Raw genomic sequence first — 72,089 nt, forward strand, 5'->3', positions numbered from 1 at the left:
CGAGACCACCAAAATGGAGCCCTTGGTATTCTCGAAGTGAGAATCCAAAGAGTGGTCTTTGGTGAATTTGGTAGAAGTTGGAGAAAGAACTAATCGTGTAGACGATAAGCAAGTGGGAGAGAATAAGAGCTATCGTATAGTTATGTGCTTATCATTTAGAAGAAGCTACACGATCGTGTAGGTTTTACTAAGCGATCGATTAGTAAATGGTAGACGATCGTTTCAAAAACGCGACATACTATGCGTTCATTTAAGAAAGCTAAGCGATCGTTTAGGGAATAACGTACGATCGTCTAAATGATGAGTGACTATCGTATAGGCTCTCAAACTACGCGATTGTAATGTTTTCACACCGATTGCCAATTTTTCCGAACTTTTTCAAAATGAAATAAATTTTCATTTTTTAATCGGTTACCATAACCGAATGCGGCTGCTCCCACTAACGCGCGTCCGAGAGAAATTTTAGGCCAATTATCATATAATTAACCAATTTAATAATAATGAATATAATCATATTATATTCTTACCCTATAGTTTGATATCACATATTTACTATAGTAATTTCTCCTCCACATGATATAAATCATATTTATATCTAATTTCCTCCAAAACAATGTATCTCATACATTTAGTCAATTATATCATATATAATTAACTAGTCCAATTATATCATATATAATCGAACTTCCTCTTGTCAATTTGAACATTTCAAACTGACTCAAACATTGATTCTCAACTTTATCCAAGCTACCCAGGGGACCTAATGGACCTGTGGCTCGAAGCTCCAACAGTACATGAATAACTGACTAAACTCTTTAGCCACGAGATCCACCATCCGTTAACTGTCAAGCATTCCACTAAAGACTAACAAATGAACTCATTTTACCACATATATATTTTCGTGTCCATCAGATATAACCAATCATGAGTACGATGACCCTTTATAGATGATCGTAAATACAGTTGGGCCAATTTACCATTTTGCCCCTATAGTTACATTTAACTCCTTAGGTACCACTGATTCCTCTAATGAACAATACAACATAGTCTAACTATGTGTGAACACCTCTCAGGCCAAGAGAATGTGTGTGGCGCCACATCGTTCAAGCCTTGGAATCAACTCTTAAGGGAGCTATCTATCTACTTACCCCTACATCGAGGAAGAGTGAATTTCATCTTGTGTAGTTGAGTTCCCAACTCCCAAATCAGACGAATCCCTAAAATGGTAGGTTTAAATCGACGACCTGGCCACTCGCACCCATACAAATCAAAGAACCACCCTCAATGGCAGGAGTTCCCAACTCACTCAGGATTGAGGTCATATTACCTATGATCATCCTAGTGAAGTGAAGTCTCGGTTATGAACGGTGTTATATAACGAGACGTTAACACTTCATGGTCAGGTTTTATACAAACTCTTTGTATAGGACGCCCCCACTCGCATGTTCCTTACACGAATGATCAGGATCAGACCATCTGTGACAAGTCACAACACTTATGACCATTTCACAAAGTGGGCTGCATCCGTAGCGTTAACAGGATAACGTTTCCCTCCTATATCCATATACTACAGACCATTTTGGTTATCACTCAAGACATGATCCACTTGTATGTCACCACATACATGCTTAAGTTACATACAAATAACTAGGGATTTTATGTTTATTGGTTTGTGGTGAAGCAAATAAAACATACAACTGAGCAAAAAACAAGATTTGAAGTAAATATCATATATTATACAGCACAAACGTTCGTACAAACTGTTTATAAACTACAGGACACGAGATTTTAGGGCATCAACCCCAACAATATCTAACACCTTAAGTACCATTGATCCGTCTAATGAACATAAGTCATAATCCTACTATGACTGAGTCCTCTCTTCCAAAGAGAAGTTGTGGCCACTATTTTCAAGACCTAGAATCAACCCTTAAGGGAGCAATCTATCTACTTACCTCTGCTTCGAGGGAATGAGTGAATTCCATCTTGTGTAACTGAGTTTCCAGGTCCCATATGAGACAAGTCCCCAAAAAGGTAGGCATGTTGAGTTGACAATCTGGCCACTCTCACCCATATTATTCAAAGGACCGTCTTCAAAGGCAAGAGTTCCCAAAACACTCAAGATTGAGGTTATGTCACCTATGGTCGTTTAGGTGAGATGTAAGTCTTAAGTATCAACGGCGTTATATAAAGAGACTATTCATCTTGTGGTTCGGTCTTATACAAACTCTTTATATAGGATACCCTCGCTCGCATGTCTCCACATGAATGGTTAGGATCTACCATCTGTAGTAGTTCACAACACTTGCAAACCTCTACAAAGAGGGTCGTATACATAGTATCACAAGGATTAGGTATCCTTTCTTAATCCTTATAATACAGACCATTTTAGGTTATCACTTGAGGCATGATCCACTTGTATATCTCATATACATGCTTAAGTTTACATATAATAACCATGAAGCGTTGTTTATTGAATGTGAGTAAATGCCAAATAAAATAACTCTTATTTTATTCATAACAATGTGTACAGTTTACAAACTACGAGACTCCAGGAGAATTATGACACCAATCCCAACAATCTTCCACTTGTCCTAATGCCTCGGGAGACTAATGTACAATACATGAAAACTACAAGTACAATATACAATAAACTAGGGCATACTCTATACCCAGTATCATCTCCCACTTGCCTTAGACAAGATGTCGCATGTCCCGTAGACCCAGACTTTCCAGATGACCTTTGAACACTTTAGCTATGAGAGCCTTTGTAAATGGATCAGCAACGTTGTGCTTCAATGCGATATTCGTGACTATCACATCATTGTGATGCACTATCTCCCTGATCAAGTGATATTTCCATTCGATATGCTTGCCTCTACGATGACCCCGAGGTTCCTTCGAATTTGCCACAACCCTGCTGTTATCACAATAAAGAGTAATCGACAAATCCATATTTGGAACAACTTCCAAATCTTTAAGGAATTTCTTCAGCCAAACAACCCCCTTAACTGCTTCGCAAGTGGCTACATATTCGGCTTCCATAGTGAAGTTTGAGATGCATCCTTGTTTGATGCTTCGCCACCTACAACCCCTCCATTCAGAGTGAACATTGACCCCAATGTCGATTACGAGAATCTCTATCAGTCTAAAAGTCAGAGTCTGTGTATCCTGTAATGATTAAATCCTTATCTTCATACACGAGCATGTAGTCCCTCGTTCTCCGAAGATACTTGAGGATCGTTTTAACCGTTGTCTAGTGATCTAATCCTGGATTGGACTGATAACGACTGACAATCCCTACTGTATAGCAAATATCGGGTCTGGTACACAATAATGCATACATTAAGCTTCCAACAGCTGAAGCATAGGGAATTCGTCTCATCTTCTCAACCTCTTGAGGTGTCTTAGGACATTGATCCTTAGACAAAACGATTCCATGCCTGAAGGGTAACAAACACCTATTGGAATCCTGCATCCTGTACCTAATAAACATTTGATCTATGTACGATGCCTGAGACAAGGCTAACCTCTTGTTCTTACAACCTCGAATGATTTGGATCCCTAGAACATACTACGGCTTACCCAAATCTTTGATTTGGAACTGGGCGGCTAGCCATTTCTTAATGTCAGTTAGAAACCCTACATCATTCCCAATGAGTAGGATATCATCCACATACAGTACTAGGAAAGCTACTGAGTTGTTGATGATCTTCTTGTAAACACAAGACTCATGATCAACGTTTTGATAAAATCCAAACGATTTGAACGTACTATCAAATCTAATGTTCCACGATCGAGACGCTTGTTTCAGCCTATAAATGGACCTATTAAGCCTACAAACTTTTTGCTCTTGATCTGAAACTACGAACCCTTCTGGTTGAGCCATGTAGTTGGTCTCCTCAAGATTACCATTAAGAAAGGAAGTCTTGACGTCAATTTTCCATATCTCATAATAAAAAATCTTGTTGATCTATCGGCCTGTTCAATAACTTTTGTTGAACCCTCAATAGTCTCAGTCTCACTATAAATTTCACGTAAAACAAGCTTACTTCGTGGTTTATGATCCCTGATATGGCTTCTTCTAAGAAGATAGCATTTGTAGAAACAAACACTTTATTCTCACTCGAATCATAGAAGTATCCACCCCTCGTTTTCCTGAATAGCCTATAAAGAGGAAAACTTTTGAACGCGGTTCCAACTTCTTCGAGTTAGTCATAAGCACGTGGGCCAGACACCCCCCCTTCCCCAATACTGAAGTGGTGTAAACTACCTTTACGGCCTCTCCACAACTCAAAAGGTGTTTCAGAAACACTTTTCAAGTGAACATTGTTCAGAATGTAACATGCAATCTCCACCGCAAGACCCCAAAACGAGTCTGGAAGATGACCATAACTCATCATAGACCGAACCTTGTCCAACAAGGTTCTGTTTCTCCTTTTTGATACACCATTCTGCTGAGGTGTACCTAGGGCCAAGAGTTGGGACATAATTCCATGTTCTATCATATAGTTCTGGAATTGGAGGTCCATATACTCTCCATCATGATCAAATTGTAGTGTTTTTATCTTCTTACCTAACAAGTTTTTAACTTCAGCCTTATATTCCTTGAACGTGTCAAGGGCTTCAGACTTACATTGCATTGGGTAGAGATACCCATACCTTAAATAATCATCTATGAAAAAGATGAAATATTCATACCCACCTCGAGCCCTAACACTCATCGGACCACAAAAGGTCTGAATGTACAAGCTCCAAGGCTTCCTTGGTTTTGTAACCTTTTCCAGTAAAAGGTTGTTTGGTCATCTTGCCTTCGAGACATGATTCACATACCGACAAGGAGTTTTCTTCTAAACTCTTTACAAGTCCACATTTCACCAACTGCTCAATCCTATTGAGGTTGATGTGACCTAATCTTAGATGCCAAAGATGGTCGTTTTCCTTAGGAGAAACCTTTGGTCTTTTAGCTGTTATCGTCGTACTGAACATTTCAGTGTTAAACAAGGTTTTTATGACTAACGACCTTAGTACATACAAGTTACTTTCCATTAAACCAAAACCAATCTCCATCCCATTCTTGAAAATAAACACTTTACTCTCAGAAAATGAGACGGCATAACCTTGTTCAATGAGACAAGAAACCGAGATTAAGTTCCTCTTGATATGAGGAACTACAAAAACATTATCCAGTAACAGATAATGTTTCTTGTCCAAAAATAACTCCAGTCTGCCTATAGCAACTACTGAAACAACATCATCAGTACCGACTCGAAGAGTCATCTATCCTTGTGGCAACGTTTGCCAATAACTGAATCTGTGGTAAGAGGAACTGACGTGATTGCACCTAAATAAGGATCCAGGTAGATTCATCATTCTCTACCAAACATGTCTTCAAGACTAATAAATCATATTTACTGTCTTTAGAAATCCTCCTATTTTGGAGAGTAGAGGGATCAGTATCAAAACCTAAATAAGCTCCAAGTTCAATTTCAGAGAACACTTCTCTTCTTTGAACTTGAATAGAGTCAGCAACACTTAATGTCTCTTTCTGGAGTTTAACTTGAGAACTGACACTATTGGTTTTGTCATCCATCCCTCTGTGCTCGAAAAATAAGAACTGACGTTCAAACAAATCTTGCAACGAGTCCATGATCTCGCGTGCAATGATCATGTTCTCAACCCTTTTGGCCAAAGCATCAAGTATGCTAGCCAATATGTGAAGTCGGGCTAATGAATTAGCCTTCATCCACAACTCATATGCAATACGAACACTTCGCGGTGCATCAAGGGTCAGGACTTGAGGACATTCCTCAACTGTGACAAACTCGAGGTCGTTTACCATGAAATACGTTTTACAAGACTCTTTCCACTGTATAAAATCGATCAAACTAAAGGCATTTAACGAAAAATCAAACATGTTGCTGAAAACAAAAACACATTGACCTATGTTAGGTTTTAAGCAAATACTCGTTGAAAAACATACAACATCCAATACGATTTAGCAAAACTAATGTGAACCACATGTGACATCTAGTTTCGCAATGATGCTCCAAAGGTTTAAGAGAAAAGCCAACGAAGGGTGATCAATTTATCCCTCCTCTGAATTGAGACATTCTCAACCAGTCATTAATACCATAACAACTTTTGTTCCTATGACGACTAGCCATCATTGTTTTGATTAAGAAATCATTAACTTACTTAAAAAATTTCCGTAATTGTAACCCGCCATTTTAGGCCCTAGAGTTCCGCCCCAAGCAGCCAATCTGAAGGGAAAAGATCCGATTGGGGAAAAAACTAAAGTGATCTTATCCATTTATAGAGTTCACATCGATATTGACCAACTGCACAAAACCCATCCGAAGGGGGACGTTCCTAGGGCGCTACGAGGGAGTACAAGAATGATCTCATAGTGCGAACCAATGAAGGAGATCGTAAGACGTGTTGACATACACCCTTCACCCACTTACTATAAACACTCTTTTCGTCCACCTCGATATTGACTCATGCAAACACCATCCGAAGGGGGATGCTCCCAGGGCACCACGAGGCCAAGCATGAATCTCACGGCGTGAACATTCAGGGAGAAACGTGAGTGGAATCATTGACATATCATATACATCTCTTCCTCCCACTGAGTATTTTATAACCTAGGGTTTAGTTTACTTAGAAAAAACATGGCTAAGAATTTTAACTAAGTGACTTTTTGGGTTTGCCCAAGAGTAACTTTTATCTTGGATAGTTGAACAACTTTTGATCATCATCCATTAAACTCTTTAACGGAGTCTTTGACCAACTGTCGCATACTTGCAAAAAATCTATCTAATTCACCTTTTTAGGTAGGTTCCCAAGTAGGGGTGTTCCGTTTCCGTCAGCTTAAGTACCCTAGCCTAGACAGAACCCGCCTTAGACAAAAGGTCCCTTATAGATAGATTTAATACAATTTTAATCTTTTATGCCAATCAATTAATCTTTAACTATTTCATCGATTTAATCTTTTTAATACGATTTTAATCTTTTTTTCCCTGAGGTCGATGATGATTTATTCGAAAATTCTGCACTTTAACTTTTCAGTATGATTTCTGATTTGATTTTATTTCATTTTGATAATTAGGTTAAAAAATTTTGCATATCTGTTTTTTCTTATGTTTTGTGGACTTTTTGTAATTTCTTCCTCCATACATAGTCAGTTTGTTTGGTGTTTTTCATCTAATCAATGGATTTTCCTTTTGTTCCATTGAATTTTTTTTAATATTCAACTAAATTCAATTTCACATGTTTAAATTAAATTTCAATTTTACAAGTTTTGCAACTGTTTATTTTGTTTGTTTGGAGTTGGATTTGTTCCAATGAAAGAGCTATACCAATTCTTGAGACCCTCTAATATTTATTCTTATGTTCATTTATGTGTGAGATATTATGTTGTATTTATATACATTTTCAGCAGATTTATTTTATGGTAAACCACCCAATTAATATTGACCTGACCATCACTGACTTTATTTATGTTTGAGTTGACTTTCTTTTTTATGGGTTTAATGAAGTCACTGTTTGAACTTATTGAGGTTAAGTGCACTTAAGTACACCTAACTCTCCTCACCAACCATCCTTATTGTATCTTCTATTTATACCCAAGTCACTTCTCATATTTTTTGAGACTTTTCCATAGTCTCCTCTGATAAACTGTGTTGGTACGTCCTTGCTCTAATTTTTTTTTTCCAACTTTTTCTTAAACCATTTTACATTTTCATATGTGTAGTTTGGTTGTTGCAATATATTTTGTTTCCTTCTTCCACCTTTAACTTCAACCTTATTCCATTCATATAAGGCAACTAACAAATGAATGGTTGTCATACACGAGCATGCTTCTTTCCTTCCTTATATTCCAAGTAAAATGTGCCATTGACATTTTTATGTTTTTGTTAGGCAACATCTGTTTTCTACCCCACTACGTTTGGTTTGTCTCAACCTTCATTCACTCCAAACATGATCAAAAGGCATGTTCTAGTATATTTTATTTCTACTTTAGCTGTATTGATCTGCCCTATGGTCTAACTATACTTCTTTCTCTTTTGTGTAGAGCCCAGACCAATCCAACATACCATTCATAACTAGTTTGATGTTCGTAAGTTTTACGTTCGGAGTAATCTTTGTTATAGTCTACTGTTTGTTGCTTGGCCTGGTGAACATTTGTAATGTACTATGGTTTTGTATTTGTTCACTTGTATATTGACATTGTTGAAGACTTTTTTCTTTGTGGACTTTGATTTGTTGTAAATAGTCCGAGGTTCATTTTAATTTTCAATTTATAATTCCATTTATAATTTTAAATTTGTTCAATTTTTATTTCAGTTTATTTTGTATTACAATTTTTTGTAAAATTAAAAAGAAATTTGCTAATGAGTATAGAACAAAAAAAGGATCTTTTTAAATATAAAATTATGTTTAAAAATATTTATACTTTATAGCAAAAAGTTCCAAGTTCCAAAAGTATATGCACTTTTTGAACTTTTTGCTATAAAATGCAAATATTTTTGGGATTTTTCTATTTATAAGAATTTTGTTAAAAAAATATTTTTATTTATACAAAAAATAGCTGTAAATACATAAAATTAATCTTTATAAAAATAGCTGAAAATACAGAAAATAAAATAGAAAATATTCCCTAATTCTCAATTTATAAATTTTTATCTATAATTTCATTTATAATTTTAAATTGGTTCAATTTTTATTTCATTTTATTTTGTCTTGTAATTTTATGTAAAATTAAAAAGAAAATTGTAAATGGGTATAGAATAAAAAATATGTTTTTATTTATATAAAGAACATCTCCAATATGGCTATTGAAGGAGGTAGTTTAGGCCATATTTGATATTGAAGAGATAGATGAGACCTAATTGATATAATTGGCACAGACGTATAAAAGATAGACCTCTTCCTTGTTATACTGAAAGAGACATAACCACGGTATTACATACGCCTACTTGCTCGGAACCACTAGATTGACCACCTTATGTTTAAACCTAAAAACATGTATTTTGTTAATTTGTTTTTTGGAACAACCGCATGTTTGGTCGTTTGATATTATTGTTGTGATGTTCAAAATAATGTAATCGTACTATACTATGACGTTCTCAACATTATTATGAAATGAAAAGTAATTATTCTATGCACAATTTCAGTTCGACATAGACAATGCATATTATAAAAACATAAATGGTTAAGTTTCCAGTTATTCAATATTTATGTGTACAACATGTTAATTTTTTATAATAATATTAAGTCAGCAAGATTCAATATACATACATACAATATACTAATTCATAAGTAATAGAGTTGTAATATGACATGCATTTTGGTGGTATGTTTTACAAATTGAAAAGAATTAAGAGTTTTTACAATTTCTGAAAAGAACATGTTGAAAAGAATATGTTATGTTGTAAAAATTGAAAAAACTAGAGTTTTCTAGTTTATATCATAAAAGGGTTTAGAAAATAGATGTATAATTGAAAATTAATTAACTAAGCAAAGCAAAAAAAAGCCAAAAAAAGCCAAAAAAAAACCCAAAGAACTAATCTCATTTACAAAAACTGCATTAGATACCAACCCAACTCAACTAAACCATGCACTCAAATACAGACTTCCCAACTCAACTCGACTCTCTCACACCAAACAAAGACAATAATTATTAACTCAACTGAGCATAACAAACCCGAACAATTTAACCCTCTAAATAATAATTACCAACTCAACTCTATGTTTTTATCGCGCACCAAATGCCCCTTAAATATTATCTCACTTTATAGAAATGATAAAAAAATAGAATTATAGCCTTATTAAACCACAATCAAAATTACATTAATTAATTATAACATTTTTCTTAAAGTTTTTCAAAATTCGATATTCCGAACCTTGTTCATTCGTGGGCAAAAGCATAATTTCAAAGTAAAAAAAAAAAACATGCTGTTTTTTTCGTTGAAAGAAATGGCTTTGATTTCTAGGTTAACTATAGCAATTTTCACAGCCACTCCCTCCATCTTCCCATAGTCCCATTACTACAGCCACTGCCCCCCGGCCCGCCGCGCGCCGTCGCTCACCACACCCTGCGCTCTCATCTCCCAAGTTCAGCCTTCCGACGAATCGCCGCCGCAATCAGGGTTAACTAAACCCGGTATTCGTTAGCACCCACGGAATCGAACAGCGAACTGAACCGGGTATTTAATTACCTTAAAACTGAACTGATCAGACCAAACCAACGCACTGCCGAAATAGAAACGCTGTTCCATTGTTCCGTTCGATTTCTTCAAAGCAGCCGCTGAAGAGAACTACTAGGATAACTCTGCGCCAAGCCACTCTCGGGTATTTCTCTACACTCTCATTTCTTCTTTTTCTGCTCGAAGATTGTCACTCAGGATTCCAAGCTCGGTACCATCCACTTCTTTTTCTTTTGCTATGTTTTGTTCCTTTTTCTTTTTTCGTTTATTTAATTTTCTTGCTGCAAAGCTTTGGATGCTTTTCCTCACAAGTCGCATCTTTATGCAGATTGAATTGTGGGGAGTTTTTGTTATTCCCAAGAATCTCCTCTTCACACTCTAATTGGCAGTTGTGCTACACATTTGGTCTATTTCTGAGCAAACACCCTATTCTTCAACTCAAGTGTAGTGCTGCCATGGATGAAGTTTGCGAGGGTAAGGACTTTTCGTTCCCTAAGCACGAGGAGGGGGTTCTTGAGTATTGGTCTGATATCAAGGCATTTGAGACCCAGCTCGAGCGCACACGGGACCTTCCTGAGTATATTTTTTATGATGGGCCTCCTTTCGCCACTGGTCTTCCACATTATGGACACATCTTGGCAGGAACCATCAAGGACATTGTCACCCGGTATCAGGTCATGACTGGTCATCATGTGACTCGTCGCTTTGGATGGGATTGCCATGGATTGCCTGTTGAGAACGAGATTGATCAGAAGCTGGGGATCAAGAGGAGAGACGATGTGTTGAAGATGGGGATCGACAAGTATAACGAAGAATGCAGAAGTATAGTTACGCGGTATGTGGGGGAGTGGGAAAAAATCATCACGCGTACTGGACGATGGATTGATTTTAAGAATGACTATAAAACAATGGACTTGAAGTTCATGGAGAGTGTTTGGTGGGTTTTCTCTCAGCTCTACGAGAAAGGTCTTGTCTACAAAGGTTTTAAGGTTAGTTGGTTTATAATCTATCTCCATTTGTACAGTTCGGCTAATATTCCTATATACTGCTTGTATTATATTATGAGTTGCTTCTTCGTTCTTTCATTGCACTTTCTCTTAAAACATGGGAATAGGGGGTGGGAAGACGTGAAATTTTAAGACCTATGGGAAAATTTGATTTGTTTGATGAGATATAGGATTTGAAAGTTATCCTTAATTCTTTCGACACAGTGTATTATATTTTTTAACATAAGTCCTTATATTTAGCCTACAGTTCATCAACCCAAGAGTTATTTGACGTCTCTTCTCTACTTGTGGTCCAGAATAATCTTTAATCATAAGCACTAGACAAGTAAAGAGAGTATAGGTAAAGATTTTGTACCAAATTTTGTTGTTCATGGACTTTGTTTATTTAGTGAAGGCAATACCATTTTCATACCTGCCATGAGTATTAAGGGTGTAATAATATGTAGTAGGTGTGAGGCATCCATAGTCTCACATATTACCCAATTCTTGTAGCATCGATAATCCTTCCTCATTTTGTAATTTCATACATCAATAAAATTGTTTTCTATTGGAAAGAACAAGGAAAAAAAGAAATAAATCATAATGGCACATTGTTGTTGTAGCTATTGAGTATGTTTATGCTTTTGTGTCTTTCTTTCTTGTTTTGACATGTTTTAAATAATATTCGTTATTTATTTGATATCCTGACTCCTGTAAAGTGGTTTACATGGCACTGGATGAGATATATGTATTAATTATTTTTGATCCTTGGAACTATGTAAATATAACTAACTGCAATTACTTTAATTCTACTATTGGGTATGAGTTCAATTATAAATTTGTTTGCATCGTTGCTTTCTTAGGTCATGCCATATAGTACTGGTTGCAAGACACCACTTTCAAACTTCGAAGCTGGTCAGAGCTATAAGGTTTGGGGCTCTTTCTTCAATTGAAAATTTGTCCTTGCAATAAATATTAGTCGAATCTTTTTATCTTGTAGGTAGAAGCCATGGGCATGTATGATTTAGTTTACTATTTCGTGAGTAATTTTGAATATGTAATGAATGAAATATTCAATAAATTAGGAATATGTAATTTGTCATATGAAAGCTAAAAAGTTAAGGTCCCTTTTGGTAACCATTTGGTTTTTGATTTAGTCTACTATTTCGTGAGTAATTTTGAATATATAATGAATGAAATATTCAATAAATTAGGAATACATAATTTGTCATATGAAAGCTAAAAAGTTAAGGTCCCTTTTTGGTTCTTGTTTTGTTTTGTTTTGTTTTTTTTTTTGAAAATTAAGCCTATTTCTTCTCTATTTCTTACAATAATTTGCATATTTCTTAAGTAAAAGAGTTGAATTTTTAGGAAAATCCCCAAAACACAGTTTTTAAGTTTTTGTTGTTTTCAAAACTTGACTTGATTTTTGAAAATATCGGTAAATATTAGATAACAAAGCAAGAAACTTAGAGGTTGAATAGGTGTTTATAGGCTTAATTTTAAAAAATTGAAAACCAAAAACCAAATGGTTACCAAACGAGACATTGTTTTTGGTTTTGAAAAATAAGCCTGTTACTTCTCAGTTTCTTGCAAAGTGCATCTTTCTTAAGTTAGAGAGTTGAATTCTTAGCCAAATTTCAAAAACAAAAACAAGTTTTAAAAGTTTGACTTGGGTTTTGAAAATATTGGTAAAAAGTGAATAACAAAACAAGAAATTTAGAGGTGGAAGGGATGTTTATAGGATTGATTTTTAAAACTAAAAACCAAAAATCAAATGGTTACTAAATAGGAAAATCAAATTCTCTATTTCTTACAATAATTTGCATATTTCTTAAGTAAAAGAGTTGAATTCTTAGGAAAATCCCCAAAACACAGTTTTTAAGTTTTTGTTGTTTTCAAAACTTGACTTGGTTTTTGAAAATATCGGTAAATATTAGATAACAAAGCAAGAAACTTAGAGGTTGAATAGGTGTTTATAGGCTTAATTTTAAAAATTTGAAAACCAAAAACCAAATGGTTACCAAACGAGACATTGTTTTTGGTTTTGAAAAATAAGCCTGTTACTTCTCAGTTTCTTGCAAAGTGCATCTTTCTTAAGTTAGAGAGTTGAATTCTTAGCCAAATTTCAAAAACAAAAACAAGTTTTAAAAGTTTGACTTGGGTTTTGAAAATATTGGTAAAAAGTGAATAACAAAACAAGAAATTTAGAGGTGGAAGGGATGTTTATAGGATTGATTTTTAAAACTAAAAACCAAAAATCAAATGGTTACTAAATAGGAAAATCAAATTCTCTATTTCTTACAATAATTTGCATGTTTCTTAAGTAAAAGAGTTGAATTCTTAGGAAAATCCCCAAAACACAGTTTTTAAGTTTTTGTTGTTTTCAAAACTTGACTTGGTTTTTGAAAATATCGGTAAATATTAGATAACAAAGCAAGAAACTTAGAGGTTGAATAGGTGTTTATAGGCTTAATTTTAAAAATTTGAAAACCAAAAACCAAATGGTTACCAAACGAGACATTGTTTTTGGTTTTGAAAAATAAGCCTGTTACTTCTCAGTTTCTTGCAAAGTGCATCTTTCTTAAGTTAAAGAGTTGAATTCTTAGCCAACTTTCAAAAACAAAAACAAGTTTTAAAAGTTTGACTTGAGTTTTGAAAATATTGGTAAAAAGTGAATAACAAAACAAGAAATTTAGAGGTGGAAGGGGTGTTTATAGGATTGATTTTTAAAACTAAAAACCAAAAATCAAATGGTTACTAAATAGGGGCTAAAAGTTTCTTGATTTTTTGTTTTCCCTTTTTTCCCCTAAGAAATAGAGGACAATTCATCGAGAAATTGATAATAATAATTTTTTTTTGATAGGAAACAAAATTTTTCATTCATAAAATAATTAAAAATCTTGTTATTATCATTTTCTTAGTGAAAAGTCTTCTCTTACTTAATAATTTTAGTATATTTTTTAGAATTAACTCTTTTGAGGAGTAATGTTCATTTATAGAGCCTTTTGCACATTTTAATGAGTATAATCCTTACAGTGGTTATTTGTTTGTTTAAACATCACCATCACATTAAGGTTAGGAAAAAAAATTTCCCCTAATCATGATAATGTGTATCTATTTTTATCCTATACTTTCAAATTAATCTAGTTGTTCTTTAGTGTTGGTTAGTGTTGTAATCTTTATCTTAAACTCGATCAAGTGTTGCAATTTTTATCTTGAAATAGGCTTGCGCTTGAAAAATCATTAAAAAATTTCTGATGAAATTGATGAGACTCCAAACAAAACGGTATTAGGGCCGAATTTTTGTTGAAATTTAGAAGTTTTGGGATAATTGTTAAATGACTTTTATTATTATTTTTTAATTATTATTTGTTTTTGCATTAATCGAGCTTAATTTTGTGCAAGGTTTGATTTTTGTTGAAGTTTTGACAGAAATTTACTTTTCCTTTTGGTTAAAACGAGTGAGTGAATTTAGTAGTAATTGAACATAGGGTAAAAATTGCAATATCTGTTTAAAAATAATTCTCCGTTTCAAGTTCAGATAAAAATTGATTTTTTTTACCAAAAAAGTATGATGCTTTGTTTCATTTGCTACAGTATGAGAAAAGTATTATGTGAACTTTTAATTTGTCATTTTTTTGAGAAAATAATAGTTAAAATGTGCAAATTGAAACCCCCCCCCCCCTTTTATTTTTATTTTTTTTCTCTCGTTTGTGATGGTAAATAGTATTTATTCACGTTATGTATTTTTAAATTGGCAAATAGTAACATAGTAATTATAGCAATGATAATTTTTACTTTAAATAGGATTGGGATGGGTTTAAAGAAAAACCCAAAATTTTGTTCTTTCTGTTCGTTTGGTGAGCATAGATTTTCAAATCAAGTGGAGAATTTTCAGTCTTATTCTTCAGTGGTTTGACTGCATAAAATTTCATGTTCTGCAGTTGCATTGGTTTACTAAAATCACTTTTCTAGATGCCAGTCAATGTATGAATTGTTGATTTGCATGAGATTGACTTGTCATCTGTCTTCTGATACCCAAGAGTATTACCTTATACAGGATGTCCCTGATCCTGAAATAATGGTAACTTTTCCAGTACTCGGGGATCCCCAAAATGCGGCTTTTGTGGCTTGGACAACTACTCCATGGACCCTTCCGAGTAATCTTGCTCTTTGTGTTAATGCCAATTTTGTCTATGTGAAGGTCTGGTGATGTAGATTTATTTTCAATATATTACATTCTGATAGTTATTAGCAAATTTAAGTGTACTTTTGCGTGGTTTTGAACACCACATTCTGTTTGCTGTTCTGTTTGACTCTACAATTTAACCTTGTCAAATCTCTTTGTGAAGTGCATGCATATGACTTTTGTTTTGCTGCATCTTTGGTTAAGAGATGACCTTTGAAATTTGTTCTCTATTTCCTTGTCTATATTGCTTGAGTAGCCGTCATCCCAGTCACTAGTTAGACACCAAGTACTAGGTATGTATATGGTTAGGTGGTCAGTGGTTTTTCTTTGTCCTGATCTATACAAAGGTCCGGGAATACATTCAGCATTATTACGCATCTTTTGGAAATACCATTAATCTGGTCAAAAGACTCAAGTTGGAAATATTAGGGTAGGAAATCAGTTTTGCTCCAGCTTCGAATGAGGTGGATCCACTTCCTCTAAGAATAGTCCTATGGAAAAGGCAGTTAGTACTTCACAACCTATTGACGTAGAGAGCAGTAAAGAGGATGTGAACATGGAATGTTCTCCATTTTCATATTATCCTCTTTCTTACAATCGCACAAAAAAGAAGCCGTCATCCACAAAGGAACATTTTGAGATCAATTCAAGTGTTTTTGGAGGAGTCATGTACACGTCTACTATTAGCTGATTCACAACTGGCGGACAATCCACATCCTTTGCCTTATAGTTCGAACTTCAGCCAATCAGTCATTAAAGTTCCAGGTTCAAATATTACTTTTGTAAAAGGAGTCTATAACCATCCACCTCCTAAAGATACTTCTTCTGATTACGATGGAGACTCAGATGTTAGTTTAAGCAACGAGGATGTTTTGACTTCTCTAGCACAAGATGATTTTGTTGAGGAGACTCCAGAAGTTTGCTTTGCCGATGGTTTTGATACTTTGTTTGAGAGTGAAAATATTCAAGCAAAATTGTCTCCCAAAATTCCTGCCAAGTTCTCCGATTTGATTGGAAAATGTGGTTTTCAGATGGAATCAATTCCTCCTCATTCTCATTCAGTTAAATCATAGCTTGGTGATTTTGTCTGGGAATTGAAGTTTTTTTTTTTTTTTTTTTGGTGGTTTTCTCGTGTTTATGAGCCTAAGCCTTACTGTTTTGTCCAAAGTTACATTTTTATTTTCTAGTAGTTGTATTCTTGGAAGCGACGGTTTAGAAGTTGGTTTGTTTTGTGGTTTGATTCTCGCACTTCTGGCCTTATTGGTCTTCTCACATTGTCGGCTCATTGGACTGCTATCGGCTTTGGCTTTTTAGTTTATGTGCTCTCTAGTATTGCTTTCCTTTTTGGAGTTGGTTTGTTAGGTTTTAAGAGATTGTTTATTGATGTATTCTCCTCTTTGTATCCCATTAGTCATTTTTTCCTCCTTTTGTCTTTCACAATTTCTCTATTCCCTTGAAGGTTATTGTATCTTTGAGCATTAGACTCATTTCATTTTATAAATGAAAATTTATGATTATTTTCTTTTTTTTTTTTTTAAAAAAAGAAAAAGAAAAAGAAAAAGAAAAAGAAAAAAAAATCTACACTTAGCATCAATCCCTGTCCAGAAGCTCTAATCAACCATGTCATAGAACGTTCAAGCTGAAAAGAGTCCTTCTTTTCCTGCTTTTTGGGCTTATTTTTATGCACTCTTGTATTCTTATAGTCTTTTCAGTGAAAGTTTAATTTCTTACCCAAAAAATTTCTGCAAATAAGAGACTCCATCCTGTGGAATCAGTGTTAACCTCCTAGATTCTTATCTTTCACTCTAGAAACTCTATCCAGTGGCCTTGGTGTTGCCTTCTAGCCCCTCAATAGACTCTCCATTTCTCTTTAGGCCTTTGTTTCTAGGCTCTTCTGTAATTATTGACTGGGTTTTATTTCTCGTGTCCTTTCTTTTATTTTGACTTCTTTTTGTGTCTGTGTGTGTTTTTTTTTAAATTTATTTATTTTACATTTTTATGTCCATGTATTCTATCATTCTTTTTCTTAATGAAAGTTGGGTTTTTTCATTAAAAAAGTTCATTTATGATATAAAAGTATTCACATTACACAGACTCCAGGTTAAATATTTCATGCTTAATTGTATATGGTTTTTTATGCATTTATACACACTGTATATTTTTCAACATATTGCCTATCTTACAGCATCTAGGTGCTTTTGCTCATTGTGCCTAAGCCCTCAGATTTTTTTTTATTTTTTTTTTATTTATTTTTATTTTTTATTTATAACTGATGAAAAAAAATACCAGGTTCGCAACAAGGTGTCTGGAAAAGTTTATGTGGTTGCTAAATCCCGATTATCAGCTCTACCTGTTGAGAAACAAAAAGTGAATGCACCAAATGCTAATGATTCCGTTAAGTCAAATCCTAAGAAAAAGGGATCCTCAAATTCAAAAACAGAGAACTCAGTGGAGGACTCATTTGAGATATTGGAGGAAGTATTGGGAGCTTCTCTCGTGGGTAAAAAGTAAGCATTTTCATTGGTATCAACATCTTTCTCGATGATTTTAGCAAGGCTGCTATATATATATATATATGTATATATTTATTTTTCTGTTTCATGAATGTTTATTAAATTGTATCTAATTGCAGGTACGTGCCATTGTTTGATTACTTTAAGGAATTTTCTGATGTGGCGTTTAGAGTTGTTGCGGATAGTTATGTCACTGATGATAGTGGTACGGGGATTGTCCATTGTGCTCCTGCATTCGGTGAAGATGATTACCGTGTTTGCATTGAGAACCAAGTGATCAATAAGGTCTGTGATGAAGATTCTTTTATTTTTCACATATCATTAGTAAATGCTATATGAATTCACACTACATGATTGCTGACAACCAAGAAAAGTGATGTTGATTAACTTGTTAGGTATTAGCATTTTGAAGGTCAGTGATCTGAGGTGCATTTGGTTAGTGATCTGGAAATAAAAATTTAAAAACAAAAATTTATAAACTACGACTTGGTATGATAAGTATTTGGTTTTTTGGTTTTCAAGAACTATGCGTTTCCTCAACATTTTTTTGCTCAGTAAACAACCATTTGAATTCTGAGCCAAATTATATAAACAAAATCAGGTTCTATAAAACTATCTTTGGAAATTTTTAAAACTTGATTTGAATTTTGAAAACATTACGACTAATAACATTTTTTTAAAACATTCTTAAAAGGTAGATGAAAAAACAAAGAAACCAATAAGTGGAATTAATTTTTAAAAACCAAACACAAAAAGTTCAAATGGGCTAAAGGATTCAATGAAAAAACAAAGTGGTATTTATGTTTTTAAATATTTTTAAATATTTTTGAATATACGTTTCATAGGTTCTGAATTTTAAAACTTGTTCAAAATGTGTGTAGTAATATATTTATAAATAATAAGAATATTGGTAGTTACCAACTAAGAATTTAGTTATATCTCAAATATTATTAATTAATTTATTAACATAGTTACTACCTAATAAATATTTGTATGCTTATTGTTTTCCAATATTATGCAATCTGTTATATTACGTTATACATGTTTCAATTTTAGCAAGAGTGAAAGGAACTTGTCAAATGGAATAATATTTGTTTTTAATCAGATTTTTAGTATTTTTTGAACTTCAAGAATACAAATGTTGTTTTCAAGAATTTTCAGAGTTTGGAGGGAAAGATTCGACATTGATATTTTCAAAGCATCTCATTTGTATTCTCTCTCTTATTAATTTGCTAATTATTCCGTTAATGATTTTTGATCTAATTTGGATGCCTTTTTTTCCCTCGCTAGATATTTAAGTTCAAGTTTACTTATATTGTTTATTTTCATTTACTGCTTTTGGTGGTTTGTCTCCTTTGATCACTTTTGTATCTTTTCATTTTTACAATGAGAATGTCATATCTTGTTTAAAAATAAAAGATTGCAAAAGTGTGCTCTAATGTTTCTAAGGATAAGTTACTCTACATTTCCTATCTTATTTTTTCTTTTGTTTGTTCCGTTTGCTTGTAGGGTGAGAATTTGATTGTTGCAGTCGATGATGATGGTTGCTTTACAACAAAGATTACTGATTTTTCTGGACGTTATGTCAAGGATGCAGACAAGGATATAATTGAGGCGGTGAAGGTATGTTCTTGCACTTAATGTAGTATGTTCAAGTTGAATTATTTTTCTTGGAATATCTTTTGAATCATTACATGTAGGTATAGCATCCCAATATCTTTCTATGTGATATGAAAACCCTTGTAAATTTGCAACTCTTTGATGAAATCTTGATAAGCTTGGAGCATTCAAAATGGAGCTTGAATTCTCAATTTGGCCTTCGTTCTTGTTTGCAACATGAACTATTTTTTGATAAAGAAACAAACTTTTCACTAATAGAAGAATAGAACAATGTTTGGATCTTGAACTTGTAACCGATGGGTGAATATCCAAATCTTGGAGTTTAGGTTGATTCTTTGGTTTATATCTCACAAGTAAAAAGAGTTTCTAATTATATCCTATAGCTTGAATTCACAATTTGAATTCAAAATGGAGCTTGAATTCACAATTTGGCCTTCGTTCTTGTTTGCAACATGAACTATTTTTTGATAAAGAAACAAACTTTTCACTAATAGAAGAATAGAATAATGTTTGGATCTTGAACTTGTAACCGATGGGTGAATATCCAATTCTTGGAGTTTAGGTTGATTCTTTGGTTCATAGCTCACAAGCAAAAAGAGTTTCTAATTATATCCTATAGCTTTATCCTTGAGGATGTATCTACTTGACAATTATGTTTTCACTCTGTAATTTTATATTTTTGTTGATCTTCTTTGTTGCTTTTGGATGAGGGAAGTGTAAATGAGAGGGGGAAAAATCTACCTGAAATAATAGTATGTTGGAATCTCGTAAAATTCTTTATTATTTTATTTTGGACGTGCATTATTAGTCAGAAATCTTCTGTTTCAGGCACAAGGGAGGCTTGTTAAATCAGGAAGCTTTACCCATTCTTACCCTTTCTGCTGGAGATCTGATACTCCCCTTATCTACAGGGCTGTCCCAAGCTGGCAAGTCCATCTATTATCTATTTTGAAATCTTTTATTGGTGTTTTTGTTTTTGTGCACGTGTACATTTTGACACTGCAACTGTTTACCTCCCACCCCCTGAATAAATGAAGAGTTCAGTTGGGTTTGGTTCACACTTTGCGCCCAGTTAATGCTAAGAGAGTATTCTTAAAATGGCAAAGAAATAATGAAATATTCGTTTTATAGCTTGTTCTTTAAAAAGAAAACCCTTGTAATAGTAGATGCCACTTCTATTGTGTTCCAAGGGTTACTATTATTGAATTTTAAATTTGCACTTGATTATAGTGCTTATATTGCTATTTTTCTCTTTCTATATACAGTTCACCTTTTTCTTATCAGATATTCATTCTTGAATGCTGACATATATAAATAATCACTTGTGATTTTTTTTGTTTGTTTTCCTCCTACTGTTACTATTCTAACCAATTAGACTTCTCTTTCTTTAGGTTTGTCCGAGTCGAGAAACTAAAGGAGAAATTACTAGAAAACAACGAGAAGACTTATTGGGTGCCTGACTTCGTGAAGGTTTTATATTTTATGCTAAACTCTTCTCTTAAATACTCATATTTCCCTCTATCTGAACAAGTATGTATGGGTAAGGTTGGACGGGGTTGATTTTTATGCATGGTGTAAAAGGTGGTAGTATGATATGAATCAAGATATATAAGATTGATAGAAGTTTCTTGTTGCCATGAAGAAATAACATCCTTGACGTTAAGTATTTTAGAACTTTGGGATGGTTCTTTACACACACAGAGCGTATATATATATATGTATGCATATGTGTGTGTATATATATTTTGAAGAAGTATCTTAATGTAAATTTATTTTTCATATTAATATACCTATGCTTCTGTGGGATTTTGTGGCGAATCTTATTTTTGGTTATTTGTTAGAACTTATTTTACTTGGTTGGACGGCCTTTTTGTAGTTCGCCTTCTTTTTTGTGGGCTCTCTTTCGTTTTTTTCCCCTTAAAATTAAATTCGAGTGCATCGATATAACTATGCTTCTGAGAAAGAGAACTATCATGAAAAATTTCCATGTTTTATATACACTCTCAAGCATTGAGCTTTTTTTCTTTTTGTTCCCCCTCTTTCTTTCTTTCTTTCTTTTCGTAGCTTGAAGATACAAACATTTTAGAACTCTGCAATTGAGACCTGAAATGTACTTGGATTGAGAAAACGAAGTGCTGATGTGAAAATGAACTGTTTCATGGATCGCGAGATCTATTTTAGCTTCATCTTTATTTGTTAATGTCAAATTGCAGGAGAAAAGATTCCATAATTGGCTAGAGAATGCAAGAGATTGGGCTGTCAGTCGAAGTAGATTTTGGGGAACACCTCTCCCTGTCTGGGTTAGCGAGGATGGGGAGGAAATACTGGTCATGGACTCAATTGAGAAACTTGAAAAGCTTTCTGGTGTTAAGGTCTCGCTCTTTATTTCCCAGCTTTTGTTATCTGCAAATATATTGCTTTAGGTCGGGGGCGACCATTTACAGTGAGTTTTATTTCTCTTTATCGAATTGTTTATTATGTGTGGGGTGCTTTTAGCTCAACCATAATAAGTTAAATGGTTTACAGTGAGTTTTAATTCTCTTTATTAAACTGTCTGGTTTCCATGTTTGAGGAGTGAGGACATGATCCCCTCCTACCATGGAGAAGAAAATAAATTGACGTCTTCTAACGCAAAAAATATTACGAAATGGCTTGGTGACCCTCATCACCTCATGTATTATGAAATGGCTTGGTTTCCATGTTCTGGTGGAAACTGCTTGTAAATACTTGAGCGTTATTTGTGGAAATCTTCTGTTTTCGATCTTTCAGGTGTTTGATCTGCATCGTCACAAGATTGATCATATTACTATTCCCTCCAAACGAGGTCCTGAATACGGTGTGCTTCGGAGGGTAGATGATGTAAGACTACTTAATCTCGTTTCTCTTAAATATTATTTTTCTGGTTGAGAAATCAGTCAATACTGGCATTTTTTGCTTTTTTTTTTTGGAACTATGAAAGTTAAGATTTTTAGTTTTATTTTTATTTTGTCTTTGGCCGCTTTACATTTTTATTTTACTTTAAGAATCAATGACTTTTGATTTTACTGTTTTGTATTGTTTAGAACTTGTAGTTTTCAAATTTTCTCACATAGAGAGATGATTAGAAGCCAACACAGTTGATTATTTATCTAGAACTAGGAGAACTAGGAAGCACAAATACTTCTAATTGTGCAGAGAATCGGTATTAGATACGTATCAGATACGGATACATCCAGATACATGGCAGATACGTGTCTGATACATGATTTGAAGTATTTGATTTTTTTTTTTATTTATTTAATTTTCAGATATGCGTATCTGCTTCTAGATATGTGAAGGGGATATATTGGGTTTTTCTTTCCCCCTAAATTTAAGCCCAACCACTTAAAAAGCCCAACCCACAACCCATTTTATTTAAATGTGTTTCAGAATGATTTAAAATCATCAAAATCACTTTTTTCATTTTTAAAATCACTCAAAAAACACACTTTTAGTTACTCAAAATTAATTTAGTTTTCAATTTTACACTTTTAAATGCAAATTTCATATCATCAAAATTCGTTTTGAAGGATTAAACATGTTCCACGGTGATTTTGAAAATGACAAAAGTGATTTTAACCAAACATAAAAGTCTACTTAAATCGAGCAATCCAAAACAAAATAAAATTAAAAATGATAAAAACATTAAAAGTTAAAAGAAAAACCTTGAAACGTAATTAAATCTTCATTCTTTTCTTCTCCCTCACTATCTAAGTCATGCTTCACGCCCTCTTCATCCTCAACTTCATTCTTCAATCTTCATCCTCTACTTCTTTCTTACCTTCTGCTCTAGTCGCTCAATCACCCCTCAACATTATTGGATTTTTTTTTTCAAGTCTTCACTCTCTTCTTGAATCTATTGTAATCTAACGTAAAATAAGTATTATAACAATTAATTGGGCATTATCATATATATATACACACACATCTATATAATAATGTATCTTCAACGTATCTGTATCTTAGTTTTTTAGAAATTGGCGTATCGTCATATAATATCGTATCTGTATCCGTGTCTGTGCTTTTTAGGTCTAGAAGGAATAAGAAAAGGAGGGTGGAGCAGAGGGTATAAAGGGAATCTACGTGGAGGAGGACGAGGAATTAGTAACTTGGCCGTGAGTGTGATTAGGAATTATTGTGACTTAGGTGAAAATCCTTTGGCAGGCCTGTTTATCTTTCTGCTATTATATGGGGGGTTTGCCTTCCAAGAGAAATCGTGAAATTTGTGTAGATGGTTAGAGAATGAGAAGTCTGTGGGAGAGTTATGGAGGTGATTAGACCCAATGCCTCGGTTTGGGCTTATCTGACAAAAAATCTCGATAATCATCCTTTTGGATTGGAGTCATTGTCTTCGTTTGATGGGCTCCATTTGTTGCTCTTTTTGTTTTTATGTGCGTGTACATTCTTTTATTTTTTCCCTTGATGAAAGCAAAATAAATATGCATAGTATTATGTAATCTCTGTCACGACTTTTGTGCTCTTTTGTAATTTCATCCCATCAATGAAATTATTCATATGTTTTCATAAAAAATAGTATTTTAACCAAAAACATTTAATTCCGTATAGTGTTTATATTTGCAGTATTATTTATTTGTTCCCTCATCTTGACTGCAGGTGTTTGATTGCTGGTTCGAGAGTGGGTCTATGCCATATGCTTATATTCATTATCCATTCGAAAACGTTGAACTTTTTGAGAAGAACTTTCCTGGGCACTTTGTGGCAGAAGGGCTTGATCAAACTCGTGGATGGTAAGTTCCTTGATGTTTGCAGTCTCTTTTACCATTCATATTTCCAAAATATGAATGTGTTAAGTTGCATAAATGTTTTCCGGTTATTTGAGTTGTAAATCATTAGTTGGATTGTATTTAGCAGCGAAAATTTCAAATACATGTGTAGGAGTGAATGTTGATATGATTCTTTTTGAAATTGATTGCTTCTTTTTTTTTTTTGGTTGGAAAATTGATGACTTATTTTATTGATTTGAGGAAGCAGACACAATACGAGCATGGTATGAAAGTTTTGATGTTTAAAGATATAGGATATTAATCTACTGCAAATTTTTTCCACCAATATTTTTAACACATGGAAATAATTATATACATTATGAGATAGTTGTAGTAACATAATTGTGTGTTGATAAATCATATCACGAAAGTATTAAGCAACATAATGATTGAATGGAAATAATCTCAAACCAATTTATAAACGAGTAAGTTAACTAGTCGTTTTGTCTTCCACCTCCCAACTTCTCTGTCCACCGCCGACTCCAACCACCGTCGTCCATCCTTGGCCTTCTGTCACCACCCTTGGCCGCCTCTTTAAGGTGTAATCCCCCCTCCTCCCTCTCTCTCTCCCCCCACCTTCTGCGATCGTCATCTATCCTCTGGCTTCTGTCTCAGTCTTCTTCGACCACTGCTGGCTCCAACCTCCATCGACTATACTCGGCCTTCCACTGCTACCCTTGCCCTTGGGTTATTTGATTAGAAAGGGGTTGGTGCATATTCTAATATGTTGTTGTTGTTGTTGTTGTTATTTTTTAATTATTTTTTGTTTTTTGTCTTTGACTTTGTGTATGCGTATATGGTTAAGAAGTTCATGGTTTTCATTGTTCACAATGAGTAATATGTATGTGGTTGAAGTTCATGGTTTTCGTTGTCCACAATGAGTTAAGAAACAGACGCCTACACTTTCTCTCTCTCTAAAATTTGGTTTATATTTGTGGAATCTTGGGAATCTCTCTCTCTCTAATATTTTCTCTTTACTTCTGCAGGTTCTACACTCTCATGGTTCTATCTACTGCTTTATTTGGGAAGCCTGCATTTAGAAACCTTATTTGTAATGGCCTTGTGCTTGCTGAGGATGGTAAGAAGATGAGTAAAAGGTTGAAAAATTATCCTTCACCAATGGAAATCATAAATGATTATGGAGCTGTAAGTTCTGTATTATATCTATGTTTCTTACTTATCTTGTATTTCTCAGACTTCACTTTTCATTTTTCTGATGACATCGAAAGCAAGAGTGGTTTAAATATACAAATGCTTTTAAAGACTAAAGTATCACAAACCTCATTGCTTGGTGGAGAAGTTTTTGTATTCCACTTAGGGTGGTTGGAAGGCCCTTCCTTCCTTTGTGTACAATTTCATTCAACCAATGAAATTATGTTTCTTCTTTCTTCCAAAATAAATAAACAAAAAAGAGCATCAGAATCATTGAACTTTCTTTTCAATTAATTGTGGTTACTATTTTATGAAGGTTGGTGACTGTTTTTGTCATGCAGGATGCTCTGAGATTATATCTTATAAATTCTCCAGTTGTACGTGCGGAGACTTTGCGATTCAAGAAGGAGGGTGTTTTTGGTGTTGTGAGTCTTTACTGATATTTTACGTTGTATCAAGTATTCTCAGTGCACCACTTGGGCACATGTTTTCATTGACTTTGATTTTACTTCATGAAATGCTTTTGTGAGACCCGTTTTCTACTCTTTTCCCCATATTTTTTAAACTTCGGCTTTATTGGACTGTTCACAGGTCAGGGATGTTTTCCTGCCATGGTACAATGCATATAGATTCCTTGTTCAGAATGCCAAGAGGCTTGAGATTGAGGGGTTTGCACCATTTTCTCCCGTGGATCAAGCCACTCTTCAAAAATCGTTCAATGTGCTTGACCAATGGATAAACTCTGCCACCCAGAGTTTAGTTTATTTTGTCAGGAAAGAAATGGATGGCTACCGACTCTACACGGTTAGGGACTTTTCAATGATGTATATGGCTACTATCTTTTCTTGGATATGACTGATCGGTTATCAGAATATATATCTTCATGATTGTTATGAGTTTAGATTAAAATTAAGGCCTATGCATAATAACACCTCAGTGCTTGTTTTAGATTTCTGTTAATACGTGTAAATTTTGTTCCTTTTCTCTTCTCTCTCCCTGTCTCTCTCTTTTAATAAAAAAACAAAATTTTAAATTTTGGACTTTCTCATTTGTTGAACACTTTTCATCATCAATTTTGCTCACAATACGACAGGTAGTTCCATATCTTCTAAAGTTCCTTGACAACCTTACAAATATTTATGTGAGGTTTAATCGCAAGAGACTAAAAGGCCGTACTGGGGAAGAAGACTGCAGGATAGCACTCTCTACTCTGTACCATGTATGGTACTTCTTTTTCCTCTATTTACTTAACTGATTGATGATTCTTATAACTATCAACATTATGGTAGTGTACAAATCTGCATATGTGGTTCGTGAACTTTTCTGTTTCTGTATTTCTGTTGGCATGGCTGTAAATTAAGGGGAGATCTATACATGACGTGTTAGTGTAAAACAAAAATGCCATTTTCATTACTGCTTATGTGCTCCATGTTGAATAAGATGTAGAAGGGCGAGCCACTCATCTTATTAAAGACTTAGACGGACTAAAGCTGCTCACTTTGTGAGAAATCCAATAGATATAAGATGAATCTTGGTCATTTTTAAGTAGACAAGTTAGTCAAAGACGAGAAACATTAATGATACAATTCCCTTTATATTTGAGGATAGAGTTTGGGTGCTATTATTTTACAATCTAAATTGTAGAGTTCGTTCTTCTTATATACAGACATATATTATGGTTTTAAGATGTTTGGTTGATGTGCTTGGCTTCTTTATTTTTGTTCAAATTTGAGTACTATGTTGTATGTTTATGTACTGGAACGTCTTAATTCTTTAGATTTTATGGGAAGTGTCATTATCTTTTAAATGAATATCTTGTTTAATGCATTTTTTTGGTTAATGCAAAAATATTTTTTGTTTAATGTGAATTATTGTTGAAACACTCTTTTGAATGTAATATTATATTCTTTTTTTCTTCTTAGCTGTCAATCTGTTATTTCCTTGTTCATTTTAGTTTCTATTTCATTCTGATCACGCAATATATTGTGCCTTCAGGTTCTTTTAACATCTTGTAAGGTCATGGCTCCATTTACACCATTTTTCACTGAAGTTTTATATCAAAACTTGCGGAAAGTTTCTGATGGGTCAGAGGAAAGCATTCATTACTGTTCTTATCCTCAAGAAGGAGGAAAGGTATTTATTATCGACAAAATTTATATGCTATATTACTTGTAATTTCATTTTTGGAAATTATTTCCTGGGTGGCAAGGTGTAACTGCCTGTCTAGTGTTTAGTATATACTACGAGAGGAAGGGGGTCTGTATTTGGTGTTTGTACTTTGTAAATTGTAGCAAAAGAATTGAGCAATTTTGTAACCCTCTCATTTTTAATTTAATCTTTTTCTAAAATGAGAAAGCCTTGTCATACTTTAAGAGGTTCAATTGTTTGTATGCTTTCATTCTCTTGTTCATATTTTTGTATTTTTTTTGTTTTTTGTTTTTTTGTTTTTTAATGAAAATCTCTATTAAATGATACAATATCATGAAACTTGGCAAACTATGGATTAACATTAAGCTCTTCATGCACACTTCCAAAATCATATACTGAATTTTGAGCCTCTTTTTTATCTTTTATGATTACTGGCAAAGATCCATGTCAGCGAAAAGCCCACAGCCTACCTTGAGCTGAATTTGTATTCATCACGAATGCATATTTTTCTAACTTCATCCAGATCTCTTATTATTACAGCTTGTTGATGATTATTAGCAATTGGCAGGTTCTTTTGGTGTAGTTTTTTGGGAAGGGGTCCCCTCTACTCCCGTCCTCTAGACTGTATTTTCTCTCTCATTTTGAATATATGCCTGTTGATGTTTCTTATATATCCATTTCTCACTTTATGATATTTGATACACCTTATTGAATGCGAACTTAGAGAGGTGAAAGAATTGAAGAAAGTGTTACAAGGATGATGACAATTATTGATCTTGCTCGCAACATTCGGGAGCGTCATAACAAACCTCTTAAAGCACCTTTGAGGTTTGTAGATGCATATATTTCTGCGTCTTGCTGATTTTATTATAGTTTTTCTTTTTCCCATATCTAATTCTGTAATCTCATCAGAGAAATGATAGTGGTTCATTCTGATAAAGATTTTCTTGATGACATAGCCGGAAAGTTAAGAGAGGTATCTATATCCTGAAAGCTATTATCATATTTACTTGAGGCATGTCTTAGTGTTCGTAACTCTTTTTGATTTCCAATTATTATTATTGTATCATAAATATTTGTGCTATTCACTTGCACCTTTTGTTTCATGTTTTATTATTTTTATGCTTAATATTATCTTTTTGTTCTTAGTTAAATTTCTTATTGTTTATCTTGCCTAATTGTCCTGCAGTATGTTCTTGAGGAATTAAATATAAGATCTCTTATCACATGCGATGATACATTGAAGTACGCATCCCTCCGTGCTGAGCCAGATTTTAGGTATGAAAAACTCCCATTTGAAACATTTTTCTCTCTTTGTCCGGATGTTAGAATATGATTATTCTCTTCTAGTGTGTTGGGAAAGCGTCTTGGAAAAGCTATGGGAGTCGTGGCAAAAGAAGTCAAAGCAATGTCACAGGAAGACATCTTGGCTTTTGAGAAAGTGGGAGAAGTTACAATTGCTACTCATTGTTTAAGGTTATCTGAAATAAAGGTATCTGCTTTCACTTTGAAGGCAGTAATTTTGTCCATACTTTATAGAATGTACTATATGATCCTGGATTGAGTAATATGTCTGTTCACGAGGTCGAATTATAGGTGGATTTGTATGCATGTGCCTGTGGGGGTAGATATATGTTTTGCTATTTTTGTGAGCTTTGTTGTTAACTCTGTACCCTTAAGGCTAAGAAAGGCCTCTTGTGCTATTCTATAGAGGCATGTTTGTTTTCTCAAGGAAAACTTCGATTTCTCTTAACTGAGCTTCTTGGAAGTGGTTCACACTTTCATTACCCATATGTCCTCGGCCCTTGATCATATTATTACGGAAGAAAATTGCAAGTTGTAAACCAAATTATGAAAGATGATGTTTTAGGTCTCTAGACATATGGGATATTAAGAATCCAATTTGTCAGGCAATCTTGCTGTTGGTAATGTACCTTTTCTTTCTCATGCTATCGTGGTGGAATTGAGGCATCGGGTGTTGTGGTGTAGTTGGTTATCATGTTGGTCTGTGCTTTTGCAGGGAGTGCCATATTTTTCAACCGTTAGTTGTTTTTCTTTTCAAAAACTAATCAAGTCATACTAATTTCTAACATACCCTAAAATTCACTGTTGTCTTAAGGTTGTCCGGGATTTCAGACGACCTGATGGTATGACGGACAAGGAAATTGATGCTGCTGGTGATGGTGAGAAATGTTAAGAAATCAATGTTATTTAACCGTCTAATGGTCTTAAATCTCACTTTTTGCTTTTGCTTCATTTTAGGTGATGTACTAGTGATTTTGGATTTACGACCAGATGAATCTCTATTTGAGGCTGGTGTCGCTCGTGAGGTATCTTGCATGTTCCGTGCTTGATCTCTATATGTGATATATTATGATCATGAATTTGTAAACTCTTCATTGAGTAAATGTGTTTGGGTTAGTTGTTTTAATATGAAGATGCATCACACTTAGTTAAATTACATAAAATACCCCTAAACTTTGGCCTTTGTTTAAAAACTACTCCTATTCTCTTAAAAGTTTCAATAACCCTTCACCTTTCTAAATATTTCAAAAATGCACTTCAAGAAAAATTCCATTAGGAGAGGCTGAAAGTATACCTGGCTCAACTTACTAATGACTATCTGAATTACGTCGAAACATGAGATAATGTCTCAATAAATCCATTGAGTTGGCATGATGTCTCTTTGCATCCACACCTTTTATCTTCCACTCTTAACTTTGAACCCAATGGATTCAGTTCAGGGATCTGCAATTTGCACTGCCAAACTCTCACAATGCTTCAGCCTCAATACCATGCTGCAAATTTCATCTGCAACCAATTCACCACCATCTTCAACTTCTCCAACTCCAAAAAGGCCCTCGACAACACCTTCCTCTTTTTCTTTGCCTACTTCAACTCTCCATGCAACCTCAATCCCTTTGTGCCAAAAAAACCATAATAATCTTTTTTTTTTTTTTTTTTTGAAATGAAAACATAACTTTTCATTGATATAATGAAAAGAGCAAAGCTTAAAATACAAAGAGACGTGAACCAAATAAACCACTGAGAATTAGGAGATGCACCTGGATATCTCAACTAAGTTGACACATCCATAGCACCCTTATCATATCCAATATAAAACGAGATTTCAGAGATTACAATAGATCTAAAATATTTGATTATATAGAAAAAAAATAAAAGCCAAATATCCTGAATAGAATAATCGTCAAAGAACTTGGATTGCGAACTCCAAGAAGAAGCTAAAAGACGAACTGAACCCCATCTGATTCTTGTAATTATCATGGAAAATTCTCTGATTACGTTCAAACCAAATCTCAGAAACCAAAGCTTTGCATTTGACTATAAAATCTGAGCTCTAGAAGGTAGAGAAGGACCAACCAAAAGATGTGAAATATTATCCTTTATATTGTTCCCCAAAACCCACAACTAACCGAAGTTAGAAAATAAGTTCCACTAGCAATTTCTTGAGAAAGAACTATCAAATAACAAATGCTGTAAATCTTCTCAATTGGCTAAACACGGGGGATAAATTGAGGGTGAAAGATGTGTTAACTCCGCATCTTATGTTGCAAAGTAAAAGAGTGTCGAAAAACAGCTTGTAACCTTAGGGGTATTTTAGTAATTGTATGTACTCTAGGGCTTCCCACTAGTCTATTTATTTGGCCTATTCTCTTGTAGTTTGTGTATCAGAATTAATAATAAAAATTAGTCTCTATCGTGGTTTTTTCTCCCTGATCTAGGGTTTTCCACGTAAATCTTGTGTTTCTTTCTTCCTTTTATTTTCAACATGGTATCAGAGCTTGGTGACGAAACCCTAGCGGACATGAAAGCTGTCATCCAAGCGGCTGTGAAAGAATATCTCCAAGCCGCCTTACCGCAGCTAATGCTAGCCGCTGCAGGGAGTAACGACCTCGTTCCAGACCGAGGTCTCGTTCGAAGGTCAGAAACGCGCGATCCAGCCGCCGCAGGGCAAAACGAAGTCGTTTCAGACCGAGGGTTCGCTCGACAGACGCGCGATCGTGCCGAGCCGCGCCGATGCGATGCCGCCGAACCCTTCGTCCGCGCTGGTAATGCCGCACGACCCGATCGCTCCTTCCTATTTTTCCCAGTCACAGTCGATCTGAGATATTCAACCTCAGCGACTCGATCCGACGATCTGACCCGACCAATTCGTGACTTCTTCCGCCGGCGACTCAATTCCAGCATACACAGCTGATTCTTCCCACATTCAGTCGTCAGTTGAAGCTTCGTTTCTAGCCGCGCCAAATCATGGTGGTTTGGCCCAATGCCCTGATGATATTCGACGATGGTTGGCTTATCTTCGAATGCAGATTTCAGATTTAGAAACGGCTTTTGGCACAAATCCTCAACCAGATTTCTCGGCCAACATACCAGTATACTCTGAAAACCCGGTAAATTCTTTCCTTTTTTTACCCACTACAAATACCCTACCTAGGTTTCCCTCAGCAGACAGTACGACCAGCCTGAGTACGATTGGAATCAGTACCATTGCCTAGTCAGGCAATATACAGTCTTTTGATCTTATTAGTGTTAACGGTAAAAAAAACCTTGGATTGTTGACTTACTGGTACCTCTGATCAGTTTCTCTCATATTATCCAAGTGCTGGTAATGAACGAATTAGGATTGCAGATGGGTCGTTCGCGCTTGTTGTAGGAAAATGACATTTATCTCCGTTTGAGGGTTTGGTTTTGCGGGATGTTTTGCATGTTCCTAAAATTTCATATAATTTGTTATCCATCAGTAAGAATACAAGAGATCTGAATTGTCAGGCAGTATTTTCACCCGACTCTATTTTATTTCAGGATTTGAGCTCGGGGACGACGATTGGTACTGCCCGGCACGATGGAGGACTCTACTTCGTGACTGATGATGCTTTCTCTAGGAATGATTATAGGACTAGCCTTGTCTCCTTAAATTTTTCTAACTCTGAGAATGATTTTCTGTTATGGCATTATCGCTTAGGACATCCAAACTTTCAATACATGAAATACTTATTTTTGCATTTATTTCGCAATATTAATATGTCTTCTTTAAAGTGTGAAGTGTGTATTCGTATCAAACAGAGTTGTGTCTCCTTCCACTCTCAGCCCTATAAACCATCCAAACCCTTCACCTTAGTCCATAGTAATGTTTGGGGTCCCTCACTAACCATAACCTCCACAGGGAAACGTTGGTTTGTCACTTTTATAGATGACCACACTCGGCTTACTTGGGTCTTTCTTCTCATTGATAAGTCCGAGGTGTTATATATATTCCAACAATTTTATGCCATTGTGGAAACCCAGTTTAACGCCAAGATTGGTATTTTGAGAAGTGACAATGGGCGGGAATTCTTAATGTTTCCTTCCAGGAGTTCCTTGCATCCAAATAGATTATCCACCAGAGTTTGTGTGCTTACACTCCCCAGCAAAATGGGGTAGCCGAGAGGAAAAATCGTCATTTGGTGGAAGTTGCCAGGTCCTTAATGCTATCCACTTCACTCCCGTTTTACTTATGGGGTGATGCCATCTTTACTGCTGCTCACTTAATCAATCGAATGCCTTCCTGAGTCCTCAACTTTTAAAACCCATTAGACTGTTTGAAAGAGTCCTACCCTACTACTCGTTTAGTCTCCGATGTACCACATTGAGTTTTTGGCTGTGTTGCCTTTGTTCACTTCTATGGTCCAAACCATACGAAATTTACCTCCGGTGCTAAAAAATGCATCTTTGTTGGGTATCCACTCCATCAGCGTGGGTATAAATGTTACCACCCATCCTCTCGCAAATATTTTGTTTCCATGGATATCACCTTCCTTGAGGATCAACCCTTCTTCCCTGTTAGCTATCTTCAAGGGGAGACATCTAGTAAAGAGACTAACTGGTGCATATATACAGTTCTCTTGGAGTCATCTCCTATCCCCGAACATGTCGGTCCTATCTTCCCTACTAATCAAGTCCCATGGATAACATACTATAGGAAAAATCCCAGGAAGGAAGCAACGTCACCTGTTGCATCTCCGGCTCCGGTCATGAGTCAAACCTGACATCAGGTACGTGTATTCTTGAAATTAATAAGATTGATACTTGTACTGAGACTAACGAGTGTAGAGAGGAAAAAGGAGGAAAATGTGCTGACAACACCACTATAGCAGATGGGAAGACGACAGTGAATGACGATTCAGACACAGCTCTAAAAAATGTGAGTGATACTAGAGATAATGGTGAAAAGGTGGTGATTTCTGAAGATGAAACCTAGGCAGAGAAGACTAGTGATCACAGTGCAAATTTTGACAGTTTGAAGGAGTATGATGCTTCTCTTGATCTTCCAATAGCCCTGAGGAAAGGTATTCGGTCATGTACAAGGTACCCTATGCATAGTTACATGACATGCAGTAATCTATCATCTGAATTTAGGGCCTTTACCACTAGTTTAGATACAGGGGTGATACCGAGTAACATACAGGAAACAATGGGAACTGAAGTTTGGAAGGCTACTGTTATGGAGGAGATGAGGGCTCTGGAGAAAAATGGATCGTGGGACCAGGTGATCCTACCCAAAGAACACAAGACAGTTGGATGCAAATGGGTTTTCACTATAAAGTACAAGTCAGATGAGACTGTTGATCGATACAAGGTCAGGTTAGTTGCCAAAGGGTTTACTCAAACCTTTGGGGTAGATTACCTCGAGACGTTCTCTCCCGTAGCTAAACTCAATACTATCTGAATATTGCTATCAGTTGCAGTTAATAAAGATTGACCTCTGCATCAACTGGATGTAAAGAATGCCTTTCTCAATGGAGAACTTGAGGAGGAAGTCTACATGAATCCTCCTCCCGAGTTTGAAGATCAGTTCAAATAGCGAGTCTACTGGCCGAGAAAGTCGCTATATGGGTTGAAACAGTCTCTGAGAGCCTGGTTTGATAGATTTGCCACCTTTGTCAAAGGACAAGGGTATACCCAAGAGCACTCAGATCACACACTGTTTACAAAGTCAACTTCAGGGAATGTTGCAGTTCTCATTATGTACATTGACGATATTGTGCTCTCCGGTGATGATGATGATGAAATTGTAAAACTCAAAATAAGAATGGCCAAAGATTTTGAAATTAAAAACCTTGGAAAGTTAAAATACTTTCTCGGAATGGAAGTAGCCCGGTCAAGGGATGGAATCTCAGTGTCCCAACGGAAATACACGGTTGATCTCCTAATTGAAACACGAATGACTGGGTGCAAACCTGCTGACACCCCGGTTGAATATAATTCAAAGCTTAGCAATACTAGTAACAGTGTTCTGGTCAATAAAGAAAGGTATCAGTGGTTAGTTGGAAAATTGATATACTTATCTCATACGAGACCCGATATTTCACATGCAGTGAGTGTTGTCAGTTAGTTTATGCAGGCCCTTTGTGAGGAACACATGACAACAGTTGAGCGCATCCTACGATATCTGAAAAGTACACCAGGTAAGGGGGTTAATGTTCAAGAAGTCTGATAAACGATGCATTGAAGCCTACATTGATTCTGATTGGGCAGGGTCTGTTGTTGATAAAAAATCAACATCTGGGTATTGCACATTTATTTGGGGTAATTTGGTGACCTGGAGGAGCAAGAAACAAGGAGTTGTGGCCAGAAGTAGTGCGGAAGTTGAGTATCGAGCCATGAGTTTAGGGATATGTGAAGAAATTTGGTTGATGAAAGTGTTGTCAGATCTTCATCAAGACAATGAGCTCCCAATGAAACTGTTTTGTGATAATAAGGCCGCAATTAGTATTGCAAATAATCCTGTACAGCATGACAGAACAAAACACGTTGAGATCGACCGACACTTCATCAAGGAAAGACTTGACAACGGAAGTATATGCATTCCTTATGTTCCCTCAAATCAGCAAATTGCAGATGTTCTCATAAAAGGGTTACTGAGACAAAGCTTTGATTACTGTGTCAGCAAGTTGGGCCTTATTGATATTTACGCTTCAACTTGAGGGGGAGTGTCGAAAAACAGCTTGTAACCCTAGGGGTATTTTAGTAATTGTATGTATCCTAGGGCTTCCCACTAGTCTATTTATTTGGCCTATTCTCTTATACTTTGTGTATTTGAATTAATAATAAAAATCAGTCTCTATCGTGGTTTTCTCTCCCTGATCTAGGGTTTTTTCACGTAAATCTTGTGTTTCTTTCTTTCTTTTATTTTCAACAAAGAGCAATTAAGTGAGCCATAAAGCAGAATCCAAGTCAAAATTTTGATTCTTTTGGGACCTTTTGATTTCCCAAGGACTTCGTACATCACCTGTAGAAGAGTAAAAGCAATCAAATATTTTGACAAAGATTTCACCGAGTACCTTCATGAAGCATCCAAAGACCATAATCTCGAATCTGGTAAAGAAGAAATTCTAGTGCCCTCAATTTTACACAGCAGCTGCTGAAATTCAACAATCTTCTCTTCTTTTAGCCGCCTACGGAATAAAAGGTTCCAAGAACCGACAACCCAATCCCAATGATCATTGACACTGCCTTTTGGAGAAGAAGCAATGCCAAGAAGCTTAGGAAAGCAAACCTTGAAAGGAATATCAGAACACCATGAATCTGTCCAAAAAAGATATCCCTTCCATTACCAAGCTTAAACTTTGCAATGGGGCCAAATTGACTCAAGTCCTTGAGATGCTGATCCATGGACTTCTCAAACTTAAACCAAGCTTACCCGAAGTGTGCCAAAGATGTGGATCAACTCCATGAATGCTTTTAACAATTTTGCACCATAAAGAGTCCTGCTCCTTAAGAAATCTCCAATTCCATTCAAACAATAAAGCTGTATTTATGTTAAAGCCATAATAATCATGTTCATTGCTCACTAATGTTCTTCATGCCGCTGATGGTTACCTCTTCTACCAACTCTTCGGCTACGTGTTTGCCTTTGGCTCCCCCTCCAGTAAATAATAAGCCGTGAAACAGAGAAAACAGCAGCATGTATGTATAGAGGGGTATTACTTGTAACTTGTAAGGTAAGTAAGCACTCTCCAAGGGATATTCATGCAAATAAGGACGGAATATATTTACAGACAAAGGGTGTGTAAATGGGATGGATTCGTTTCAGTATTTTTGTAATAATTTGTTGACAGATCCATAGCTGGAGACATGATTTATACCTGAGATTCAAGAAGGTTTTGGCCTCAACCTCTTCCCCATCTCCACTCTGCTTTTCTTATTTAATCCAGTTTTTCTTAATCTCCAATTGGAGAGTTTCTTCTTCTTCATCTTCTTCTTCCCTTTTTTTTTTTTTTTTTTTTTTTTTTTTTTGTTTGTTTGTTTGTAATTGACCATTAGGTGGTCGAGTTTTAACTCCATGTCATTTATCAATAAAATTGTTTCTCATTCAAAAAATCTCTTCCGTATCTCCACCACCGATTAAGTGTCATTCAATTGTTGAGTGAGCTCAGTCTATGGCTTATTTCATTTATTTCTCTGTTTTGTCCGAAGTGGTTTCTCATTGGTTCTTGTCACACAATGGTTTGGTCAAGGCTTTGAAATCGAAACTGGATTGTTATTCGGACGAGAATTATCAACTTCATCGACTCTAGTATGGTTCAAATGGTTGGCGAATTGCAGGTCTGTGGGGTGCAGCGATTAAGAGGTCGAGAATCAAACGATTGGACCACGCTAGCTGTCAGTGATGCTGCAAGGGCACAAAGCCTCTTTAGCCTTCTGTTTTTATGCCGATACTGCCTAAACACTGCTGTTTTTTATTGCTTAGAAGGAGCCCTGCCACGACATTATTTAATCCTGCATTACTAAAGCCTTCCATGTAAACTGCTGTTAACGGGTTTCTAGTCACATCTACATTTTCATTTACTCTCCTTGTGGAATTATAATTCTAGGGCATTTCTTAAATGTTTTGAATTGTGGAGGGTATTTTTGAACTTTGAAAAAACAAGGGTATTTTTGAAACACAGGCTAAAGTTCAAAGGCATTTTGTGTAATTTAACCTAACGTTTATGTATTTGGCTATTTGCCATTTGCTGCCCTTCAGTTGTTGGTATTCGCGAGACTGTTAGAACATTACAACATTTTTACCTGGAAATATTAATGGGTCTTTCATTCAATTACTCTGTAATTCTTTCGAAAGTGAAAATATTCTGGGAACTTGTTTTATTATTTTTTTCCCCTTAAATAATGAATTTATATCTTCTTGCTAACTTGAGGAGGGCTTTTATATTTTTTTGAACATGAATTTATATTTCCTATTTAGAGAAAAAGTTGGATTGTAGTTGAATTTATCCATAGTCCAAGTCCGTATGAATTCTGTTGTATCCTAGCTAACTAGTTTATCCATTTTAGATTGTTAATAGAATCCAGAAGTTGAGGAAGAAAGCTGCCCTTGAACCTACTGACACAGTAGAGGTGTATTTTAAATCACAAGATGAGGATATATCGGTAGCGCAGAGAGTATTACGTGCACAGGTCAGTAGCAAGTTGCCTATTTTTGGAACTATCATCTTACCTACTTTACATCTTAAGTGTCCTCATTCCATGGCTAACTGAGATGCATTCATTGGATAGGAACTATACATAAGTGAGGCAATTGGTTCCCCGCTGCTGCCGTCTACTGTGTTGCCTTCATATGCGGTAAGTTGCATCTCTTAATGTATATCATGTTGCCCGTTTTAGTAAATTGTAATACTATTGGCGTTATTCCCTTTATTTGTTTGAAATTATCAATAGTTTCAATGTTTGATGCTGTTTTATAATGCATTTTTTAAGGTTAAATTATAAATTTGCTCCCTATGGTTTGGTGAAAGTTAAAATTTAATTCAAATAGTATTAAATGTTAGAGCTTAGTCTCTATGGTTTGATAAAACCTCATAAATAGTCTTTCTACGGTTTGAATACTTAAAATTTAGTCCCTATTGTTTAATAAAACCTCATAAATAGTTCCTATAGTTTGAAGACGGTTGGACCCTCGGAAGAGTTACTTCTAGAAATCGAAGTAAAGATATGAGATCCTTCTATTATATGAGAAAAATTGAAAGTAGTTACTTCTATCCTGCTTGGATTGAGAGTATGCAAGGACATATTTAGGCCAATTATTGCCGTTCCTAAAGGACTCCTCAATGAATTTCATTTGGTCATTAAAAAAAGATGCCAGTTTTCCATTATAATCATGTCACATACCCTTAGCCAATTTAGCTCTCAATAAAGTATCATTCAAATTTTGTTTTTTGTTTTTTTTTGGTTATTAGAATAGGTGAATTATTATGGGAAGGAAGCGGACATCTCATCCAAAATCATAGGAACTAGATTCTAATTATAAACATAAAAACTAATTTCAAATTTACAATGTTTCGATTTATACAACGTTTTCATTTTTCAGTAGCTCGTATGCACCAAGTGAGAATCTTGTGTTTGAGGAGTTTTGTACCTTTGTTCCCTTATTTAGCTCTCAATAAAGTATCATTCAATTTTTGTTTTTTGTTTTTTTTTGGTTAAGAATAGAATTATTATGGGAAGGAAGCGGACATGATAACTTTTTATCATCCAAAACCATAGGAACTAAATTCTAATTATAAACCATAAAAACTAAATTCTTTCTAAATTTACAATTTAACATTATTTTATTTTATTTTAAAAGTACTTCGATTTATACAACGTTTTCATTTTTCAGTAGCTCGTGGATGCACCAAGTGACCCACTGAGTTATCTTGTGTTTGAATCTTTAAATTGGAGTTTTGTACCTTTGTTCCCCATAATTGGAGTGCTTACGCTAAACATGAAGGGGCTGGTTATTTTTGTAATATTCACTCCACCCATGTTTGCTCTCTGGTACTGTATGCTTGCATATCCAGCATGTTGATTATATGAGGTTGCTGTATTGTGAAATTTGCAGGTCACGCTTGCTGAAGAAAGCTTCCATAACGTAGCCGGGATTTCATTTTCTATTATCTTGGCCAGACCGGCACTGGCATTCAATTCAGATGCCATAACTGCTTTATATGAAGGTACATGCAGTATCTCTCTCTCTCTCTCTCTCGCATGCTGTCACTCATACCCGTGGAACGATTTTAGGTAACGAGAAGTTCGCCCGAGCACTTGAAGTTTACTTATTATCAAGAGATCTCACCAACTTGAAGTCTGAGTTCTCCTCTGGAAATGGCAAGGTTTGTGCTCTTGTCCAACTTGTTTATCAGATCTTTACGTCATACACTTATTGTTAAGTGAAACTGTATCTCTTCAATTTTAATGGGAATAGGAAAGAACGAGAACTTAGAAAAGCTTCTAAAATTAGATTTTGGTTCTTTCATTTTTTATTTTTATTTAGGGACCAAAACAGCCCATTTCTTAAAGTTCAAGGACCAACGTGCAAAAAAAAAAAAAAAAAAGAAAAAGAAAAAGTACAAAAACCAAAGGGGACTAGAATGAACCAAAAGGCTTATAAGGGCCATATTAGTATTTAAACTCCTAAAATTATTGTTAAAAGCATGAATTAAAAGATCTAATTTGTCCGGGTGTAATCGTTTAATCGTCCTTGTATTAAAAAATGTGTTATTTCTCTTAATTTGTGTCGTCTTTTAAATAAAAGATACTTTTTTTAGCTTTTTGTAAGTAGGAAAAAATGATGAAATATTTTTTTTTATATATGTTTATTAAATTGTTTAGGGGAGGAAAAAAAAAGAATGGAATCTATTGAACACTTTTGACCTTGGCTTTGGGTGAAAACAGATTAGGGTTGATTTCATAGATGGGCAGCCGAGCGTGGAGGTGTTATTGGGAGAGCACGTTTTCTTGACGGCCGGCGACCAGTTTTTGAAGGCCAAAGCTTCTTAAACTCATTTTTGTATACTTTTGCATATTAATTACCCATTTTTAGCACCTTTTTTTTTTTTTTTTTTTTTCTTCTTCTTTTTCATATGGGATAGAATTAAATCCCCCAACTTAACATTACATGCCTGCCAAAGTTTAGGGCGCAGTTTTGTATTAAAATCTCAAGGACTATATACTCATTTTTAAAAAATGTGAGTGATTCTTGTTTAAATTAAAACAATTCTTATATATGATACGTTTACAATGTAGTTGTAAATAAATTGTTCTGAGTAGTTTTGTACTGATCATCTATATTAGTTTTAGTTTTATCAATAGTTTAGGTCATGTTTGGTAACTATTTGGTTTTTGTTTTTGTTTGTTTTTGAAAATTAAGGTTATAGATACTTTTCTACCTACAATTTTCTTTCTTTGTGATTTATTTTTTATCAATAGTTTAAAAAATCAATCGAATTTTGAAAAAAAAATTGTTGCTTTTAAAGACTTATTTTTTGTTTTTGGAATTTGGTTAAGAATTTAAACATTGTGCTTAAAATGATCAGAGATGGGAGATGTGTTTAATTTTAAAAAGAAAAAACAAGGAAGAATCCGTTTGGTAATCAATTTGTTTTTTATTTTTGTTTTTGAAAATTAAGTCTAGGGACATTACTTTTGTCATCAAATTTTTTTTATTTGTTATCTACTTTTCATCAATGATTTAAAAAATCAAGTCATTTTTTTATTACTAAGAAAGATGTTTTCAAAAAGTTTTTGCTTTTGGAATTTAGATAAAAATTCAACCATTGTATATAAGAAAGATGTAGATCATTGTAAGAAATATAGATGATATAGACTTAATTTTCAAAAACAAAAATAAAAAATGAAATAGTTATCAAACGGAGTCTAAATAGTTATCAAATGGGATTTTAGTTTACATAATGATTTGGTTAATTAAAATAAGCTAATAGTGATCATTGTTAGGAAATATATGATATTGATTGACGATCAAACCAAACTATCCCTAATATGAACATGATGCAATTTCAATATCACACATGGATTTAATTGATTTTGTAAGAATTCATTTTGATAATAGTTTCAGTATTACTTCAGAAGTACTCTTACAAGGTAAAAAAATGTGTGTATATATATAGAATATAGTGTATATATATTACACTAAATAGGTTTCAGTATGTTTCTTGTGTTATTTTGGAATAAGTTCAACAAAGTCGATACTTGGCATAGATACAGCTGCTTGTTTTGTTATGTTTAGGGTTCAGGAATTTTGAAGGTCCGTTATGCTGACAGTTGGATTTGTTAGTTTCATTAACAGCAATATCAATGTTGGTCAGAAATAACATTTTAAGTTTTCATCTTACAAAACTAACATACTTTTTGAAAATTTGTTTAAATGTTTGAGAAGATTATTATTTTTTTTAAAAGTAAAATATAGAAAATATATAAAATCTCGGTATGAATCTCAGGCAGATTAACACCAAGATCGGTGAACTCTTGGGTAGATTAATATTGAGATTTTATTATTTTCCATCTCTTACCTCTTCTTCTTCTTTTTTTTTTTTTTTTTTTTTTTTTTTTTTTTTTTTTTGCAAAATTTAATATTCCCCAAAATCTAAAAATCAAAATGCAATTATCCATCTGAAAAAGTCTAATTGGTAAATTCATTTGGAAATTTAGAAATTCATATAATGGCGGACACAAAAATTGACCTAAAAGTACATAAGAATTAAATATAATATTCGGTAAAGATATTCGGATTCGGAAAAATTTGAAAATATATAAGATTTGGTATAAGATTTAGATAGATTACCTAATATTTAGAAAAAAAAACTAGAATCTTAGCGTTTAATCTCTCTAACATGTATCGAGAAAGACTCAAAAGTGTCAAAACAACTGATAAGTTAGAAAAAGTGTTTTTTTTTTTTTTTTTAAAGAATTAAATTTTGATGGTCGATCTTGTTCAAGATCCATTGAAAAAAACTAGTTTAACGATTTTTCAAAAAAACATGTTAATTTTAAAAGATAAAATGTTTAAGGTGCTATTTCTGATAATTTCCGTAGCATATTCTTGATTTGATAAACGTGAACATCATAAGTCAACAATGAACCTTGTCGATCAATATATTTTGTCCTCTTACTGGTTGCGCTTTCTCAATATCTTGTAGGTAGTGGTTAAGTGTGAATTTAAAAATTTATTAAAAAAGAAAAAGTGAATTTAAAATTTAGTCATTTTCTCATCAAGTTTTGATATTTAACCTTGCACAAATTTCTAGATAGTCTTTTAAGATAAGTATGAGAGTCATTTTGAATGATTAAGATAACTTTTGTCATGTTCAAAGTCATTCCAAAATAATTTGGTGACATGAAAGTGCATAATCAAACATTAAAATGAATTTGAATGATTAAATGTATATTTTTAAGGAATTTTCTATATAAAAGGCCTAAAGAATAGACACATATTACGTTATTGCCTTAAACATTTCATTTTTTTTTACAAAAAAAAGACCTATATTAGTCTTTCTATTTTCACTAATATCGGTGGCTATTTACAATTTAGTCATCACCTACGTTACACACACTCATGCACACACGTACGCACGCACATAGGGTTGGCAAAAAACCCTGTAGGGACCCGCTCCGTTCGGGTCGGGGATTCCCTGGTTTGACCGGGGATGGGGTCAAACCGGGGAATTTATTCGGGGCCCCATCCGAGGAGGGGGCGGGGACGGGGATAGTATGCCCGCCCTGACTCCGACCCCAATTAATCCCCGACCCCGAATATATATATATATATATATATAAGTTTTATAAACTTATTATAAATATATATAGAAAGATCCAAAATGAAAAAGCCCAAAAGCCGGCAATCAAAAAAATAGCCCAAAAATATTTTCCTCTCCTCTTTCCTTTTTCCAAAATATTAAATATTTTCTTTTGAGCTTTTGGCTTTCTTTTTACTACTTGCTACGAAAACCCCTCAAAAATCAAAATCCCTAATTCATCTTAAATCTAAAATAAACCAGCAGTGGCAGCACTCAGCAGCCGACAGCCTCGCCCTAGCCTCCCAGCGTCCACCAGCAGCACTCAGTTAACAGCTCCACCAGCGTCCACCAGCGGCAGCGTCCACTTCCAGTTCCCGGCTCCACCGAGCGTCTCGTCCAGTCAGCTGACTCGAGCACAAACACTCCCGTTCAGCCAGCTGACTCCGTTTGAGTTCGAGCACCGTCCAGCCAACTGACTCACTGAAACATAAACACTCCCGTCCAACTGATTAACGTTAACCACCAGCATCCGGTCTAGCCGATTTGTGCTATTTCTCAACTCAGCCTCAACCAGAATCCCCACAGAGAATCCCCTCGGAGACCCCGTTTCCCTGACGGGGAATCTCTGCTCCCGTCCCCGCCTTCAAATGGTGGGGATGGGGGACAATTTCCCCCATGGGCCCGGGGACGGGGGATGGCCCCCCGGCCCGGCCCGGTCCCGTTGCCAACCCTATATGCACACACACACACATATATTTATATTTATTTATTTATTTATTTATCCATTTATTTATTTCTCTCTCCCCCAAGCATATATTCTCTCTCTCCAATAATATATTTTATATATTCTCTTCCCAATAATTTATACCCATTTCTTCCTCTTCCCTCTCTTTTCTCCTTCTAGCGGTGTGAGTTGTAGGCGGTAGATGATGATGTGGTGCGAATTGATGGCTCGACACAAGATGACACGAATGACTTGGGACGAATCCATGGTGTAGACGGTGTGGGTCGAATCGACGGTAACGGGTTGAGTAGATTCGGTCGACGGCACGACAGGACGAGTAAATCCGGTCAACAATGACAGGAGAAAGATCCGTGGCGACCATGGCTGAAGAAGAAGAGATGATGGAGGGTTATGTATTATGAACCCCTATATGAAGGTGAACTTTATCTTTTCCTATTTTTTTTTTATATATAATGTGATATATATATATATATATATATACACTTTCTTTTTATCTTTTGTAAGAAAATTGATATATACTGTAGTATATGTATTCATTTATTTGATATAAACGAGTGTTTCTTTTTATTTAGACTTATTATATTATGATATATATACTGTGGTGTAAATGAAATTTATGACGATTTATATACTATGGTATATTTCATATATTGGTTTATTCTGTGATTTATGTAAAACATTGAGTCAATCTCTAATTTATAAACTATAGTATATCTCATATATTAGTTAGAATATTTTCAAATACCTAACAAAATGTTCTAAGGTATATTTAAAATAATCAGGAATTCGTCAAAATGTTCTAAGGTATATTTAAAATAACCATTAATCTGTAAAAAAAAAAAAAATCAATAAATTGATATGTGAAAACCGACGTAAAAAGAATATAAGATTTCATTAAATGCATTTTTTCCAAATTGGAAAATAGAAAAAAAATTAAAATAAATACATTTTATGCATTTTCTCTCTTTATAATAAATATATTTTCTCTCTCCACCATTAAAGTAGTTATGAAAATAGGAAATATATATATATATATATAACGAATATAAATAAATATAAAAAGGGTAAAGTTGTCCAAAAATAACACCTTTTTGAAAAAAAATATTTATGAAAATATATGGCCAAAGATTACCTTCTTAGGTAAAAATCTCTATTTTCAAAGAATTTTAAATATGATAAAAATGATTTTAACCTTGTCGAAAATCAATTCCAAAACACATCCATACTCTCATGATACATAGTTATTGGTGAAAGCTACAACCAAGTGTTAATGTTGGTAAGTTGTTGATATGGATTATGACCCAATCTAAGTTTATAAGAATCACAGTGTCTAAGCATTTTGAAGACTTCTTTTATTAGTTCTCGTAACAGTTTTATTGTAATTTCACTTTCTTTTTTTATGTCCAGTCAATGTTTCTAGAAGAAAATACATTAAAAATGGTCGTTGAGAAGATTTCTTTATTTAACGTTTTATTTTGATTTTTGGCTTCTTTAGATTAAATAGATTATATATAAAGTCTTCTATCCTTTCAATTGTAATTACATATTTTAATACAAATGAAATTTGAGCTCTCATGTTTAAGACATTTGCTTAGAAATTCGATCATCAATTGTTACAACTACAATTCTTGTAATGGAATGCACCCGAGCTGTTCAATCCAACCTCGATCAAATTTAAGTGTAGAGTGACTCAATTTAGAACAAGATTTTCGAATCTTACTTCTAGAACTTTGATCTTAAGACAAGATAACCTATTCTAGCTCTTGTCTCTTGGTTCACGTCCAAATATTATATGAGGAGGTGTTAGTCTTATTTTCTTTGATTCAAGGGTTCTTACTTTAACAAAAGCTTGAATCTTTGAGTTGAATATTAGGATCAATTATTGCCTTATATCAATTATGGTGTCCTCTATTGCCAAAAGAATGTAAATTTTTTATATGGACGGTCTTGCATAGGGCCTCAACACTTCCAATAAATGTCAAGCGCGGTTCCCTTTGTTGAACTTTAATCCAAAATGGTGTGTTTTTTGTCGGAATAGCTAGGAATCTATAGCTCATTTGTTTGCCAATTGTTCTTATTGTAGTTCTCTATGGTCCTTGGATGCCATGCATGTAGAATCTTGTGTCATCTCCCTCTCGCAAAGGTCTGTTAACAGCATCATGTAGTGTTATCTTATCGATGCCGGTTTTTGTTATTTATGGTTTGTTAAGAAAATGCTTTAGAATTGAAACAAGTCCACTTTGTTTAAGATGATTGTATCAATAGTTGTTCCTATTTTTAGGGATTAGTTATTTTGTTATTCATGCTTATAACGTTGGAGTAAGTATAGGACTTTTTGTTGTAGGGTTGTTATGTTAAGCTTTAAGTATTGTTACGTTCCTCTTTGTAATGCAGATTTCTATTGTCTTTGGCTCAACAAGCTTTACTAAATAATTCATTGCTTCAACTTTGCAATAACATAATCCTTTATTTTTCTCATATTAAAACAACAATTGGAGCGGAATAATAGTTTGTTTGAAGATGAGGATAAATCTTTTCATTTTCTCTAGGAAGACATCACTTTATATCAATTGGTGTAAAAAATTCAATTTTTTTTTTTTTTTTAAATAATTATGATGATTCTTCTATCACTTTAAATTGGAAGGCTCTTCTATAGTCTTCCTCAAATGATAGTTTTTATCAATTATGATAAACTGCTTTTCTAAAGATAAGAAAAGAATAAAGGAGACCTAACTATAATGGAAAACTAACTATAAACAGATGAATAAAATAAAGAAAATAAATGAAAGGAATAAATCTTCATAAATCTTCTTATTGTATTTCCTATAGTTTGTTCTTTCTAACTATTTTATACAACTTTAATATATAATTTCTAAATTCTTATACAAAGTATAGAATCATCAATCACCTTGTTCGTCTCTTAAATAATTTATTGACCTTGTTCGTCTCTCAAATAATTTATCTTCTATCGGTCTTCAAAGTTCTCACACACTTCAAAGGAAACAACAGTTAATTAAATTCTCATCTTCAACACGCTCTTTAAGAAAAGGCTTCAATGAATGTATGTAAATCTTCAACGCTCTTTCCAACTCAAAACAAAATTATGATAAGTTTCAAACCCTTTAAGAAGACAGGAGCTTTTAATGTTCGAATTTAATACACTACCCATAAAGAGGAAGATAATATCAATCCTTTTGAAACCCCATAATTTCGGTCAAATAAAAAAATTACTTTAGTATATCTCGATTTGAAAAAAATTAAATTTTTTCATACTACATCAATTTATTGTTTATCACGTTAAGATGCTTTTAAAAATAGTGTGGATACACTATTAATAAAAGAATATTTGGATAAATCCATAAATTTAGTCCTATAACTTGAAGAAAGTTAAAATTAAATCTCCATGGTTCTAAAAGTTAGAACTTAATGATAAAACCTCATAAATAGTCTTACTCTGTATGAGGTTTTATCAAATTATAGAGACTCCATTTTAAGGCCCTTTTTGGTAACCATTTGGTTTTTTGTTTTTGTTTTCTAAAACTAAGCTTATTTTATTCACATTTCTTACAATGATTTACATTTTTTTTAAAAAATATAATGGTTGAATTCTTAGCCAAATTCAAAAACAAAAACAACTTTTTGAAAGTTTCTTTTTTTAGTTCTCAAATTTTGGTTTGGTTTTTTAAATCATTGATGAAAAGTAGATAAAAAAGAAAGAATTTTGGATGTGGAAGTAATGTTCGTAAGTTTAATTTTAAAAATAAAAACAAAAAATGGTTACCAAATGGAGCCTAATTAACGATCAAATTTGTAATTTAAACGGAACTCATCCATCTTGGTACAACTCACCCAATTGTCCAACTGCAATTTCTAGTGTGAACAAAGAAAGTATGATACTCCACAAGTACTAGAAACTAAGCTCATTCATCTTTGTACAATTCAACTAATTGTCCAATTTCAGTTCATCAAACAACATTTTTTTTCTTATTTTTCTTCTTCTTATTTTTTTTAATGTTTCATATGTGGGATTGGTTGGATAGGCTGCACCAAAGTATTGCTAATTTAGATGAAAGCAAATAAATGTGCTTATAAATAACCCATATGTTTCGGCTTTAGGAAGCTTTTTCTTAATTAGAATACTTAACAATGGCGGTTGGGAGTAGTGTATCAGTTTTCTGCTCTTCTTTCTTGCTTCTTCTTCTTCTTGTTGTGTTTGTATTTCCATTTGGGTCAAATTCTGAGGATCTCAAAGCTTGCAAGTTTGATGCCATATTTCAGTTTGGGGATTCCTTAGCTGACACTGGAAATCTTATACGAGAGAACCCTTCAACTCCTTTCTCTCACCTTCCTTATGGCCAAACCTTCTTCAACAAACCCACTGGAAGATGTTCTAATGGCTTATTAATGGTTGATTACTTTGGTACATTTTTCGTTACTCTTTGTTACTTTCTTTGCATCTCTTTTGTTTTCAAATTCACCCCTTTGGTACACAAAATTATTGTGTCTAGAAGAAGAGATGAAGACTATAGGTTTTTTTTTTTTGTTACTTTCTTTCTAATTCAATCATTTAGTTCTCTTTTTCATTATAGCTTTGGCAGCTGGACTTCCTCTAGTGAATCCCTACTTGAAAAAGGAGGCATCTTTTATTCATGGAGTGAATTTTGCAGTGGCTGGCTCTACCGCTTTACCTTTAAATGTTCTTGCTCAAAACAACATCTCATCTCCCGTTACCAACACATCTCTGAATAAACAACTTCATTGGATGCAATCATATCTCAATACTATTTGTTCTAACAAAAGAGGTTATAAGTTTACACCATTCTTAATTCAATTCAAGTATTTTTCCTCCAAAATTTCCATTATGTATACATTAACTTTTTTATGTGTGCAGATTGCACTAGGAAACTAAAGCATGCATTATTTTTTATGGGGGAGATAGGAGGAAATGATTATAACTATGCTCTATTTGAAGGCAAAACTATTTCTGAAGTAAAAAATCTGGTACCTGGAGTTGTCAAGACAATAACAGATGCTACTAGAGTATGTAGATATATATATATATATATATATATATTTTCCATTTCTATAAGTTAATTTAAAATTGTTTTCATGTAATATGATTTGTATGTGTAGAGGGTCATCGATTATGGTGCTACTCGAGTTATTATTCCAGGACACTTTTCAATGGGTTGCCTACCAATCTACCTCACTGGCTTTCAGACCAATGATTCAACTGCTTACGACAAGTTTCATTGTTTAAAGGATTTCAACGGTTTAGCAAGTTATCATAACAACAAATTGAAGCAAGCTATCAAGTTGTTGAGAAAAGAGAACTCAAATGTGATAATTACATATGGTGATTATTATAATGCATTGTTTTGGGTTTTTCGACATGCTTCTTTGCTTGGTATGCTTCTCTTTACAAAATAAATCTTTTCATGTTACTTATTATTGTCGTATATTGTATGATCTAAATGTGTGTTGTTTATAGGATTTGATAAAACATCGTTGCAGAAGTCTTGTTGCGGTATGGGTGGCGATTACAACTTTAACGTCATGCAAATATGTGGACTTCCGAGAGTACCTGTATGTTCTTATCCAAATAAACATATCAGTTGGGATGGAATTCATTTGACACAAAAGACTTATCAAATCATGGCACATCGACTCATCCGTGATATATCGCCAAAATTTCGTTGTGTGAATTAAATTAGTTTAAAACTGTCCAAACGAGCATAGCTAAAAACGTTTAAAACCTTAGTCTCTCCATCATGAATGTTGGATTTTTTTTCTTTTTTTTTTTTTGGTCATGGTTTGTGTAGTTAGAAACGTTTTTGGTTAAAAGCTTAGTCTGTCCATCGCTAATCTACTCTTCTTCTCTTTTGAATTTTGGTCATGGTGTGTTAAGTTAAGACATTTTTTTTTTAATAAAAATTTTCATGACAGATGTAATCAATCTAATCATGCGTAAATCATCTACTTTGTTAAGGTTTGTTTATGCCTTTTCAATGAAGTTTAAGCTGCTTGATACCATTTGATTTTTGGTTCTTTGTTTTTTAAAATTAAGTTTATAAACACTATTTTTATCTCCATTTTTTTTTGTTATCTACTTTTTATCAATAGTTTAAAACATCAAGCTAAATTTTGATTTTTTTTTTAAAAGTAGCTATTATGAACATTTTTTTGTTTTTGAAATTTAGCTAAGAATTTAACCATTGTATTCAAGAAATACAAATCACAGTAAGAAATGAGAAAGAAATAAACTTAATTTTCAAAAATAAAAAATAAAAAATGAAATGGTTACCAAACGGGGCCTAATTATTGACATTGATTAATTAAACATTGTAAAATTTTCTATTAACTTATCTTAATTATCGGTCCCATTTCATATCAATTTGATTTCGATTGCTGATTGGTTCTTGAAAATTACACTTATAATTAAACGCTACTATAATTCACCTATTGATTTTGTTTTTTAGTTTTTGATATCTATTTTTCTGGACAAAAACCAAGTGAAATTTTGAAAATTTAAAAGAAAGGTCGTCACCACAAGACATTTTCCCTTTCTTGAGGGCTAAAACCGTTGGAAAAAGCAAAAAAAAAAAAAAAAAAAAAATCCAGGAAAGCTTTTCCTGATGATATTTTCCCCGTCGACAACATCGTTGGGATAGCCTTATCAGGAAAGCCTTATCCCGACAAAAAAAAGTTACTTCGTCGGGATTAAAAGATTTCACGACGAAAGAAGTGAAGAGGATTTTTCCCGACGCTCATAATCTGGTGTCTGGAGAAGTCACTTCTCTCCATGCCAAAATACCATTTATGGTGTCGGGAGAAGTGACTTCTCCTAACACTAGATTATGAGCGTCGGGAGAAATTAAAATTGTGTGGATGGTATATACATCCAGACACTAAAATTATCAAGTTTTCATCGGGAAAAGGTATATATCCCGACAGCAACATATAATGGCGACAGGGAGAGGTTACTTTTTGAGGACAATATATGGGCATGGCATCGGGAAAAGTTTTAAAAATATTTAATAATGATGTTTTACCCGGCGCCTTTAAGCACAACAGACCACATACTATATGAAGTACTCATACTTCCGAACGGATTAAAGCCATCTGAAGCTAGTCCTAAATGAACGTTTTGTGAGTCTGAAGCAAATTGAGGAAACTCACGATCAAAATGCTTCCACCCTTTAACATCAGTTGGATATCGTAACACTCCATCCATTTGAACATGTTTATCTATATGTCATCTCATTTCATAAACAATATGTTTTGATGCGTAGAGCTGCTTTAATCTCAGTATTAAAGAAAAATGTCATAAAATTTTATGTGGAATATTTTTACCTTTTTCATCGTCAATTTTGTATTGAGACTCACCACATTCTGGGTAATGTTGCCAATCGGAAAATTCTTTCTAATATAGAATGAAAATATATTTACAAGCATGAATAAACTCATAATCTAGTTCTAAGTCACATAATTTTCTTTTAGCTTCATAAAATGAACTAGGTATAAATGCTCCGATAGGAAATGCTTCCTTTAACAATTCAAGTAACAAATCGAGCAACTTGTTAGTCCAACCGTTAAGAACGTTAATATGCATCAATTTCACCAGAAACATCAATGAAGATAATTTTGTACAACCAGGATACAACTGATTACGTGCTTCATTTATTAAGTTTTCAAATAAGCCTAAATTATTTTCTCTTTCTTGGGAATTAGTAGGCATCTCATTCTCGTTATCTTCTTCGTTTATATCGATAATTGGATACTGAAGATCATTTATAATATCCAACATTTCATTTTCTTCATTTGAAACATTAAACTCTGTTGTACTTAAACCATCATCATGTGTCGGTTGAGATAAACGACTCTCGTATCCCCTGGATAGGTCAACTAGGTCTCCATGATATACCCATTGATGATACGATTAAGATATTCTATTAATGAGTATATGTTGTTCAACTCCATCTATTGATTCCCACATTGCATTCATGCATTTTTGTATGGGCATGTTATTTAATTTTCTCCGAATTATTGACATGAAGTTTTGCCACTTCAAGGAATTGGGCTACTCCCTCTGCAAATTCGGTTGATAGCTTATTCTTAAACTTAATCCATTCTTTATCCATTCTTAATGATATATCTTTTGACCCAAACAAAAGTAATATATGATAAGTTAAAACCTATATGATAGATAATAAGTTATTTTAGAACTTATAATTTCAATTACTAACTATTAAAGTTTTGTTACAATTGAAAATTTGAAGGTATAGTTGTAAATACCACCTTAATTTAGGGATGATTTTTGCAATTTCCCAAGATTTGTTTTTCTAGAATTAACTTTTTGTAATTACATTTGATCAATAGAATTTATGTTTGCTATAAAAAATTTACCATGTTTATTTCTTAACTTTGAGGGTTTGACATTTCTTTAAGGAATAAATACACAATACACCTCTAAAATAATAATTAAAAAAATATTTAGGTGATTGCAAATTTAATTCCTATAATTGAGGACAATAACATGGACATAATTTGTTCAATAGAATTGGAAAAGCAAAGAAAAGAATGACATATTAAAGGCTCCAAGTCTTGAACCTTTCTTTTCCTGTTAGGAATCTCATGTTTTTGCAGATATATTTTATATCCCAAAAAGTGGCTTCAAAGCTTTTCAGATTATTGCAACTAATCAATATTTCAATTTTCAATAGAAAGTAGGAAACTTGAATAAGATCAAAGGCTAATATTTTCCCATTTCTATCAAACATATAGTCGATTATGGTAAAAGTTTTCTAACATTCATATTTTTATATGGCTTGACACTCTAGAGTCTATCCTTAAATTTTGTCTTCAATATTATTTGTAAGAGCGTTTAGAAGTTTACCTTTCTACACATTAAGATAGATTCAGGACTGGCAAATCCAGTTGGACGACTGACTGGGACAAATTCGGAGATTGGGTGGTAGAACTGGCAACTGGTAGTTGGAGCATATTCAGAATTTGATTTTAAATTGGTGAATTTACTTTTAATTTTGGAATTTTATTTTAAAGAGGAGGAGGAAAAGATTTCATATATGTATACATTTATAGATAGGTTTGTTTTGAAGGAAAGAATAAAAGGAAATAAAACTAAATAAAATAAAACTAAATAAAATTTTATTTTATTTTTAGTTATGTCTAGCGTTCAATACTAGAGCTACAATCTTTTGTGGTTTTCATTTAAAAAGTTTTCTTTACCTTCATTTCTCCTACTTACATTTATCACTTTAGTTTAGTCCTCATAATTGAGTCCTGTTTTCTGATATATGTTAGGCTTGAGTTGCAGAAAACAGGCTGAAAGAAAACTGATTTACTAAGTCTTTTGGGCCTTAAGTAAATGATGGTCCTTAAACGAATACCAGATACCGCCTTGTTGCTTAACACAAACACAAAACAGCATGCTGAAAGCACAATCCATGTGAAGAACGATCTCAACCTTACACTTTGATGGCTGAGATTAGAACTTCAATCTTCTACTGGAAATGCCCTTCGAATGACTAATCTTTTCTTTTCTTTTTGCAGAGAAAAAAAAACGAGAGAAAAAGAAAAGAGAGGGTTGCCGGGAGGCTGCCGGAAATCGCAGAGGCGATGAGTCTTCAGTCGTCTAGGCGATGGGAGGTAAAGCTGGGGTCGTCTAGACGATAAGGTACAAGTCGTCTAGACGATGAAGGCTTTATTGAATATCGTCTAGACAAGGTCGTCTAAACAATAGTCGTCTACATGATGAGGCTTGAAGAAGTAAACGATCGTTGGCTAAAAACTAGACGATCATTTGCTAAAGCTACAAAAACGGTGGGTTAGAAGTATACGATAGAGGAAGATGATGAGAAGAAGAAGAACATGATCGTTTACGTGGTTCGACCAAGGGAGGCCTATGTCTATGTAGAAGCTGACGGAAGTTTTTATTCAAGATTGCTTCAAGATAAGTGGTCACTCAATTACAATATGCTCTCTCTCACACTCTCTCTCTGTACAAATTAGTTATACAAAGTATTTAAAGGTAGCTTGATTTGTAACTAATTCTGTAACTGAATGAAGTTATTTTCATTTTCTGTATAACAATCTCCACCTTGAAATGAACTTCATGCTTTCTTCAGCTTCTCTGATCTGAATGTCTCTTTGCTTTAACCTTTGTCTCTCAACTCAAACCCTATTATATCAAGGCATTTCTAGAATTTAAGCTGAGTGACTATTTTTGTCAACATGTCGGAGGCATTTTCTAAGGTATAAACTTTCAGAACTTCAATCTGTTTAGCTTCTATTTGCTGTCATATGCAATGATATTTCACATCTATATGTTTTGTTCTGTTATAGTATTGAGGATGCTTTGACAAATGAATTGTACTCTGATTATCACAAAAGATCTTCACTGTGTTCTATTTAATTCCGAAGTCACTTAGAAGACCCTTTAGCCATAGGCCTTCCTTCACTGCTTCTGATAGTGCTACGAACTCTGCTTTAGTAGTAGAAAGGGCTACTACTGATTGTAAGGTAGCCTTCCAACTTAGGACACACCTTCCAAATAGGAAGATAAACCCCGATAATGACCTCCTCTTGTCTAGATCTCCTGCATAATCCGAGTCTACATAACCAACCAGCTCTGGTTCACTATCTGGTAGCTATTGGTACATTAGTTTAGCATTCACTGTCTGGTAGCTGTTGGTACATTAGTTTAGCATTTAGAAGTACCCTTTAGGTACCTCATAATCCACTTTGTAGCCTCCCAGTGCCTCTTCCCTGGATTAGCCATGTATCTACTCATCAGGCTAGTAGCATAGACAATGTCAGGTCTTGTAGACACCATTAAATACATCAAACTTCCCACAACTTGGGAATAAGGAACTGTTGACATGATTTACTGATGCTCAATGTCTGAATCTTTAGGTGAATTCTCTGCTGAGAGTTTGAAATGGTTGGCTATAGAAGTAGTAACTACTTTTGCCTCTGTCATCTGATACTTCTTTAACAATTTACTACAGTATTGTGACTGATCAATGCTTAGAATACTTATTTTTTCTGTTTCTAATAATGTCAATGCCAAGTATTCTTGTTGTATTTCCCATGTCTTTCATTTCGAACTCTGATTTCAGAAGATCTTTTACTTTATTCAACTTTTTCATTGTTGCTCCTGCTAGAAGCATATCATCCACATATAGTAGCAAGTAGATAGGATGAGTATAGGACTCTGTATTTATATAAACACAGCTATCATAGGAGCTTCTATAGAAACAATTCTTCTGAAAAAAGTCACTAAACCTTCTGTTCCATCATATTGGGGACTGTTTGAGGCCATAGATAGATTTTTTCAATAAGCATACATAATCTTACTTCCATTTGACCTCATACCTCTTCAGTTAGCTCATGTAGATAATTTCCTCTAGGAAGCCATATAGAAAAGTTGTTTTGACATCCAGTTGCTCCAACTCTAGGTTATTTTGAGCCACAATCGACAACAACAATCTGATAGAAGTCTGTTTTACCACTGGAGAAAAAATCTCATTAAAATCAACACCTGGCCTCTGTGTAAAGCTCTTAGCAACCAATCTAGTTTTAAATCTAGGTCCTTGATCATTAGAAAAACCATCATTCAGCTTGTACACCCATTCGAATGCAATTGGTTTGCATCCTTTTGGCAAAGATGTTAACTCCCATGTGTTATTTCTTACCAGTAAATCAATCTCTTCATTCATAACTTCTATCCACATCTTAGCTTTAGAATAACAAACTGCTTCCTCAAAGGTTAAGGGTTTTACATCATTAGTTAAATCATAAGCATTCAAAGCTAAGTAGTCTTCATACCTTGATGGTGGGATAATGTTTCTTCTTTGCCTATCTCTAGCTAGGCTGTAGCTTCTCAACTCTGGTTTTTCTTGCTCAGTATCAATAGTAACATCTTTTACTTCTTCTTCTAGATGAGGTAGTTGATCAAAGTATGATTCAGAGCTTAAAGGATTAGAAATAGGAACTAAAACTTGCTCCACCTCAATTGTATCACTCTTCTCTTGAGGTACTGAAACATTAGGGTTAGTCTTCTGCATATACATCTCATCTTCCCTGAAAATCACATCTTTACTAATTATGCATCTTTTCTCAGTAGGGTGCCACATTTTAAACCCCTTAACACCTTCTGTGAAGCCTAAAAACAGCTCTGGCAGCTAGTTCCCCTTTACTCTGATGAACAAAGCCAGTGCAGTCAAACACCCTTAGGTTATTCAGGTTAGGTGGCTGTTTGGTCCATCTTTCTTCAGGGGTTAGAAAGTTAAGAGATGCATGAGGGTATCTATTCAGTGTATCGACTGTATATGAGGTTGCCTCTGCCCAAAACTTCTCAGGTAGTATAGCATCAGATAGTAGACTTCTCACCCTGTCCATTATTGTTCTGTTCAACCTTTCTGCTACCCCATTTTGCTGGAGTGTATACCTAACTATCTTGTGTCTAGATATGCCATGTTGTCTGCAATAAACATTGAACACTTCTGCATAATATTCAAGCCCATTATCTATTCTAAGACACTTAATTTGACAGTTAGACATTTTTTCAACCATAACCTTCCATTCTTTAAACTTTTCAAAAACTAAATCCTTAGATTTAAGGAAATAGATCCAGCTCTTTCTTGAGTAACCATCAACAAAAGTTAGGAAATACTTGGCACCACTTAATGATTGAAAAGGTGAAGGACCCCATAGGTCGAATGCACATAGTCAAGGATGGCCTTGGTTGTGTGCTGAGCCTTCACAAAGCTCTGTCTAGTAACCTTCCCTATTACATAATGTTCATAAAAGGATAGGCTCTGATGAACTCCCTTAGGTAGAATACCTTGGTTGGCTAGAGCTTGTAGACCTTTGGCACTAATGTGTGAGAGTCTTTTGTGCCATAGGTCTCCTTTAGTAGGCCGATTTTGAGTCACAATCAAAGCCGAGTGTACTTGATGAACTCCTTGCACTATATACACTCCATTTATCTTCACCCCTCTAAGGATAGGCTTACTGTTCTTCAAAACTTCACAGTAACCTTCCTTGCCTCGGTATTCACAGCCAATAGAATCAAACATGCCTAGTGAAATTAGATTTCTCTTTAGCTTAGGCACATGTATGACATTTCTAAGAGCTTGATTGTTCCATCTTCTAGTTTCAATGAGATTGAACCAATCCCAACCACTGGACATGAGTTATTGTTTTCCATGTAGACTGATCCTCCATCCAATTCTCTGTAAGTACTAAACTAGCCTTTATGAGGTGTCATATGGAATGAACACCCTGAATCTAGAACCCAATCTAGGTTCTTATTTGCTTCTTCTTCTGCCCTGCAATTAGATGTAGCCAAAGCATCAGAATAAAAGTAAGAGTCCTCACAAACTGAGGCTTCACCTGACTGATTTGGTTGGACTTTGGGTTGTGGCTGAGATTACTTATTTTTTTGCTCATTTTTCCACTTCAATGTTCTGCAATCTTTGATTAAATGTCCAAGTTTTTTAAAATATTTGCATTTGACCTTGGACTTCTCTTTTCCTCCTTCATCATTTGAGCTCTGTTTGCCTTTCTCTTTGTTGTTCTGTTTTGACTTCCCTTTAACAAACAAGCCTTTTGTACTAGGCTTGTCTTCTTTGCTTGTAATGAGCTATATTTCTCTGATTTTAAGGGCAGAAATTATGATATCAGTAGTAATGGAATCTCTCCCATATTTTAGGGTTGTCTTCACTTCTCTGTAGGATTCTGACAATGAGTTAAGAAGCACAAATGCTTCATTATCTGCCCCAATTTCTTCTCCTTGAGTCTTAAACTTAGTAGTAATTCTCTTGAAATCATCTAGGTTCTTTGTTAATGACTTTGATGCACTCATTTTGAATGTAAAGAACCTTTCCTTTTGGAAAAGTTTATTAGGCAGATTCCTTGTCTCATATAGCTCGTTTAATTTTCTCCATATCTTGTAAGCTGTCTCTTGATCAATTACTTGCCGTAGGACATTATCTGACAAGTTCAAAACTAGTGTTCAATGAGCAATTAGCTCCATATTTTCTTTTTCTTCTTCTGTTGCTGTGCTTGGCAGCTTTGCTGGATCATTTAGGGCCTTGTGTGCCCCCTGCTGTCCTAAGATAGCCTTAATTTTGGCCTTCCACAAACCAAAGTCGCATTTTCTATCAAATTTCTTGATGTCATACCTTGCAACTGCCATTTCTGAATTGAAATTCAACTGAAAGACTCCAAGATTATTGCTTCTTTGAATTTTGACTAATCTTGAAGCTTTCTTGTAGGCTCTAATACCACTTGTTAGGCTTGAGTTGCATAAAACGGGCTGAAAGAAAACTGATTTACTAAGTCTTTTGGGCCTTGAGTAAATGATGGCCCTTAAACGAATACCAGATACCACCTTGTTGCTTCACACAAACACAAAACAGCATGCTGAAAGCACAATCCATGTGAAGAACGATATCAACCTTACACTTTGATGGCTGAGATTAGAACTTCAATCTTCTACTGAAAATGCCCTTCAATGACTAATCTTTTCTTTTCTTTTTGCAGAGAAAAAAATGAGAGAAAAAGAAAAGAGAGGATTGCCGGGAGACTGCCGGAAATCGCAGAGGCGATGAGTCTTCGGTCGTCTAGGCGATGGGAGGTAAGGCTGGGGTCGTCTAGACGATAAGGTACAAGTCGTCTAGATGATGAAGGCTTTACTGAAGATCGTCTAGACAAGGTAGTCTAAACGATAGTCGTCTACAAGATGAGGCTTGCAGAAGTAAACGATCGTTGGCTAAAAGCTAGACGATCGTTTGCTAAAGCTACACGAACGGCAGGTCAGAAGTATACGATAGAGAAAGATGATGAGAAGAAGAAGAACACGATCGTTTATGTGGTTCAGCCAAGGGAGGCCTACGTTCACGGAGAAGCTGACGGGAGTTTTTATTCAAGATTGCTTCAAGATAAGTGGTCACTCAATTACAATATGCTCTCTCTCACACTCTCTCTCTGTACAAATTAGTTATACAAAGTATTTAAAGGTAGCTTGATTTGTAACTAATTCTGTAACTGAATGAAGTTATTTTCATCTTCTGTATAACAATATATAAAAAGAATAATCTGATTATTGTGAAGTATTTTGAAACTATTTTTACAATACAACAACTTTTTCACATTTGAAGATTCTACTTTTAAATATAACTTAAGTATTTGAGATTCTTAAGAATATATCTAAAAGGATGAAAACACCTTAAACCATATAATAGTTGTTTAACACAATAATAAAGCAGAAGTTTTATGGTAAATCAAATTAACGTTTGAATACATATAAAAAGTTGAATATAAGCTTTGATATTTACAAGTTACTACAGTGGTTGTGCTTCATCCATAGACAACCACGACTCTATACAACTCTCAAGCAGGCTAAAATTTGTCAGAATTGTATACTTCTTTGGCTCTTTTCTGAACCATAACCTCTTTTTAGCTATTCTTATATATTGGGTTGCAAATCAAATTTGTTGATTTGATTATAAAATGTGAGTAAATTGACTTTTGAGTTAAAGGTTGGATGAACCTACATTTTATTTTGCATTTTTGACATGTTTTGGCAGCATATGCAAATCTAATGCACTATGCATATAAATCTGATAGTCTGTCTAGAACATTTTGTAGACCAGTTGATGAAAAATAAGGAATAATGGAGTGTTTCAGTTTCTGCTATTTGCCCAATGTAAATGACAGGAGTAGTTAACATTTTTTTTTCGACTTTTAGGCATCAAAGTATCTTTGTATTGAAAATTTATTTTATTTGTGTAGGTATGTTTGGTTCAGATTCAAGTCACTGTTTATTAAAGAGATCCACAAAGATCCAAGTAAGTTACTTCGTCTATTTTTTTGTGCCTTAAATTAGGAACCATATCGTTGTTTTGGCAATGTGAACTAATTGTTAATTGATTATTATACTCTATTGGTTTTTAGGGAAGATAATCAAAGTTGTTTGAGCCCTTTGACATTCAAATCTAGTTGAATTTTTAATATCTATTGCAACTTTGAACTGATATGGATCCCTTATTATGCTATAACAATGTATTAGGCTGTTGAAAATTTCATTATTCTAGAGTTGTTTGAAATCCATCATTATTCTGGGCAATTTGTTGTGAATATGGTTGGCATTATCTCTATTGATTTTCTAAAGGTATACTTGTACATCCTAAGATAGTCCCCATGATATCAAAAATTGATACAATTAGTTTGATGATATAGTTAAAATGACTTGTAATTGTCTCCTTTCTCTTAACGCTTAATTTCGATAAGCTTGAACTGCATTTTAATTATTCTTCCTTTCCTTAGATTTTCAAACTCAAGTATACCTATATGGGTTCTCTTCTTGCCCTTCGTGAAATTTCTATGGAGTTCAGCGGAGTGTCGCAGAAAAAATCTACAGGTGATCAGGAAGGTTTGGTTGCTTTATGGGTCTTGATCTCCTCTCCTCGTCTAGTCTTTTCTTCAACCCCCTTCTCAATTTCTTCTCTCATTCTCTTTGCTTGCATGCTAGAAATTTCTCACTTCAAGAGTTGATTCAAAGTCTATCTATACCACTCTAGTTCCAGAGTTTCATTTTTTATTTCAGATGGTTCACTAGAACAAATATTACTTTTCATAGCTCTTGATTATATCATTTTCTAAAATATGCTATAAAATAAATGAAAAAAAAGGCAGAAGGTGAGTTTTTTTTAAAAAGAAAATCTACACGTTCTAACATTAGCATTTGGGTGAATTGTTAAATCCGACCTAACATTGCATAGGTAGTGCTCCCGTAGGAACACCAAATCAGTTGTAAGCGTGAATCTGAAAGAACACAAATCATAGCAATAGTGGTGATCCCATAGGGATACCGAAATAGTCATAAGTGATTTAAATGGTTGATTTTAATTGCTTGGATGTTCTGTATACTAGTTGTAAGTTAAATTATTTGGTCAATGCACGCTTTAACGAATTTCTAATGTACTTGGGTAATTTTATATTTGAACTTTTAATAACATTGCTTGTGAAGTGGAAGATTCAATTTCAAAAAATAACTTGGCAATTTTTGCAAGTGTGGTACTAGACTCTACGTCTTTTATTGTTGAATTGATGCATCTCTTGAATCAATTCTTTATCAAGGTATTTACACTAACTATTTCTTTTATTTAGCGACACTTGATGACAGGGTGAATGTTGTGAAAGGATTAAAGTGTTATGAATATATTGTTACCGATATTAATGTTTCTATTGATATTTCACTTCATTTGTTGAATATCTTGGTATAACGAATTTGTGTCGTCTCCCAATATGTATATATGAGTTTTAGCATTGGAAATGTTTTTTTATTTATTTAAGATTATTGAAGTTGGGGTATTCAAAGAGGCTCAATGCTTGCTTGTGTTGTCTCCAATATTATGTACGTTTGGTAATTGTTCAATGAAATTTGGTAATAATTAACAATATTTCAATTACAAGCTGCACAACTGAATATTTTTCGTATTCTATTTTTCTGTGTATACAGATGTATTTTGACTCTTTTTGAACGCACAAGGTAAGCTCAATTTATAATGAAATAATCAATTACATGGGAGAGTAAAAAAAAAAGAAAGTAAAGTTACCAAAAAATGTGCAAATCAATTACGCATATTACTGTCCTCTATTTTTGAAATAATCAATTACAGGATCCTGTAAGTGGGATAATCTTTAGTGCTTTTTTCTTTTGGTTATTGCATATTGAACTTGTTCGAGTAAACTTGTGTTCTTATTTATTGCATTGTCGGTGCCACATGGAACTTCTCATTTATTATCTTAGAGCAACTAGACTGAAACCTCAACACATTATATTTTACAGGTATTTTCTTTTATTTCTTATCTTTTGTCTGACTGTGAATAAACATAATTTTCACCTATTGTTTGTTTTATTTCTATCCAAAAAAATTATCATTTAGGAATATCTCTATGCTTTTAAGTATGTTGAATGTATAGATGTCTTATTCTTTTTCACTGTTCTCTTGCATAATTTATGGGCTATTGTGTGTGTGTTTTTTTTTTTTTTTTTTTTTTTTTTTTCTAACATTGATCTTATTGAGCTTTTATGTTGCCTTTATATAGTTGACTAAAACATAAACTTATTTAGAACTATTGCATTTTAGTTTGAAAATTGATGTAGTCTTGCAACTTGATCAATGTCTGGATGGTGGATATAGTAAAAAAGAACAAATATAGGTTTTATCTTCGATTTTGAACAAATTTTATCTTTATTTATCTGAATTGTGCTTGTTTGAGAGTCTAATGCTCCATCTTGTGAAGGGCACAGTCTCACATCCTCTTATGTAGTTGAGTTGCTCATATTTCTATTAATATATATTCTAGAGTTAGTGATCGCAGTCTCTCCCTCCCCTCCCCCAATTTTCTATATTTTAAGGGGCTATCTGTGGTGCATAGTTGAGATAAGATGTCTGGAGTTCATATGTATATGAAGTTCATATATCTGTGGTATTCATATGTATGTATTTGAGGTGTAGAGTTATTTGATCTAAGTTCATATGTTTCTGTTTGGGGTGCAGGGTTCATATATATGGGTATCTAATATAGTTTTTTAAACTTTTTTATTCAATAATATGCTTTTATGATTACAACAAATTTTTTGTTTTGAAACTTTTTAATTCAATAATTCTACCCATCTTTGTTCGAATAAAATATAGATTGTAATTTTTTTCTTTTAATTTTTAAAATTTTTCTTTCTTTCTTTCTTGGGCAATGAACAACAATGAACCCATCACATTTCTTGTAGAAATATGTTTAAATAAAATGAGAAACCAAAGCGAAATCAAAACTTTTGATTCAAGCTATTTTTTCTCCATGAGTTTCATTATCATCTTCTTCTTTTTCTTCTTCTTACTATTGTTGCTCTATATTTTTATTATGTCATAAAATTTTTTAATTAAATTTCCCTCATTATCGTAACAACCAATGAAATGTCACCACATTTCTTCAACAATTCTACATTTATTTTCTCTAAATATGGAGGATCATCAGAGAACAAATCTCTATTTTTCACTAATTTTTGCTGGAAAATATTCCAAAAAAAATTCATTTTATTATTATTTTTGTTATATATTACATACTTTTCGTCTAAATATTCTTAACACTCATTTGATATGTGAATTCAATTAAATAAAAATATTTTTTACAAATTTTTACGTATAAATATTGCATTTAATGCAGACAAAATAATATTTTTTATATAATCAATAATCCTACAACATACTTTAACAGTCATTAGTCCTATAGTAGTTGGAAGTAATTGTCGAAATTGATTATCAAAGATGATTTTTGTTGGAGTTTGTAGTCGGAGGTTATTTTTGGAGCCTGAAGTGATTGCATGAAGGTGTATTGGAGTTGGTTGTCGAAGTTTGTCATCCGAGTGTTGGAAAAAAAACGTGGAGGACAAATATGAAAAATGAGGGAGATATATTTTCCATTCAAATAAGCATGCCCTTATATAGGCTTACAAACATAACCATAGGAATGCCAATGGTTTAAAGCTATAAATGTCATCAAATGATCATAACTCACATAACTCCTATAACTCAAGAATCATTATTGGTTACAAAAAACTAAAAGTCACAAAACCCAAAAGTCACATTAAATGCCACAAATAAAGTTTAATAATGACAAACTTTTCAACACCCCCCCTTAAACTTGATTTGTTACACCAAGTAAACTCCTCATTTTGATGAAAGTCTCCAACTTGAGGGGCTTTGTGAAAATATCCGCTGCTTGGTCTTGTGACTTGATATATTTGAGTTCCACTTCTTTCTTCGTAATGCAATCCCGAATGTAGTGAAATCGGGTATCAATGTGCTTGCTCCTCTTATGAAATACCAAATTTTTGGTTAAGGCAATGGTCGATTTGTTGTCAACAAAAATCTCCATTGGATCTTCCATTTGAAACTTCAACTTCTTCACTAAGTTTCTTAGCCAAATTGCATGACATACACATGAAGTTGCTGCAACGTACTCTGCCTCGCATGTTGATAATGTGACTATGAGTTGCTTTTTTGACATCCATGTGAACGCTGTTTCACCAATAAAAAAACACAAACCTCGTAGTGCTCTTTCAATCATCCAAATCACTACTCCAATCACTATCACAATATCTAACAATATCAAAATTGCTAGAAGAGACATAGGAAAAACCATACCCAATTGTCTCTTTGATGTAGTGAAGTATCCTTTTTGCTATTTTGCAATGTGTTGCTGTCGGTTCCTACATAAATCGACTAATAATTCCAACCGAATAAAGAATATCCGGTTTTGTACATGTCAAGTATCTCAAACTTCCAACCAAGCTTTTGAAATATGTAGAATTTACCTTCTCTCCTCCATCTTGCTTGGTGATTTTGACTCCACATTCCATCGGTGTTCCAACTGGATTAGCATCATTCATATTGAACTTCTTGAGCACTTCTTTAGCATAGCCCTCTTGGATATAAAAATCCCATTTTCACCTTGTTTGACCTCGATCCCAAGATAGTAACTCATGAGACCAATGTCCGTCATTTCAAACTCCTTTATCATCTCTCTTTTGAACTCATCAAACATGTTAGGATTGTTTCCGGTAAATACTAAATCATCAACATATAAACAAATGATTAGTATGCTTTCACCTTTCATTTTGATGTAGAGAGCATGCTCATAGGGACACTTCATATATTTCTTCTCTTGAAAGTATTTGTCAATCTTCGAATTCCATGCTCTTGGTGCTTGCTTTAAACCATAAAGTGCCTTATTCAATCGAAGCACTTTATCTTCTTCACCCTTGACTTCATAACCCAATGGTTGTTCCACATAGACCTCTTCCTCAAGAATTCTGTTCAAGAATGCCGATTTGATATCCATTTGATGTATCTTCCAATGATTATGGGCTGCCAAAGCAATAATCAAACGAATAGTTTCAAGGCGAACAACAGGGGTAAATACCTCATCATAGTCGATGCCATGTTGTTGGCTATACCCTTACACCACTAGTCTCGCCTTGTGCCACTCAACATCGCCATTGACTTTTCTCTTTGTTTTGTATACCCACTTCACTCCGATCAGTTTGTGCCCTTTTGGAAGCTTGGTCAACTCCCATGTGTCATTTTTCTCTATCACTCGAATTTCTTCATCCATTGCATTCTTCCATTTCTTGCTTGCAATGGCTTCTTGGAAACTAATAGACTCACAATCACCAAAAAGACAATAGAGAATTATGTCATTTTGATTTTCATTTACCTTATTAAGTTCCCCTAGACTTTCAAGTTCCTCTTGGGCCAATTTTGTTCTCTGAATCGCTGGATGAGCCTTCAGATGATGAACGATCGGTCGAATGAGGTGACACTGGAATGGGCAAACCTTCACCCATTTCATCCTTGGTCGGCTCATTTTCATCGTCTTCTTCAAAATATGGAAGGAAAGCATACTTCTCCTCTTGTAAATTCCAATCCCAAGAGGCTTCCTCATCAAAAACAACATCACGACTAATAATTACCTTCCCATTCAAAGGATTGTAAAGATGATAACCTTTTGAACTTGCATCATAGCTGATGAAGATGAGTTTCTTGCTTCGATCATTGAGCTTGGTTCTTTTTTCTTCCGACACATGAGCATATGCAATACTTCCAAACACCTTGAAGTGACCAATCCCGGGCTTTCTTCCGTTCCATGCTTCTTGAGGCATCTTGTCAAGCACACTTTTGGTTGGTGCTCGATTTGTCAAATAAACCGCACAAGCTATGGCCTCCGTCCAAAATTCCCTCAGCATCTTTTTTGTCTTTAGCATGCTTCTTTCCATGTTCAAGATTGTCCGATTCTTCCTCTCCACCACGCCATTTTGTTGCGGTGTCCTTGGGATTGTTAACGGACGTCAGATGCCTTTTTCATCACAAAATTGTTTGAACTCATTTGATGTAAATTCACCACCTCGATTGGTTCTCATGGCTTTGATTGTAAGGTTGCTTTCATTCTCCACACGTGCCTTAAATCTCTTGAAGATTTCAAATACTTCTGATTTTTCTTTCAAAAAGTACACCCATGTTTTTCTAGAAAAATCATCAATAAAGAGAAGGAAATATTTACTTTTACCATGAGACTCTGGTTTGATCATTCCACACACATTGACATGGATGAGTTCTAAAGGCTTCTTTGCTCTTGTCATAGACTCCTTCGGAAAACTACTTTGATGATGTTTGCCAAGCAAACACCCTTCACACACTTGGTTTGGCTTGTGAATGTATAGTAAACCTCGCACAATCTTCTTCTTCGATAAATCTTCTAGACTTCCAAAATTGAGGTGCCCGAACGTAGATTCCATAGCCAAGAGAGAGCTTCATAACATGTCTTCAAGCATTTTGGAACATCATTACATATATTCAAAGGAAACATTCGGTTTTTGGTCATGGAGACTTTAGCAATAAGTCTTTCATTATTATCCCTTAAATACAAACAATTGTTTTTCATTTGAACTTCAAAACCTTTCTCTAACAATTGTCCATTATTATCCCTTACACTCAATATATTATTTTTTTTTTTTACATTGGGAATGTAATAAACATTTGTGATATATTGATTTTCTCCATTTTTTAACTGAATGAGAATTTTACCTATTCCTTTGATGGTGGCCAAAGAATTGTCTCCAAAGGCAATATTACCTTTCTCCATCTCGTTCAACTCCACAAACATCTCGTGTTTTCTACACATATGATTTGAGGCTCCTGTGTCAAGATACCACATACTATCTTGACTCTCTTCTTCTCCCTTTGAAACCATAAATAAGATTCCATTCTCTTCTGCATAATTGGATTGCCCTTGATGGGCTTTTGATGTACTAGCGGTTGATCGATCCTGATGCTTTCGATCAATCGACACTGTTTGAGATGAGTAACATTCATTCGCATAATGTCCATATTTGTTACAATTATAACATTTTACCTGAGATTTATCTCTTCCGGACCTTCCACTACGTCTTCCACGACCTCGACCTCCTCTTCCTCTTGAGGATTCAGACGAGTTTTGAGAAACATCGGTGTTGGCTTCACCTCTTCCACCATGGCCTCGACCACCCTCGACCTATTCCACATCCACGACTATTCTTCTCCTTGATTTTGAGTTGGAGAAGTTGTTCAATGGTATCTGTTTGCTCCATCCTCCTTTTCTTTTTTTCCTAGGCTTGTAACGAGCCTATAAATTGTTCAATTGTCATGTTCTCGAGATCCTGTGTCTCCTCGATCCTCGTGGCGATAATCTCAAACTTTTTATTTAGGCTTCGTAGAACCTTCTCCATGACACGAACATCGGTGATTTCTTCACCATTCCGTCTCAATTGGTTGACGACAACCATTACTTTTGTGTGATATTCCACTATCACCTCCGTCTCCTTCATTTGTAAAGATTCAAACTCACCACGTAAGGTTTCCAACTGTACCTTATTCACACGATTGGCTCCTCTATGAGTCGATTGGAGCTTGTCCCATGCCGCCTTTGACGTCTACGCATTGGCAATGGTCTCAAACGTATCTTCGACCACCAATTGATACAAGATATAAAGGGCGTTCCTGTCCTTCTTTCTTGTCTCCTTTAATGCATTTCTTTGTGCTTGATCAGCTCCAGCTTTTGTCTCTTGGAAACCGTTCTCCACGATCTCCCACATGTCTTGTACTCCTAGTAACGCTTTTATCTTGATGCTTCAATTGTCATAGTTGAGCTTGGTAAGTATTGGTAGTTGAAGTGAACCTATCCCACCGTTGGCCATTTTTCTCTCAATATTTTCTACTAGCTCTGATACCACTATGTTAGAAAAAAACGTGGAGGACAAATATGAAAAATGAGAAAGATATATTTTTCATTCAACTAAGCATGCCTTTATATAGGCTAACAAACATAACCATAGGAATGCCAATGGTTTACAGCTATAAATGTCATCAAATGTTCATAACTCAAGAATCACTATTGGTTACAAAAAACTAAAAGTCACAAAACCCAAAAGTCACACTAAATGCCACAAATAAAGTTTAATAATGAAAAACTTTTCAACACGGAAGTGGTTTTTGAACCCCGGAATTGGTCGGGTGAAAATGATCGTCAAAGTTGATCATCGAAGATGATTTTCACTGGAGACTGTAGTCGAAGGGGACTATCGAAACCCAAAGCTAGTCACATGAAGGTGGTATTAGAGTTGGTTGTCGGAGTTTGTCATTGAAGGTGGTTGCCAAAGCCCCGAGTTGGTTGTCGGAGTTGTTTGCTCAAAGGTGATCATCAAAGGTGATTTTCATTGGAGTTTGTAGTCGGAGTTGATCATCGGAGTTTGTTGTCGGAGCCAATTGGTCGTCGGAGTTGGTAGCGTGAAGGTGGTCATCGAAGTTGGGTCACCGGAGGTGATTGTCATAGGTCAGAATTGGTTGTCAGAGTTGGTTGCATGAAGGTTGTCGGAGCTCGGAGTTGGTTGCCAGAGCTATCATCGGAGGTGGTTGTTAGAGTCTGGATTTCGTCATTGGAATTTTCATCGGAGGTGGTTATCATAGCCTGAAGTTGGTTGTTAGAGTTGTCATCGAAGGTGGTTGTCAGAGCCTGGAGTTAGTTCTCGGAGTGTAATAGTGGCCGATGGGTAGAGCCATTGAAAACATGGGAAGAAGGGAGAGTTGGAGTGAGTTGGTAAAATATACCAACTCAACTCTACCAACATTTAAAGTTGGTGGGCCAGACAATGAATTAGTATATTATACCAACTCAACTCATGTTGGTGAGCCAAACACCCCCTAAGGGCCATGTTCAAATGGGCTACATAGTTGAGCCTTGTATTGAAAGAAAATTGCACAAATGTGATCTGGATGATGGAATTTATGAAATATCATCACACCAAGTAATTTGAAATATCATAGAATGGAACTAGATTCTTCTATCTTCAAGATGTTTTATTTAGAAAAAAAAAAAAAAAATCAAATTTTCTCGTTCTCTTGGTAGCCCTGGGTTTCCTTGTTTTTAGCAAGCTTAAAATTTGGATTTTGGATGTGTTTTTAACTTTTAAAAAACGGTGTCATAAAGCTTTGTAAGTTTTACTTCACTACTACATTTACTCTGAAATTGAAACAGATGCCCTAAACAACACATTGAAGACACATAAAGTGAACAATTTGTCTATAGAAAACCACTCAATCCTTTAATTTCAGAGCTCCATTAGACTATTAGTAACCTTGTTGCAGAGCTTTACACCAAGGACATTTGCATTCTCATGGAGTTTTGTTTGGTATGAATTGTTATATCATATGGTTTGTTGGCTTAAATTTTTTGTTCTTTAAGGAAAATAGTCTAAAGGCTTATGCCAGTTGCTAAAATTTTATTTGGACTTTCTTTATTTCTTCCATTTTTTTGTGCATCCCTTTTATGAAAATAATGTGGAGTTGATTCATTTTCTTTTTTAAGATTTCACCATGCTTTTTGTTGTCAAATAAATAGTAGTGTTTAAATAAGAGTACTATGCTCTTGCTCTTATAATATATTTAGGTTGGAATGCAATTTGTAAAATAAAAAAGATGTGTTGGGTTCATAACTTAGGGATGTTCAGCTATGTAATTTATTGTTATGGTTTGGTGTTAGTGAATTTCCAAAAGATTTGTGCTATTAATTCAATAAGTTTCTTTTGTTATGTTTGTTTGTTTAATATGTGTGTTTTTTTTTTAATAGGTATCCATCAAAAGATACAAATCAACTTTCAAAAGAAATATTCATTGGGAGATCAAGAGAATATTAGGAATTACAAGTGAATAAAGAAGGCTTGCAAAATATTTTATTTACTTGAAAAAATAAACATGAAAGATACATTACTTTATTTTGTATACTTTGTATACTTTGTTCTAGGAGATGATTACATTATTTTTTTTTTGTAATGTCAATAGATTTATAAAATTTCAATTATGAATGAAAGTCATGGTACTTAATATGTTATGAAGTATTTAATATGTGTAGGGTTGAACTGAGTTTATTTTTAACACAAATATGAAGAATGATATACAAATTATTATTGTTGAGAAAAAAATTGTACCTTTTATAGCCATGAGCTATAACAAAACTTATATAGTGAAAAGAAGTGCTATCAAAAGATTATTATAGTAACTATAGCTATTAGAAAAGACTAAATAACCTTGCTATAGCATAAGATTGAAGCTATAAATACTATGTTATAGTGTTAAAAAAGTGCTATTATAAGTTAAAAATAGCATATTATTTTAGCTATATAAACATACCATAGCTTTAATAAAAGATGCTATTAAATGTTTTTATAGCAAAGTAAATAAACTATACCTTCATACTTTATTATAGCATTCAATATAGTTCTACAAAATTGCTATAAAGAGTCCTAAACTTTTAATAATATGGATTGTTAGGACTTTCGACTAGGGCTATAAATTTTTTTTTTTATAGTGTTTTTCATTAACTATTGTATCCGTTATTTCTTGTAGTGTTATGCTTTGGCTGATACAGCTAAGGGTGGTAGATATAATAATCAAATGAGGACCACCACTTAGGAGCAATCTGATAATCCACCACTTTCTTCATGGAAATTATCTTGAATTAATAATAATAATAATCATGTATATATGTTTAAATTAAACTTTGCTTGAAATAAAATAACATCTCTCGTTCTTGTTCTTGAGATCATAGTTAAGTTAAATTAATAGTGGAAATTAGCTTCCTCTCCCCTTTTCCATAATATGTAAGATACAAAGGATTGTATGTGTTAACTATATAAGAAAGATTGAGTAATGAAACTTGGTCTCTCTCTAAATTCTCTCTAAATTTGTAAGATATTTTAAATTTAGATTTTAATATTGTTCATCAAAATTAAGTGTTAATTTTTTTTTACTTAACCATTTAGTCTTTATAGTTTATAACTAAATTTGTAAATATTCTTGATCAATTCATCAATCTACACGGATAAGAAATTTCATCAAATCATATTAATATTTTTAGGAAAGTAAATAGTTACGCACTGTTGGTCTCTATATTTCAATAATATTTTTCAACAATATGTTCATTTTGGTCGATCCCTTAAGCATGAGTTGAAGGAAAGAATGGACACTGTACTTAAAAAAAAGAACAAAGATAAAGGAAAGAAGAGAGAAACGTAAGAGGTGACGTAGGGTCCAACTTCCAAGAGGCAGAACCAGAATATGAAGCTTCCTCCTTTTGATTGTTTGATACCAAATTCTAACACTCTCCCACTTACCGCTCTATAAATTAGGCTCTCAAACCACAGCCAAAACCACAGTTCTGAAACACAATGGCCGGCATCCGCAAAATGAAGTTGGGTTCACAAGGCCTTGAAGTATCGGCGCAAGGGCTAGGCTGCATGGGAATGTCAGCCTTCTACGGCCCTCCCAAGTCCGAAGACGAAATGATTACCCTCATCCGCCACGCCGTCGCCACCGGCGTCACCTTCCTCGACACCTCCGACATCTACGGGCCTTTTACCAACGAGATCCTGATTGGAAAGGCTCTCAAGGCTGATGGGGTTAGGGATAAGGTTCAGTTGGCTACCAAATTCGGCCTCCAACTTGTCGATGGTAAGTTTCGGGTCAACGGTGATCCGGCGTATGTTAGGGCGGCGTGTGAGGCCAGCTTGGAACGGCTCGGAGTGGATTATATTGATCTTTATTATCAACATCGGATTGATACCAATATTCCCATTGAATTCACCGTAATATTCTTTCTTTCTTTCTTTCTTTCTTTCTTTCTTTCTTTCTTTCTTTCCCCTCCATATGAATATGATTAGGCTCCATTTAATTCAAGGTTACCTTTCTTTTACACATAAAAAATAATATATATATATATATATATATTAAAAATTAAAAATAACTACTTTTCTTTAAAAAAATTAATATTCGCATGTTAATTCTTTTAGTGAAAAATTCTTTTGACTTGTACAAAGATACATGATTTCCCTTTAGGAAAATTGTAATTTGTAACATTTTTAGAAATAATAATTAAGTGTATAACATCATTTAAAAAGATTGCAAATATAGACAAGTCTATCAGCGATAGACTCCTAACGATGGACTTATATTGTCCATAGATTC

At 34.2% G+C, this 72,089-nt stretch overlaps 3 protein-coding genes across 7 annotated transcripts in view; all 3 read left to right on the forward strand.

The window, feature by feature from the left end:
- Positions 1 to 9,911: 9,911 nt before the first annotated feature.
- LOC120085775 (tRNA synthetase class I (I, L, M and V) family protein) lies at positions 9,912 to 40,703 on the forward strand. Of its 4 annotated transcripts, none has more exons than XM_039042146.2 (28): positions 9,912 to 10,356; positions 10,540 to 11,200; positions 12,061 to 12,126; positions 15,261 to 15,404; positions 17,679 to 17,896; positions 18,022 to 18,187; positions 19,412 to 19,525; positions 20,351 to 20,448; positions 20,914 to 20,992; positions 21,736 to 21,894; positions 22,292 to 22,381; positions 24,155 to 24,288; positions 25,311 to 25,470; positions 25,818 to 25,901; positions 26,068 to 26,280; positions 26,570 to 26,695; positions 27,472 to 27,609; positions 28,349 to 28,452; positions 28,537 to 28,600; positions 28,814 to 28,902; positions 28,975 to 29,116; positions 29,744 to 29,807; positions 29,887 to 29,954; positions 37,963 to 38,085; positions 38,185 to 38,250; positions 39,509 to 39,620; positions 39,688 to 39,779; positions 40,342 to 40,703. In XM_039042146.2, the coding sequence occupies exons 2-28, from the start codon at positions 10,667 to 10,669 to the stop codon at positions 40,444 to 40,446; spliced, it is 3,552 nt and encodes a 1,183-aa protein (XP_038898074.2). In that variant the 5' UTR covers positions 9,912 to 10,356; positions 10,540 to 10,666; the 3' UTR covers positions 40,447 to 40,703. The 4 variants fall into 4 exon arrangements, with proteins under 4 accessions (XP_038898074.2, XP_038897926.2, XP_090172025.1 ...); XM_090315899.1 differs by having other exon boundaries at positions 10,005 to 10,422; XM_039041998.2 differs by lacking the exons at positions 37,963 to 38,085; positions 38,185 to 38,250; positions 39,509 to 39,620; positions 39,688 to 39,779; positions 40,342 to 40,703 and adding an exon at positions 32,452 to 33,149.
- A 7,126-nt stretch (positions 40,704 to 47,829) lies between these two features.
- Positions 47,830 to 49,905, forward strand: LOC120069056 (acetylajmalan esterase 1-like). 2 transcript variants are annotated; one of them, XM_039020743.2, is made up of 5 exons: positions 47,830 to 48,364; positions 48,534 to 48,746; positions 48,836 to 48,984; positions 49,078 to 49,351; positions 49,459 to 49,645. In XM_039020743.2, the coding sequence occupies exons 1-5, from the start codon at positions 48,091 to 48,093 to the stop codon at positions 49,494 to 49,496; spliced, it is 948 nt and encodes a 315-aa protein (XP_038876671.2). In that variant the 5' UTR covers positions 47,830 to 48,090; the 3' UTR covers positions 49,497 to 49,645. The 2 variants fall into 2 exon arrangements, with proteins under 2 accessions (XP_038876671.2, XP_038876666.2); XM_039020738.2 differs by having other exon boundaries at positions 47,834 to 48,364; positions 49,436 to 49,905.
- A 21,268-nt stretch (positions 49,906 to 71,173) lies between these two features.
- Positions 71,174 to 72,089, forward strand: part of LOC120073013 (putative aldo-keto reductase 2) — a 2,571-nt gene continuing 1,655 nt past the window's right edge. The window contains exon 1 of the mRNA XM_090308783.1: positions 71,174 to 71,710. Coding sequence (XP_090164909.1) covers positions 71,294 to 71,710 — 417 coding nt within the window. The 5' untranslated portion in view covers positions 71,174 to 71,293. The remainder of the gene's footprint in view (positions 71,711 to 72,089) is intronic.

This window comes from Benincasa hispida, chromosome 1 (genome assembly GCF_027475165.1).
Source record: "Benincasa hispida cultivar pf3 chromosome 1, pf3_genome.v1.1, whole genome shotgun sequence".
In the NCBI taxonomy this organism is placed as follows: domain Eukaryota; kingdom Viridiplantae; phylum Streptophyta; class Magnoliopsida; order Cucurbitales; family Cucurbitaceae; genus Benincasa; species Benincasa hispida.

Excerpts from the sequence above, each read along its gene's own strand:
- LOC120085775 (XM_039041998.2), top strand. The coding sequence starts at position 10,667 with ATGGATGAAGTTTGCGAGGGTAAGGACTTTTCGTTCCCTAAGCACGAG. Across the intron at positions 29,117-29,743 it reads TAAGGTTATCTGAAATAAAG|GTTGTCCGGGATTTCAGACG; the intron begins GTATCTGCTTTC and ends TGTTGTCTTAAG. Across the intron at positions 29,955-32,451 it reads AGGCTGGTGTCGCTCGTGAG|GATTTGAGCTCGGGGACGAC; the intron begins GTATCTTGCATG and ends ATTTTATTTCAG.
- LOC120069056 (XM_039020738.2), top strand. The coding sequence starts at position 48,091 with ATGGCGGTTGGGAGTAGTGTATCAGTTTTCTGCTCTTCTTTCTTGCTT. Across the intron at positions 48,747-48,835 it reads TATTTGTTCTAACAAAAGAG|ATTGCACTAGGAAACTAAAG; the intron begins GTTATAAGTTTA and ends TTATGTGTGCAG. Across the intron at positions 48,985-49,077 it reads CAATAACAGATGCTACTAGA|AGGGTCATCGATTATGGTGC; the intron begins GTATGTAGATAT and ends TTGTATGTGTAG.